This window comes from Acinonyx jubatus, chromosome A1 (genome assembly GCF_027475565.1).
Source record: "Acinonyx jubatus isolate Ajub_Pintada_27869175 chromosome A1, VMU_Ajub_asm_v1.0, whole genome shotgun sequence".
Classification (NCBI taxonomy): domain Eukaryota; kingdom Metazoa; phylum Chordata; class Mammalia; order Carnivora; family Felidae; genus Acinonyx; species Acinonyx jubatus.
Genome location: NC_069380.1, coordinates 210,251,565 through 210,323,377, shown reverse-complemented (window position 1 = coordinate 210,323,377; position 71,813 = coordinate 210,251,565). Strand labels below are relative to the sequence as shown.

General features: G+C 43.0%; 1 protein-coding gene across 2 annotated transcripts; it reads left to right on the top strand.

Moving 5' to 3' along the window:
* Nucleotides 1–46,723: 46,723 nt before the first annotated feature.
* On the top strand, nucleotides 46,724–62,090 carry SUB1 (SUB1 regulator of transcription). Of its 2 annotated transcripts, none has more exons than XM_015086973.3 (5): nucleotides 46,724–46,811; nucleotides 49,281–49,353; nucleotides 51,695–51,817; nucleotides 57,035–57,143; nucleotides 59,077–62,090. In XM_015086973.3, exons 2-5 carry the CDS (start codon nucleotides 49,282–49,284, stop codon nucleotides 59,154–59,156), a joined length of 384 nt encoding a protein of 127 aa, XP_014942459.1. In that variant the 5' UTR covers nucleotides 46,724–46,811; nucleotide 49,281; the 3' UTR covers nucleotides 59,157–62,090. The 2 variants fall into 2 exon arrangements, with proteins under 2 accessions (XP_014942459.1, XP_026930893.1); XM_027075092.2 differs by lacking the exon at nucleotides 46,724–46,811 and adding an exon at nucleotides 46,860–47,013.
* Nucleotides 62,091–71,813: the final 9,723 nt, after the last annotated feature.

Genomic DNA, 71,813 nt, shown 5'->3' with positions numbered 1-71,813 from the left:
AAACTTTTGGGGCTCCTGCTGCCTGCCATGTTGGGAGTAATAAACTGTATCTGCTCGGGCTGGTTGTTTCCTTACTGCCTATGACAGCATGGAAAGTCAGCAGACGTGGCAGCTGCATGGTCATGCTGTTTAGGGACAGCCTGACAGTTTGACACAGACCCTCAGAAGGGCTTCGGGCTTCTCCCTGAGAGTTAGACCTTCCCTGTATATTCAAGGCAGTGGCTTCCTACGTTCACACGCCTGCCTCTGAACTCCCTCAGCTGCAAGGCCTCTCCTCTGTTCTCTTTACTGTCATTCGGATGAGGTGTCAGGTATGGTCAGTGATAGATTATTATTGTGTGTGCTCTGATTACCTAGTGGGACCAGAAGCTCCATTTGCAATTCAACCTAGACTGAAAAAATAATACAGAGAGATCTTTTTGAGATGTTCCGTAGCCTTGTATCCTACAACATTCAACTAGTAAATTGCGAAGCATAATGCACCATAAAAAGGGATATTTTTGCTGATTCCAAAATCTCTTTTTTGCATGCCTCCTCAGATTTTCACCATAGGGATCAGCAGAACTTTTTAAAGAACAGATGCTGAATGATATTTTTTAGTAGCATGAGAAGGTGAGACAGGGGAGACATGGTGCCCTCCACTGCAAATCTTAGGGGCTGCCTCTGTGGGTTATTTTACAGGACATCATTCACACATTCCTGTTTGTGGGGGCTGGAGGAGCTTATAGTTACCAGACTCCTGCACAGCTAGGGCTCCTCAGACCCCTCATCCCATGAGACTTCGAGGTGGAAATGAGGCTCCGGCTGAGAGCCGGGAGGCTGTATTTTCTGGAAAGCGCCACCGTGGAGGTTTTGATTCTGCTGGAACAACTGTGGTGGGGTCTCTATTGTTTAATATCTGATGTTGTGGGCATGGTTACTGCTAAGTTATACAGCATCTTCGGATCACCTAGAAAAAGACACCTAATGTGGCCTAAAGCACTTCAATTCCAGCCATAAAAAAGATTGTCATTAGGACACACTGATGCATTAGAATAACACATCATCTGCTGGAAATTGAAATACATAACCTATGATGTCTACCATGTGAGTAGCACTCCCTGGGGATTATAAAGAGAATCCTGCTAAGAGACACTAAGCGGCCTGCAGTGGCAATAGTGAAGTTATTGTTAGTTTGCTAGGATGCTTCCCTAATCCAAGGCTGGTTCCCTCCACAGTCTTCTCAGAAATGCATGTCTACCTGATGGCTTTAATTAATCCCTTTCTGCATGAAAGGGATTAATTGACTAGAGGGAGTTCTTGTCAGCCACTCACAACTCTGATCACTACAGACAGAAAACACAGAGAAGGTAGCAGCAGTGAGGAGGAGAGGAGGAAAACGAAATGAGTCTTTGGGGTCTGTAGAGAAGAAAATAGGTCCCGGGGAAGAGAGATGTGATCTTCCTCTTTGCTGCTAGGAAGACAGATTGAGTTCCTTTGGAAAGGACCTGTCATGTACATATTTGGGGGAGGGTTATCGGTTCAATTAAGGAGAAGAAATATACTTATATGAAAAATGAATGTACTAGATATTTTTATTTTTATTTATTTATTTATTTATTTATTTATGGTTAACGTTTATTTATTTTTGGGACAGAGAGAGACAGAGCATGAACGGGGGAGGGGCAGAGAGAGAGGGAGACACAGAATCGGAAACAGGCTCCAGGCTCCCAGCCATCAGCCCAGAGCCTGACGCGGGGCTCGAACTCCCGGACCGCGAGATCGTGACCTGGCTGAAGTCGGACGCTTAACCGACTGCGCCACCCAGGCGCCCCAATATTTTTATTTTTTTAAGTTTATATTTTGAGAGAGAGAGAGAGAGAGCATGAGCGGGGGAGGGAGAGAGAGAATCCAAAGCAGGATCTGTTCTAGCACAGAGCCTGACTCCAGCTTCGATCCCACCAACCATGAGATCATGCATGACCTGAGCAGAAAATCGAGAGTGAAACGCATAACCTGCAGAGCCACGCAGGCGCCCCTGTGCTAGATATTTTTAAATCAGCAAAACATCCCTTTTCATGATGCTTTGCAATGTACTAGCTGAATGATCTTGAGGAAAATAAACATGAGATCCTATTGGTTACCCCTGTGTTGGAAAGGAAGTAGCTGTCTGATCCATGCCACAAATTGATATGCTGATGAAGCCCAGACCCCAAGTCTGGAAGGATGTCCATTAGAGGGTTCACCAGGCCAGGGTGGGGGGTGCTGGAGATCCAGGGGGTGGCCTCTGTCCTATTTCATCAGCTTCCTGCCTGGTTTTCCTCACTGGGGTGGAAAATCTCAGCTCCGAACTGTGTGAGCCAGATTGCCTCTTTCTCCTTTGCTGTCCCCCTTTTAGTTCTCTTCTTTCTGGTGAAAGCTAGGTGGGGGGAGGGAGGGCCAGGTCCTCGATCTTGTCATCAATGTAAAGACTGTATCTCCACCTCTAGCTGCATTTCTCCTTGCAGATGGAAAATACAGAGGCCCCTCAAGGCACAGAGAGGTCTTGCCTTCATTTTCTACCTCCTTGGATTTCTGATTTCTTCTGCCCCTCCCCTGTGGCTCTTCCTTTCTTACCCCTTTTGTCCTCTTCCTCAGTTTGCATTCATTCCTTCTGCTTCATCTGGTTCTTTTCTGGATGGATCCAGGGCTTTAGGCCAGGAAGGTGCTGGAAAAGAGGGCAAGAGAGGCCTCTGGGAGGGACTGCCTTTGGGGAATGGCAGAGGGAGGTATCCAAACCTTTGACACCTTCCAGTTTAACAAATCTTTAGGTTAGTAGGTTAAGAAGCATGGCTGCCTCCTTTGTTATTCTAATCTATTTTGTTTTCAACCCAGGAGAAGAAGGGTGCAGGAGGAAAAAAAAACCCTTTCCTGCCACATATAAAATATTGCAGATGTTAACTGATGATTACAAAGACAGTAAAGCAGGCCAAGAAACTGTTGGGGGGAGGGGGCTTGCTGAACTGACTGTTCAGGACAGATGCTCTGGAGGGTTGAATTACAGAGAGTGAGGCTGTGGGTGCCATCCATCCCCCAGCCCTGCTCAGTAGGGCTGGGAGCTATTTCCAGCCTGTGGGAAGGAGAGAGCCTGCACTACGTATCTTTAGGAAGCACTTGATTTTATTCCTTGTTTTGGAAAATGATACCCACCTCTGCATGCACGTGGGTTCCTTTTTTGTGAAGTGTTACTCGGAGACTCAAAATAAGGAACAGTGATAGACTGGGCATGTGTGGGTTTTGGTTCTTCTGCAGCCATTCCCCCTCCTCTGGTAACAGCCCTACGGTTTTGTGGGGGGACACCGTGTCTTCCTCACTCTCCAGTTTATGTCATCAGTGAGACCAAACCCCACCCACCCCTTCGCCCCTATTCCAGCTGGCACTTTACATCGACCTAAGCAATTTGTCACGGTGAACGCACTGGGGTGTCCATGTGACTTAAGCTGGGGTGATGAGAATCAGCCCCAGGATTTTGCTGTCACATTGTGACAGTGGGGCTTGCCTTCTGCTCTGGGTGCTAAATGGATGGGATATAAGTCTGGAAGGGCTCCTGGCCTTCTTTTGTGAAAGCTTGCTGGAGAACGAAGCCCAGTGCAAGGCATCCAGTGGTGCGACGAAGAGAGAAGGTTCCCCAAAACCTTATCTGAGTGTTTGCATCCAGCTGCAGCTGAAACTGATAACGCCCCAGGACTGTTAGCTATTTGTCTTCCCTCCTCCCTTTTATTTTCGCCATTTTGCATTTGAGTTTCTGTCACTTGCAATCGAAAGGGTCCCACCTGGTACAACTGGGTCCAGAAAGCCCAGCAGGTTTGTTAGAGTTACTGTGCTGGGCCCAACAGAGCGGACGCTGCTATGCCTTTGCCTCTGATGCTGCTCTTGCAGTGGATGAAGCTCGCAGGCTTCTTTCCAGGTCATGTTTGACTCGGAGTACATACACAGCTGCCTCTGAGAAAGATTGCCAGCCAGGAGTCGCAGCCAGGCCTCAGCTAAACAGCCCACATGTTCAGTTCTGTGCTAGTGTACCCAGGGCTCTCCAAGGACACCCAGCAACAAAAACGAATGCACATAAAGGTCTGACAGGAGTTGAGAAAGCTGATGTTCCACTCGTACCCATGTGAGAAAAAAAAAAATGGTTCTCAGACCCCCTGCAAGAGACAGCTCTTGGCTCACTGACAGGAGCTGATGTGAAAATGTTCCTTGAATGGAAGGCAGAAGCTGTTAAGGGTATGGAAGATTGGAAAGGAGAGGCCACTTTGATATTTACTTGTTTGTCTAGTGAACATTGATTGAGTGACTTGTATTGTGCTAGGGACAGAAACACTAATAAAAGACAAAGTTCATGCTCTCGGGAAGCGTGCAGGTAAGTCAGGGAATCAGGCAAGAAAATTGATGGATAAATGTAATTAGCAATACCTCAAATGGAAATAATAGAAAGTGATGCCCATCCAACATCGTCCATCCATTCTTCCTTAGTTCATAGAATCCTGATTTTATCCCAAGAGGCAAGATGTTCAACCCTCCCCAGGCTCAGGATGAACCATGATAGACCTAAGCCAGTGATTCTCAAATTTTAGTATGCATCTGAATCACCCTCAGAGGGCTTTTAAAACCCAGAATCCCAAGCCTCCCCTGAGCTTCTGATTCAGTAGATCAAGGTGAGGCCCAAGAACTTGTATTTCTAACAAATTCCAGGTGATGCTGCTGCAGCTGGCCTGAGTTCTGCTAATCTAAATCAAGAATGGTCCACTGGTTCTACCATCCTGGTGTTTGGGTTAGGGATGAACGCATGACCAACTCTGGCCAATGAAGCAAAAGGGAAAGCCTGTGGAGGACCTCCAGGAAGAATGCTCACTTCCAGGGAAAAAGGGAGTTGAAAAGAGGCCTGTCCTTTCATCCAACTTTGAGTGGAGTTATGGAGGACATATTGTTTGGAGCTTCTGTTGGCATGTTCTGACTTTGTGGACGTGGCCGGGAGACTTGGAAAAATGCTAACCCAGAGCTCTGACATTGATAAGGAGCTGAGCACACTCTGGAGCCACCCACCTTCAGACTCTGCTGGGTGAAATAATTAAATGCTGTTATTCCCATTTTCATTTAGAGCTGGAAATATCCCAACCGATTCTGAGGGCCACTGATCTGAGACTGGGTGGGATGGAGTATCAGGAGAGGCTTCCAAGAGGAGGTGACTCACTCTTGTTTCCCAGCTTTTCAGGAAGAATGTTTCCCATTTGTGCTTTGGCAAAACGACAAATGATGACACTTTATAGACTCACTACTTTGTAGGGTAACTTTTGAACTGGCTAAATGAGGAGGGTTCAATTTATGAATGCCAAGGGTTTATTTCGTATAAAAAAAAACTTTATGGGAACAGAGAATGAGGAAAGCATTAAATCTACCTGTGGTAAAGTCAAGGAACAACTTGCGTAGGAGGGGACATTTGGGCCAGGCCACCTACAGCTGGTGTCGGGTGGAGGGGAAGTGTAGTGCCAGAGCCTAGTGTATAGGATGTAGCCGTGTGTTTCTAGGGCTTAACTGATCTCGAGAACACACCATCTAAAGGAAATGGCTCAGGCACTAGTCCAAAGACACGACAGAGCTTGGTGTCTCTGGGTAAGAGTGCATACTCTGGGGGCGCCTGGGTGGCTTGGTCGGTTAATCGTCCGACTTTGGCTCAGGTCATGATCTCACGGTCCATGAGTTAGAGCCCCGTGTCGGGCTCTCTGCTGACAGCTCAGAGCCTGGAGCGTGTTTCAGATTCTGTGTCTCCCTCTCTCTCTGCTTCTCCCCTGTTCATGCTCTGTCTCTCTCTGTCTCAAAAATAAATAAACGTTAAAAAAACAAATAAAAAAAAAAAGAACGCCCACTCTGATATGGTGACCTATAGGCAGTGTGGGTTGGACTGTGCCATGATATGAAAAGAATTGGAGAGCATTGAATTAGATTAAATTAGAAAGCAAAAATCAAGTTAAGCATCAGTTAAGTCAACCAAACCAAACTGAAACAACAACCCCAAACCTATCCCAACCCTCAAAGGCTTCTGAAACCCAACCCCTTCCTGCCTCAGGCAGCTCTGTACTTCCTGAGCCTTAAGGAGGCAGTCCCTCCCTCAGAAGGGGAATTTGTTTCCGCCCTACGTGATTTTACAATGCCAGTTAACCAAAATCTAAATACAACCTGGCCTGCTGAACCGAGCAGGGTGTGAAATGAGACAGGAAATCATAGAAAATGATCATTTGTATGGCATGCTGGGTTAAACACATGAGATTGCTTACAGCTGGTGTGACCAGCTCAGGGGCTCCATTCACCTGGCCCCAGCCAGCTGCCACAAGGAGGGGACCAGTAACCCAGATAGGTTACACACATCTGTAACCCATTGCTTATTTACTTTAAAAAGTCCTGATGATGTATCTGAGAATGGATTTGAAGCCGCTTAAACAAGGATGATGGGATACAGTTTTAGTTTGGGCTGAATAGGGGTGCCAGGGTGGGCAGGAGAGTTTGGCTTTTCTCCTTCTTAACAATGAAAATCGCTTTTGAAATGATGTAAAGTAATACTCCTTAAAACAATTCAGAAAAGTCAGGCATCTGTAAATCAGGTTTCACCCCTGGTCCCGGGAAATCTGCACCTTAGACTCACTGCCTGGGGAGGGTGGCTAATTCCTTTTGATCCTTAAATAACAGCTTTATTGAGATATAATGCACATATAAAATTCACCTTTTTCAAATGTACAATTCAGTGGTTTCAGCGTATTCACAAGATTATGGGAACATCCCTTCTGACTGAGAGGGCTGCCTGAGGGTATGATGGGACCCAGCGGAAAGAATCTACCCCCTAATATCTAAGGCGGGTGGGGTGGGGGGTAGGAGGGGGTGGTGGGTAGGATAGGGAGGAAGGGCAGTCAGAGAACTTCCAGAGCAGTCCACTAGAAGTAACCGGGAGAGAAGCATCATCTGGATTACTTAATATGTTCAGAGAAACTGGCAGCCTGGAGTGGTCAGAAGTCACAGAAAGCAGGAGTGGGGGGTGGAGGGTGGAGGGTGGGGAGGGGCTGGCAGAGGGAAAAGACAAGGACGCATCAGGACACTCTTTCTTTAAGCTGAGGGAAGAAAGATGCTTCAAGTTTACATAAAGCTAGGGGTTCTGATTATTACATCCAACAAGACATTCATTTCTAAAATTAGATATTTCTTGTAGCCAAAAGCAATCAGAAAATGTTTTTCTTTTTTCACAGTAAGTGATAAAAAATGGGGTTTGCCTGGGTTTCATCCCGGACAAACAATTAGCAAGAATCAGCCTCATAAGCTATATGGTTCCTGTTGTTCAACATAGAAGTTACCCCAATAAATAACTTCAAGGAATAATAAGTGTTATAAAGGGATAATAATAGTTCAGGTGAGAGATGATGAAGATAAGAAATAAGGTATTTCAGCCAAATGGAGAAAATTGCTTTCTTTTTTAAAAATTTTTATTTTTTATTGTTTATTTATTTTTGAGAGACAGAGAGAGAGAGAGAGAGAGAGAGAGAGAGAGCATGAGCAGGGGAAGGGCAGAGAGAGAGAGGCAGACACAGAATCTGAAACAGGCTCCAGGCTCTGAGCTGTTAGCACAGAACCTGACACGGGGCCTGAACTCAGTAACCATGAGACCATGACCTGAGCTGAAGTCAGACGCTTAACTAACTGAGCCACCTAGATACCCCAGGGACTCTAAGCTTTCTAATTTAAGGGATTAGGTGGATGACAGTCCCAACACCTGAATGAGGAACACAAAAGGAGGAGCAGAATTTGATGGGGGAGAGGAAGATCAAAGAGTTTTGTTTTGGATTGAGTTTGAGGTATATGTGCCCCAGGTATATGTGAGGTATATGTGCCCCAGGAAGGCCCAGGAAACAGTTGGAAATACAGTCTGGAGCTCAGGTGACAATTCAGATGGTATGGATTTTGGAGTTTTCAGGACATGGAGAGCAGGGGACGCAAAGCTAGATAAAATCCTGCAGAGAAGAAGAGCATGGGGGAGAGAAGGCTTGAGAAAGAACCAACATTTATGGTTAGCAGAAGGTAACAAAGCCAACTGCAAAGGAGCAGGTAGAAAGTGCTAAAGGGAGAGAGGGGCACCTGACTGGCTCAGTTGGTAGAAAATGTGACTCTTGATCTTGGCGTTGTGGGTTCAAGCCCCACATTGAGTGAGAGATTACTTAAAAATAAAATCCTTGAAGAAAAAAAATAAAGGAAAAGAGAACATGGTAACCATACCCCTAACATAGGGAGATGAGAGAGGATGTCTGAGCCATAAAACCACTCCTTTCAATAGTGCAAACAAATTGAATTTTGGTGATGGCTGGCCTAGTGATGTGTTATTCTTCATAGTACATCAGCTAACACTCTTGACCCAGTGATAAGATGTGATATTTGAGCAGTGGATGAACTTGCAGAATTCTACCTGCTCATTTGCCTGGTGATTCCTTAAAATTAGTGACCTGACCCTACAAGATAATTGGATAGAGTTGGGTTTTGGATGAAAGTCCAGAATGAAGTCAACTGTTTGACTTCTGGATGATTTATCAGATCCAAAATGCCTTAACATGGGGTAAGAGGCCCTTCCTGCTGTGACCACTGGTTACTTTTCAACCTTATTTCTCACCATTCCCCTCTGTTTACCTTCCCCTTGAGGCAATCCACTTACTTGAATGTGCCAAGTGCTCCCTCACCCCTCATGCTTTTACCAGTCTTCTCTCAGCTTGGAATACTGGTCTCCAGCCTAAAACCCTTGGTCAACTTCCATTTAGTCTTGGAATAAAATTCAAACGTGATTATGCATGACCACATCCTTGCCTATTGATGAAGAAAAACCAACCCCATAAGGAAGCTTCATGTTACCTAAACTGCCAACTGGAGGGAAGTTGAAACCTTATGAAAGTCCCGATCTTTAAGTTTTTAACAGACACTGTGTTCCATCAGATAGGTAATGCTTTCCATCATCTTTTACTGTAGCCAGCTTTTGAATTTCCTAACTTACAATCATATTTTCCCCTCCTCTGTGGAATAGCATGACATCCTTCTCCACCACCTCAGTTTCATGAACCTTCCCCTTCTTTCCCTGAATGTCATGAAATCTTTCCTCCCCTGAGTGTCACAGGACATTTCTCAGCCAGGTTCTTCAGTGTACCCATGTTAAAAGAAACCTGTCACACCATTTCTGTTGTTTTCTTTCCCCGAATCTAAAACTTCAGTCTAATACTGAGAAAACATCAGACAAACCCAGACTCAGAAACATTCTACAAAATACCTGGCACTCTTCAGGAGTGTCAAGGTTAAGAGAAATAAGGGAAGACCAAGGAACTGTCACAGACTGGAGGAGACTAAGGAGACATGACAAGTGATGGATATTGGATCCTGGAATATGTCCTGGGACAGAAAAAATAATTTAGTGGTAAAACTGAGAAATCCAAATAAACTGCAATTAATTACACTGCACCGATGTTAATTTCTTATTTTTTTGAGGAAGTGCCATGGTATGTAAGATGTTAACATTAAGAAAGCTAAAAGAATACCTATATGTAATTTGACACATGAAAATAACTAAGGTGTGGGGGTCACTCAGCTTTTGGTTGGAGAACACTCCCCTTCTTCCTTCATTAGTTCTTAGTAAATGACGAATCCTGACATAAAATTCTAAGTTCTGCACTACTTCTCTGATCTTATCTCATGCCACCTTTCCTTTGATCCATTTCACTCTGGCCTGGACCTTCTAGTTCCGGGGACACCAGCCTCCACTGCAGGGTCCTTGTGCTTGTGATTTATTGTATTTCTCAGTTCTTTCCCCTGCTTCTTTGCAAGGCTGGCTTCTCTCCTTCAAATCTCAAGCCTAATGTCATGTTTCAGCTTAATGTCCTTCAAGGTCAAGGAGAGACCTTTCTTGACAACCTCTCCCATCAATCTGTCAGACCACCTTTTGTATTTTTCTTCATTGCCATCATCACAATCTGTAAAGTATTGATTTATTTACAGAGTTTTGCACCTCCAGAATGTTTGCTCCATGAAAGCAGAGACCTTGTCTATCTTGTTCTCTGTTCTATTGCCTGCCCTAAACACAGTGCTTCGCCTGCAATAGTTGTTCAACAAGTATTTGTTAAGTGGATGCCAAAGGATAATTTTCCAAGGGTTGAAAATACGATATTCACCAAACATATAGTGGGCGTGTGTCAAGTATTTACTTCACCCATTTAATGACAGAACCAGCAAGATAATAAAGCTGGTCTAGGGAGAATTCTGGGAACAGAGTTAGGAGGCATGTTGAGATAAGTTAGTTTGGTTAGAGGCACATCTGGTTAATGTCCTAAAGGGCAATAAACTGTAATCTTTGGGGTTGTCTTTTCTCCTGAATCATTTGCATTTCTTTTTTTAAAGTTATTTATTTTTTAATTTGCATCCAAGTTAGTTAGCTGATAGCGCAACAATGATTTCAGGAGTAGATCCCTTGATGCCCCTTACACAGTTAGCCCATTCCCCCCTCCCACAACCCCTCCAGCAACCCTCTGTTCCCTATATTTAAGAGTCTCTTATGTTTTGTCCCCCTCCCTGTTTTTATATTATTTTTGCTTCCCTTCCCTTATGTTCATATGTTTTGTATCTTAAAGTCCTCATATGAGTGAAGTCATAGGATATTTGCCTTTCTCTGACTAACTAATTTTGCTTAGCATAATACCTTCTAGTTCCATCCATGTAGTTGCAAATAGCAAGACTTCATTCTTTTTGATTGCTGAGTAATACTTCACTGTATAAAAACGCCACATCTATCCATTCATCTGTCAGTGAACGTTTGGGCTCTTTCCATATTTTGGCTATTGTAGATAGTGCTGCTATAAACATTGGGGTGCACGTGTCCTTTTGAAACAGCATACTTGTATCCCTTGGATAAATGCTTAGTAGTGCAATTGCTGGGTCGTAGAGTAGTTCTATTTTTAATATTTTGAGGAAACTCCATCCTGTTTTCCAGAGTGGCTCACAAGCTTGCATTCCCACCAGCAGTGCAGAAGAGATCCTCTTTCTCTGCATCCTTGCCAATATCTGTTGTTGCCTGAGTTGTTAAAGTTAGCCATTCTGACAGGTGTGAGGTGGTATCTCATTGTGGCTTTGATTTGTATTTTCTTGATGATGAATCATTTGCATTTCTAATGGACAAAACCCTACAAATGAACAGGTAACTTCACAGAATCTGGACCCTAATGATAATAATTAATAAGTCAAACAAAGTTACATTCTTTAGAGGAATAATGCTTGGGTAGGTCTGCTGAGCAAAGCTCCAGCATGACATCAAAAGGACATGTAATTATCTTTTTGCCTTAATGCTAAGTATTGGACAATTAAAAAAAAAAACCCAGAATGAATGAACAAACTGAAACTTTCCAGTTGAAAGGGGTAGGGCTCCATACGTTAGGGAGCTAGACAGCAGCTATCTGCTTTATCACGTCTTCCACAAAAGTCATCAGCATTTGATTTCACATCTTCTTCAGGAGTCAGTCAGTGTCTTGCCTTCTCTATGAAGTCTGCCTAGCATTTTCTCTCACCCCTGGTCAGGCAAACTGAAGTATTCATCCTTGTTATTGAGACAGTGATTGTTTTCAAGACCCTAGATTTGTTTCCTGCAAAGCCCTGGTTTATGCCAAGATGCCCTATTCCTGCTGTATCCCTTGCTTCCCAGGCCATGTTTTTGTTTTGTGGGTATACGTGAGATGTCCCCTGGCAATCCCCAGAAATAATTGAAGCAGTGTAGAGAGGAGACTTTGAGGGTGAGAACCCCATCCCTGCAGTCAGCAAGTGAGGCCAAGGGGTCAGGACAAAATAAGCAGAAATATTAAGGAGGACCTCATTTGTATTCTGGCTGGTGAAGTCAGGGGCCTACGTCAGACAAGTATCAAAGATGCTTCTTCATTGTTCTCTCCATCCCATGAGATGCTCTTCCGCATCAAGTCTGGAGGCCAGTCTTGCACAGGTATCTTTCTCTAGTTTTAGAATTTACCTTATTTGGGGTGGGGGTGGGGAGAACAATCTCTGGGACCAAAGTCCTGAACATCGAACCAGGGACTATTCCAAAAAGAAATCATTTCAAGGCCAATAATGACTCAACCCAAGCTGAAAATAGTCCCCTTTGTACATCAGAAGGGACCTTTAGGCAAGTGGCATCTTGCCAGGGAATTGACTCAAAACAAATCTGTGGCAGCCCAGAGGTGTTGGAGGGGGGTTTCAGAAACAGTCAGCACCGGGAGGAAGGTGCAACAGTTTACAGGAATTGCCTCACTCACACTCTGATGTTCATCCTCTGCAGACCACTGCTCTTCTCTGCGGCTTCAAAACAGCACGCAGGAATCAGAGATGGTTACATCAGGAGATCAGGAGACCCTGGAGACATTCGACTTAATCTCTTTCCTTGTGCAGGTGAAGATTCCATGGCACAGAAAAATTAAAGGGTTTGCCCAGAGCCACACAGTGGAGAACTGTGAGCTAACCCTGGCTCTCTTGTTTCTTAGTTCAAGTATTTCCAATCCTTGGTAGCTTATATATTAGCTAGACAGAAGGTGTGGCAAACACATGGGTTTGCTTTCCTGCTGATGTATCTCTATTCCTGGTGCAGAGCGCAGGCATCAATCAACAAACAGTAGGAAGAGAGATGTGGCCCCAGCGTATGGGAGCAGCATGTGACAGTGTCAGCACAGACATAATTCAAAGCAGTGCCATGGCAACCAGTATTCACTTTGGCCCCAGATAGCACCGCAAGCTTCCGAGTATAATAAAAAATGGCTTCTCACTTGCTGAGCAAGAATGTTCCAGCCTCTGTTTCCCCTGTAGTGAGTGACTCTAAAATATCCTAAGCACTGACTAGTCTAGCTTCTTTACCAAAGGTGGGGTTCAGGTGGGGAGTGGTGTGTGTTCCAACAAGAGAAATAAACTCCACAGACTTGGGAATCCCCGAGAATTACTATGTCTAGCAGTATGGTTTTACTTCCTCGTAGAGTAATGCATTGTTTCAAAGTGTTTTCCCTGAACACTGATGTTCCAATGAAGTACCTTGGGTGGTGAGCAGAAGGTCAGGGGGAGGGGCACCACCACGGCTATCTTTCATATATATATCAGGTTCTGCTGCTACCAAAACAACAACAACGGCGATGACGATGACGACAACAGTAAGCCATGGCAGTAGACCAGGAGAGATCTGGACTGAGTTAAGTGTCATTAGTAGAATTGATTTTTAGGCCATCATACTGACATGATGAGGCTTCCTTGATTTTAACTTGAATGCTCATGTAACAGGCAAACTCAGACAGAACTCAAACAGACCATCTGTTTTCCCTTAATATGTGCTTTCCCCTCCTTTTCCTGGGTTTCCAACTGGGTACCTTGGAATATAGACTTGCGGCTTCCCTGACACGGAGGCACGGGACTGTGACACTGCTGATGCCACTGAGTACAAGTGTGGCTTCCCTGACTGTGCCCTCTCCTTGGGCCTTCTCGTTTTCCCTTCGGCTGGTTGTAGTGTGACAAACCCTGCAGGCTGGAAGATGATGGCACACAGGAATGGTACAGCAGTAAGGTACACTTTTTTGATAATTCAAGAATATTGCTACTTGTTTTATAAGTACTGAAAACAAATAAGGTAGGAAGTATTCAAGCTGCTAGATACCTGAAACCTGGTTCTGAATGAAGCTCTTGAACCTGAACTGCCTTACCAGCTCCCTGTTATTTTAAAAGAATTCTTTTGTGGGTGGTTCAGTTGGTGAAGCATCCCACTTGGGTTCAGGTCATGATCTCACAGTTTGTGAGTTTGAGACCCACGTTGGGCTCTCTGCTGTCAGTGCAGAGCTCTCTTTGGATCCTCTGTCTCCCCCTCTCTCTCTGCCCCTCCCCTGCTGGGCTATCTTTCTCAAAAATAAATAAACATTAAAACAAAACAAGAATGCTTTCTGTATTAACAGCTAAATCAACATTCTGTAATACCCCCACCAAAACTGCCATTGGTCATGCTAAAATTGTTATTTAGGACACTTTGGGGTACAAGTTAACAACAAGCTTTACTCATAACAGCTTTAAAACATAGGCATTAAAAAATGACGTCACTTGAGAAGAAATCCAGAGGTAAGGAGATCCCAGGGCTGGTTCATCATTAGGTTGTTGTCGATGACAAATTGCTGCTATGACAAATTATTACAAAATTGACGGCCAAAAACAAAACAACGCAGACTTATTCCCTTACAGTTCTGGAGGCCAGGAGTCTGAAATCAGTTTCACTGGACTAGTGTCAGTTGGCAGAGCTGATATTTTCTGGAAGCTCTAGGGAAGAATCTATTTCCTTGCCTTCCTTAGCTTCTGAAGGCCGCCCACATTGCTTGGCCCATGGCCCTTCCTTGAGATGCTACAACATCACATCTCCTGCAGCCAAACCTCCCTCTGCCTCCCCCTGCCACCCCCTTGTGGTGACAGGGCCCACCCAGAGAACTCAGGATAATCTGAGATTTGAGGATCCTTCGCTTAATCACACCCGCAAAGTCCCTTTTGTTATATAAAGTAAGATCGGCAGGTTCCAGCGATTAGAACATAGATATCTTCAAGGTTGTTATTTGGCCTACCACAGTTGTTAAGCACAGAGGCTCTTTCTGTTTCCCTGCCCTGCTGTTCTCAATGTTTTTGGTGACATCTCCCTTCAGGAATTTTAATTAATCATCAATAAATTAATTAATCCATTATAAAATTCCAGTATAATTGACATACAATGTTATATTAGTTTCAGGTGTACAATACAGTGATTCAACTCTCCCTTCGTGGTTTCAAAATCACATTGTGGAGTGCCTGGGTGGCTCAGTCAGTTGAGCGGCTGACTCTTCATATCAGCTTAGGTCTTGATCTCAGAGTTGTGAGTTTAAGCCCTGTGTTGAGCTCCACGCTGGGTGTGGAACTTACTTAAAAAAAAAAAAATAATAAGATAAAAAGATAAAATCCCTTTGGGGCTCCAAGCATCACATCCTCATGAGGCCTTGTCTATGGCAAGAAGGGAGGAGTGTTCCCAGCATGCCTCTTTGGCGATCAAGGAGGACCTGCTTTCCCAAAGAAGCCACGGCAAGTCCCAGGAGTCAGGACTGGGTCGCCTGCCTGTGCTCCCGCAGCAAACAAGGCTGGGAATGATGTGCTGGTCTCTGCAGCATGGCGTGGGTACTGCTGCCAAGGGGGGGAACAGCTGCTAGAGAGGCAGCTCCTCACTCTTGAAAGTCTTGCTGTTGATTTCACACATATGAGCACCAGGCAGCCTTAAAGGCACACGTGACGAGAAGATAATCATGACAGATAAACTGTCAACCCGCTGATGGAAGCAACGATGTTTAAGGTGTGTGTGTGTGTGTGTGTGTGTGTGTGTAAAGCATCAAACATAATGTGTAACAACTACGGTCATGAAACATACGCTCTTTAAGGATAATGTGTGATAATGAAGCTGTCTTTCATTCGTTTAACTGATATCTGAATCACCTTTTCTGGGCCAAACTTCTCCATCAAGGGCTGAAGTTACGAATATGAATAAAGAGGGTCTCTGGCGTCAAAGAGATCCCAGATAATCATGAAAGAGATGATCTACTGAGGACATAGTGTTGCTCTGAGGGAGTCATGCGATGCTGTGGTGAAACACGGTGACGCTTTCTGAAACTCGGTGGCTGTCAAGTTTTATGGGAGCAAGAAATGAACTAGCAGGAGCCAGAACTGGCTGATGGCCTCTCACTTTCCCATTTCACAATTTCTTCCCTCCACACCGTCTCTCTTTCTCCTCTCTGCTCTCATGACTGGAGTTGAACACCCTACAACCGATGGACTCCTCCGCAGTTGGCTGTCACTGTGGTCACACCTTACACGGATGCTACAGCCACGTAGGAAGGTTGTGAGTGCAGGAGGCCTCCATAGGTACCTCTCGGAGATGGAAGATGACAAAAAGAGTGAGGAAAGGGGGAGCAGGGAGAGGAGGTGTTTGTAATTTGAGTCACTTATGTTAGCTGTCTGTACCACTTTTAGACAGCTTGTTCCACTTCTTTGAGCCTGGAAAAGAGTGAATAAAAAATCTTGCTGGGTTTGGAGGAGGGGGGAGCCGCCCACTGCTCTCCCCAGGGAGGGCTGAAGCAGTCTGCCATGCAGAGGCTCACCGCAAGTGCGGAGATGTGGGGCTGGCGCAGGGCCAGACCCTGTTGTGTTTTGGATTAAGCAGGAAAAGTTCCTGCCCAGAAATAACAAAGCTGAAGGATGTGTGTGGGATTTTCTTCTTGGGCTCAGTGTGTTTCTACCTCCATCCTGGTCTCACTTCAGGAAGGGCAAGTTGGGGTGCTATTGCCCCTGGCAGGCCACTGTTAGTCCTGGAACCCCTTCAACAGTGTTCCACTTCCATAAACAATTACAGGGCAAATGCTCGAAGTATGAATTAGTCTTTCCGGGGTAGACACTTCAGGTCGCAGAGACCCTGAATCTTTAGGAAAGCTGAACTTCATCACTGGGGAAGGGAGGGGGTGGGGATGGGGCCCCTATCTTAGCTGTGATTAAGGTGGCATTTTCCCCAAAAGCTAACATATTTTTCATCTTGACTTCAAATTAAAAACGTCAGTAAGAATATTCGGGTAGTAGATGAGAAGGCTCATTTTGTTTACATAGGGAAACAGTGCCCGGCTGTCTGCGGCTTCAGGAGGGCCCCAGGCTGCCCTAGGCCTGAGGCTGGCCTCACCTGAACAGGCATTCACTGGGTTCATGCTCCCTTCCCCCAGGAGAGAAGGTGAAGCAACGTTTTGAAACGTTGGCTTCTCCCTGCCCTAGGGAAAGTGGGTCCAAAGGAGAAGGCTGCTTCTTTGTTGTTGTGGAGACTCTCCGGTTTTGAGGCGTCAGGGAGGCCTTTCCTGCTGGTCCACTAGAGGCAATTTTGGGGAGGATAAAGAAAATTAAGACAGAGTAAATAAAATAGGATGTTTGAGGGGGAAAACTGGAGGAGAAACATTGGAAGTGGCGTTGACAAGGGCTGCTGCCCAAGGGGTGCCATGAGACGGGCCCCCAGAAGGCGGTCGCTGGGAGTCTGTTCTTGAGGTGAAGTCCTACCAGCTTTTCCATGTAGTCTGAGGAATTTTCGCTCCACATTCCGGCTTTCTTTATTTCTGATAACACCTGAATTCCAAGTGCTGCGTCCGTCAGGGCTTCACTCTCGGTACCTGGGGCATTTGTTGGAGTTTAAACCTGCATCTGCAGGGCTTACGGACACCAGAGTGTGGCGATGGGGGCGGTGGAGGCCGTTTGATCTTCCGGTCATCTGTGCACATAAGTGTCTGCTGATTCTGCCCCTCCAACTCCCCAATTCATGCGGTTTGCACCTACGCTACTCCTTGAAGGAACCCACTTGTTTCCTTCAAGTACCAGGGCGTTTTCTATGCTATTCCACGCTTAGTCTTTGTTGTTGTTTTTAATGTTTATTTTTGAGAGAGATAGAGTGCAAGTGGGGGAGGGTGAGAGAGAGAGAGAGAGGGAAACACAGAATCTGAAACAGGCTCCAGGCTCTGAGCCTTCAGCACAGAGCCCGATGTAGGTCTCGAACCCAAGAACCACGAGGTCATGACCTGGGTCAAAGTTGGGTGCTTAGCTGACTGACCCACCTAGACGCCCCTTCCACACTTAGTCTTGAGGGCAACAGAGTCCCTCTGAGACATGAACTTCTCTGCAGCAATTAAGGCACAGAGCCGCAGGCCCTGGGCCTCAGTGACATCTGTCCATCTGTCCATCCCTCTTCACCCAGCACAAAGCAAATTTTCTGGAGCAGAAAAGTCCCCCCTCCAATCTCACTTCCAAACATCTGGCTCTGCTTGACTTCTCTCAGTATCACTGTAAGCTTTAGACTTCTGGAAGCCACAGTCAAGAAGAAGTCTGTCTGCCTGTCTTTCTCATTCTCTTTTGCTTTCGTCCTTCCAAATGGCAATGGGCATGAAATAGGCTATCTGCTGGAAATGAGCAAAAAAGAAAAATATATGGAAAAGATTAGTTAAGGCTTCAAAATATTATTCTGTGCACACATAGTTTGGAACCTCATATCATCCGCCCGGAACTAAACCAGTGTGTACATCTGGAACCAGAACCACCTGTGTGCTCGCTAAAACTATGGAATCCTGTGCCCCATGCAAAGTCTGCTGATCGGAAGCCTTCCAGGCAATTCTTGTGTGCACTAAGGCTTGAGAGTGACCTAGTCCCAGCCTCAATCCAATCATCTATGGAGTTCAACATTGAGTTGTACCTGTTTCCAAGCCAGTTCTGAATACTTTCCTTTGTGTGTGTTCAAATCATGTAGGGATCTTGTTAAGTTGCCTGGTGGGACCTGAGATTCTACATTTCCTTTTTTAAAAATTAAATTAAACTAAATTAAATTTTATTTTAATGTTTATTTATTTTTGAGAGAGAGAGAGAGAGACAGAGTGCGAGCAAGGGAGGGGCAGAGAGAGAGGGAGACACAGAATCTGAGGCAGACTCCAAGCTCTGAGCTGTCAACACAGAGCCGGACACGGGGCTCAAACCCACAAACTGAAAGGTCATGACCTTTACTGAAGTCGGGCGTTTAACCCACTGAGTCACCCAGGTGCCCCCGAGATTCTATGTTTCTAACAAAGGCTGTTGCTGGTTGGAGGACAATATTTTGAGCGGCAGCGTTTGGAGAGTCTATGTTGCCATCCGTTGCAGGCCTGTGAGTTTGTGACTAGCGGTCATCTAGACTCACTCTGCCTCACTGTTCCCCTCTTCCCTCCCCTTACTGACTCTACCCTTCCCCACTCCACCCTCCCCTTCCCACCCCGGCCCACACCCCCCCACACACCCCCTTGCCCTTCCGGCCGGTCTTCCTCACTCTGTGGGCCTCCTCTGACTGTAGGTAAGTAACTGAACATCTCTAGAGAATCTTTAAGTTTGCTAATATGACAAAGCCCTTTCTTTTTTTTAAATTTAATTTATTTTTTATTTTTATTTTTATTTCATTTGAGAGAGAGAGAGTGAGTGAGGGAGAGGAGCAGAGAGAGAGAAAAAGAGAGACAATCTTTTTTTTATGCTAAAGAATTTTATTCTTTTTTTTCAATATATGAAATTTATTGTCAAATTGGTTTCCATACCAGTGCTCATCCCAAAAGGTGCCCTCCAAAGAGAGACAATCTTAAGCAAGCTCCACCATCAGTGAGGAGCCCAACTTGGGGTTTGATCTCACAACCTTGGGATCATGACCTGAGCTTAAATCAAGAGTCGAATGCTCAACCCACTGAGCCACCCAGGTGCCCCAACAAAGCCCTTTCTGTGAGAAAAGGGGAAGTAAAATTTGAGCAGGCAAATAAAGGTGAGTAAGGAGTTCTCTTTTCTCCTTAAGTCCCTCCTCAGTGGGAAAGACATTATAACTGCTGACACTAGCCTTGACTTTGAAAGAAGAACTGATTCTGAGTCTGTGGGAACTCCTGCCCTTTCTGATGGGCTGAGGATAAAGAGGAACCCTAAACTCTCTTGCATGGCACGTGCTATCCCTCAAGTCGTGGGGAGTGGAGGGAAGAGTTATAGAATATAAGAAGTGGTGAGATTCTTTTCTGCAGCCATGGAGAACTTTTGATGTTCAAACTAGCACGGCTTTAATCTCTGTTACTTAATAAGAGAGTAGGCCTAAGGTAGAGCTACAGGGAAAGACTGACCTGTGGTGCTCTCCAGGCATGGAGAATTGTTGATCACATGGAAAGGTCTAAGGTTAGAGTGAAGCCAGCAATGGTCAGTGGATTGTAATGCCAATGGATCCAGAAAGAGACTCCTGACAATATGCTCTGGCCCAGAGTGAGATCCCCTAGGCCTGGGAGGGTAACCATGGAAGTCATTGGCCCTGTGGCCAAAGACAATTTCTCATGGCAGCGGCACCCAGGCAAGGGTCTGTGGAAAACTCCATCATGCCACTTAGGGAAATTTAATAACAATGATTTCAATGCTCACCCCAGAGAGGCTGATTCAGCAAGGCCTCCAACTATATTTTTAAAAACACTCTTTAGGCAATTTTATACATACAGCCAGGTTTAGAAACCAATACCTTAGTACATGATTTGCCAACTTTTTAGCAGAAATATTCATTCATTAGATACTTATTGAACAACTGTTATATGTCATTTATTGTTCTAAGCCCTGGGCAAGCAGAGGTGAATGAGACTGGTGATATATTTATAGCGCTTCAAAATATGGAACAGATAAAAATGAGGAGTGGATTTTTCAGGAATTTTAAATATTCATTGTTTGGCAGAAAGTACTGGTTTTTGCTGAAGCCCTGAAGCACCATCAGATGCTGTGATATATAGTTTGAGAACCTCTGCCTTGGAGGCCTGGGAAACAGTTTGGAGCAATAAAACTAGAACCGGCGTTCAGTTTCCAGATCCGTTAGGTGGGGACACATTACAGTTTTACTGTGAGTTACAAAAGTTCCAAACACAAAGCATGGTGTATGGTGCTTGGTGTGCAGCTGGCCCTGGCTGCATTTTCTTTCTCTTTCTCTTTTCTTTGCTCAAGGGGCAGGCAACCTAAGCAAGAGGAGGAGGAAACATCTGGAAGTGTGCTGCCAGAGGGACCTGTGGATCAGGCAGGTTATAAGGAGCACAAAGTGCAGAGGCCGAGGAAAGGCCCTACCCCAACTGTAACAAGGAGCAGCCATAGATGCAGAATGGTACAGCTGCTGTGGGCAACAGTCTGGGAGTGCCTCAAACAAGTTAAACCAAGTATCACCCTATGACCCATCAGGTCCCCTCCTAGTTGTATATCCACAAGAGAAGAAGACACATGTCCACCCAAAGACATGTAACCACGGTTCACCGTAGCATTATCCATGACAGCCAAAAAGTAGAAACAACCCAAATGTCTATCAAGTGATGAATGGATAAACAAAATTGGATATATCCATACAGTGGAATATTATTCAGCCATAAAAAGGAATGAAACACACACACACACACACACACACACACACACACAAAGTAATGAAACACTGCTAATGTGCAACAGCATGATAAGCTTGAAGTCAAGAGAGTGAAAGGTCGCAGAAAACCACATATTGTAGGGTTCCATTTACATGTTTAGAATAAGAAAATTGATAGAAACAGAAACTAGATTAGTGATGGCCAGGGACTGGTGGAGGGAGTAGGGGGTGATTGCTGATTGGCAAGGGGTTTCTTTTGGGGTGATAACAATGTTCTGAAACCAGATAGTGGCAGTGGCTACACAATCTTGTGAATATACTGAAACCCACTGAGTTGCATACTTTAAAAAGGTGAATTTTATGATATGTAAATTATATCTCAATCTAAAAATTTTTTTAAATTTTTTCAATGTTCATTTATTTTTGAGAGACAGAGAGAGACAGAGCATGCGTGGGGGAGGGGCAGAGAGAGAGGGAGACACAGATTCTGAAGCAGGCTCCAGCCTCTGAGCTGTCGCACAGAGCCTGACGTGGGGCTCAAACTCATGAACCGTGAGATTATGACCTGAGCTGAAGTCGGATGCTTAACCAACTGAGCCACCCAGGTGCCCCGCAATCTAAAAATTTTTTTAAGAAAGAAGCAACCACAGATGATAAAGCCAGCCCTGTGTTGTGTGTCTAAGAACTAAGAAAATGCCCAGACCCTATTGTGCCTTAGCTGGAACCCGTAAGATGCTGCAGAAGGGGACCCAGGGTTCAGATGACAAACCTGGTCAGGCCCAAGATTGCCTTTCTTTGCTGGGTTTGATAAGTTTATCAGTATCTTAGACAAGAGGGACTGGTGATTAACAAAACTATGCCTATTATAATAATTATCTTTTCTAGTCCTACGTTGATTTTTTATACACATTTATACTCAAGTCATAGGAATGGTTTATTAATTTTCTTTTTTTAATGTTTATTTATTTTGGGAGAGAGAGGGAGGGAGGGAGTGCATGGGGGGAGGGACAGAGAGAGAGGGAGAGAAAGAATCCCAAGCAGGCTCTGCACTGTCAGCATGGAGCCCCACACGGGGCTCAATCTCACAAACCATGAGATCATGACCTGAACTGAAATCAACAGTCAGACACTTAAGTAACTAAACCACCCAGGCACCCCAATTTGTCAATTTTCAAATACTTACTTCAGTTTGCTATTTTTCAAAGACCCAGTTCCAGAAGCCCATTCGGATTGTCAGAAATTCAGTGACAGGTCTTGGTGTAACTCTTCATGTAAGCCCATTAGACAACAGGTACGTGGGCCTTGGTCGAGTAAATCTCCTTGATCAAGTCTCAAAGGCTCCTGTTGGGTGGTTGAGGAAAGTATTTTCAGGAGAAACAGTTTGGCATTTACATGCTCTATGGAAATGCCTTAGGGGGACAGAAGGTGTTTTTAAGCATGAAAAGTTTGGATCGTTGATGGGAGTGAAGGCCTGCCAGTGAATCGTAATTCCACTTTCTGGCGCATCACTGCCTTTGGGTTTTCTTCCTTGACTGGTTCTGACAATGTGCCATTTTACAGAATGTGTCACTGTTGCTTCCGAGCCGCTACATACGCTCTCCTGCACATCTGGGATTACTGTGTCAGGTTCGCAAAACCAATTGACAGAAAAAATCTTTTGAAGTTTGCCTTTAGCATTTTGCAAGGAGGTTGCTCACCAGCTGTTGGTTTATGTTCTCTAGTGACTGTTTTGCACATTATCAATGAGTAGCATGCAATTACAACATTATAATGGCAAGTATAAATGGAATTCTCAGTAGGGCGTTTCTGGAAGAATAGATGTACTCTTTCTAGTCCCAGTGCTCTAAAGAGACTCCGTAGTTAGACTAACTAGTGGCTTCAGAGAGATGAGGGCCCTGTGGTCAATTGCCAAAGCTTAGGGCTTCTAGCAACCCTCAGGCCATTAGCCAAAAAATGTCAAAGGACTGAGGTTTGCCAATAAGACCCATCTGAACCTCTTACTACCTGTATTTCTGACCCAAATTATTAATGACAAACCTCCCTTCTCCTGGAATTGACACTGAATTAAAATAATCCCAATGATCTGGATATAATTAGAATCTCATTTGTTTGTGCATTTTTTTTAAACAACAGCTTTATTGAGATATAACTTACATATCATAAAAGTCACTTTTGTTTCAAGAAGCAGGACTAGTGAATTCAGGTTGAAGGAACTATATTTCAGTTTGACATAGGAAGAGGTTTTTTTTAATGTTTATTAATTTGAGAGACACAGAGAGAGTATGATGAGCAGGGGAGGGAGGGAGAGAGAGAGAGAGAGGGGGGGGGGGGGAGGGAGAATCCCAAGTAGGCTCCATGCTCTCAGTGCAGAACCTGATTTCAGGCTCAATCTCACGAACTGTGAGATCATGACCTGAGCCCAAACCAAGAGACAGATGCTTAACTGACTGAGCCACCCAGGTGCCCCTAATTTTTTTTTGAATTTTAGAGAGAAAGCAGGGGTGGGGGGGGGAGGGAGAGAATCTCAAGCAGGCTGCACACTCAGCATGGAGCCTGATGCAAGAGCCTGATGCATGACCCTGGGATCATGACCTGAGCCAAAATCAAGAGTCGGACACTCAACTGACTGAGCCACCCAGACATCCTAGAATTTCCTTCCTTTTATTTAAATTATTTTTTAAAGTTTATTTATTTATTTTGAGAAAGAGAGAGAGAGGCAAGGAGGGACAGAAAGAGGGAGAGAGAGAATCCCAAGCAGTCTCCACACTGTCAGCACATAGCCCAATATGAGGCTCGAACTCACAAACTGTGAGATCATGACCTGAGCCAAAATCAAAAGTCCGATGCTTAACTGACTGACCCACCTAGGCACCCTGGATTTCCTTCTCTTTAAAGACTGAATAGTATTTCTGTGTGTGAGTGTGTGTATGTGTGTAATATACCAATCACGTTTTGTTTATAATTCTTCTGAGTTGATGGACACTTGGGTTGCTTCCATCTTTTTGGCTATTGTGGATAATGTTGTTATGAACATGGATCCCTGCTTTCAATTCTTTGGGGTAAATACTCAGAAATGGAATTGCTGGATCATATGGTAGTTCTATTTTTAATTTACTGAGGAATCACCATACTGTTTTCTATAGCGGCTGCACTATTTTACATTCCTGCCAACAGTCTACAAAGGTTCTAATTTCTCCTACATGTCTCCAACACTTGTTATTTTCTGTTATTATTATTTTTTTGACAGTAGCCATCTGCAGGGGTGTGAGGTAGCATTCATTCATTCTTCATGCTAGGTGGGTGGGAAGAGGGAAAAATATAAGCAAGATCATAGACATAACCCTTGTTTCAGTCTTAAAATTCATTTAGGGAGGTGAGATCATAATTTTAAAGTCAGCATTTTCAAAGCAATTACTATGTTCCAGACACTGTGCTCAGTGTTTCTCTAATTCAGTCCTTTCAGCAGCCCTGTGAGGAAGGTAGGATTGCCGCCATCTTGGAGGGTGTGAACTTGGCATGTCCCAGTGATTTGCCATTTGTCTCCAGGTAATGGTTGAAAGGCTAGATGAGCCACCTGCCACTCTGAAGCCTGCGCTCTCTGTACAAACCAGAGAATGAGCTTAACCTGATCTTGTTAGCCCAGTCTTGCAGGGCTGGAGAAACTGGTATGGCCTACAGAGGGAAGGACAGGTGGTGCTAGGCGCACATTGGAAATGTTAGTCATCTGCTGTAATACACTTTTACCCCATTGTCTAGAACTAGAACATAATTTGTTTGTAAATGGAAGGGATAGAGAATCCACCCAGAGATGCCCTCTATCCTCTCCATTGCTATTTTTACAGAGAAAGGAAAAGGGCCGCCAGGTCTCTACCTTAACCAATGTCATATAGACAGATGCAGGGAGGGGTGGGAGACCAGGACCTGAATGCTGACCTAGTGACAAGTCTGATTCTTGTTCATTCTGGGATCATATTGTTGTTTAATGTCTTCACTGAATATCTATATCTTTACCTATGTATCTCTATCTCTATATCTTTATCTCTATCTATATAAATGGATAGCCATCTATATCTCCACTGAATCTCTCTCTCTCTCTCTCTTTCTCTCTCTCTCACTCCAGGTTCTCCACATGGCCACTGAAGGAATTTTTGGTCTAGACCTGCCTGAAGAGTCTAGCGAACCCTCCCAACTTCGAGCTAGTGACAAAGGCCAGCAAGCCCTCATAGAGGCAAAGGAAATTGGGAGCTCCACCAGCAGTTACAGCTTTAGAGCGGGCTTGAAAAAGATGAGAGTGGGGAAGGCACGTGGAAGGCAGCACATACCATTTATCCGTGGGTTCTTCAATCTGGACCGTTGCAGGGGGCTCCCCAGAGGCAGTTCCTGTACCTCAGCTCTGATTCAAGTCCTACTGAATCCAGTTCTTTTCCACTAGGTAGGGTTTTAGGACGACAGTGATGGTCAGTTTTATGTGTTAACCTGGCTAGGCTATGGCTATGTTAAACACCAGTCTAGATGTTGCTGTGAAGGCATTTTCAGATGTGATTAATATTTAAATAAATAGACTTTGAGTAAAGCAGATTACCCTCCATAATGTGGGTGGGGCTCCTGCAATCAGTTGAAAGCCTTAAGAGCAAAGCCAGAAGTTCCCCAGGGCAGAGGGAGTTCTGCCTGCCATCTGCCTTTGCATTTGAGACTGCAACATCAGCTCTTACCTGGGTGTCCAGCCCACCTGGCAGATTTCAGACTTCCAGCCCCCACAATCATGTGAGCCAGTTCCTTAAAATCTCTGTCTTTCTCTACACACACACACACACACACACACACACACACACACATCCTATTTGTTGTGTTTCCTTTGGAGAATCCTGACTAATACAGCTAACCTAATAATGTCCAAAGATATATGGCCTTTGTGCTCCATATAATTTGGTGTTAGGGTGGAATTTGCAGCTGGTGGGGGTGGCTCAGCTCTCAGGCCCCGTCTCACTGGGGACAAGCCTACGGGAAAAGCCAACAGGAGGCATGGAAGGAAATACAATGCATACTGACAGCACAGTTTATGCAGTAGCCTTACAGTATACAGAATCCTTAGAGCAGCTTGCTTTGAAATAATCTTTTTAAAAAATCTTGTTCTTTTCCCCCCCATTATAGCTTTTTGTCTAATCATCTTTCTGATGCTGTTTGTTTTCCCACTCTTGTGGGGAAACTGCAAGATAGTGGCCCTCGTCCCCAGGCTTATTCATGGTGGGGGACATCAAGGCAGAAATGGTCCATCTCTGTCCTATAGCAGAGCTCATCGCCCAGCCAGCTGTACAGGAGACAGCAAGGGAGGCACATTACAGATGCTCAGAGGCTGGCCTGAAGTGATTGAAATGGAAGTTCTGGTAGGAGAGAGCTACAGAGGCAGCCGCAGGCAGAACAGGAGGGGAGGGGATGGGCCTGAAGGGGAAGAGAAGGAGAGCCTGGGAAGCCTGGCCTCCTTTCAGCAATATCCTTACCTTGAGAGCCACGAGACAGAGCGCAGGAGCTGCAGGGAGGGGATGGTCCCCACTGGCAATTTCTCTCCAGGCGCCCTGCACATCCTCTCCGGTGACAGAGGTAGCTAAGGACCTCTTATTCCCGTGACCATCATGGATGCCAGACATACAAGAAATGACACCGATCACTTTACTGTGTCCCAAGAGTTGAAGCTATACCCACACCACCCATTTTACTCCTACCTGTGGTACTAAGAGAAAGCTAACTCCTGTAGCCGAGTTGCTATGCCAAATGGAATAAGACATATATTGTCTATTTGCTTATCTATAGATATAATTATATATATAAATGCCCTGCATTATAAATTTAAAAAGGTTATGAGTTGTAGCTGTTGGCATCATTTTCGGACAAAAAGGATAGGATGAGGGAATGTTTGCAAGTGAGTTTTTGTGGACGGACATGTGTGTGGTGTTTAGAAGTCTCTGTGAGGGGTAGTGCAGGGCCCCTTACTTCCTCCTCCTACACTAAGTCAGGGTTCCTGTATAATATGTAAATTATATAGTTGTAATATACTTTTGGGCATCATTAAAAGTTTTTTTAATGTTTATTTATTTATTTTTGAGAGAGAGAGAGAGAGAGTGAGCATGACAGAGAGAGAGAGCCAGAGATGCATAATCCGAAGCAGGCTCCAGGCTCTGAGCTGTCAGCACAGAGCCTGATGCAAGGCTCAAACTCACCAGGGGTGAGATCATGACCTGAGCTGAAGTCGGACGCTTAACCGACTGAGCCACCCAGGCACCCCTACTTTGGGTTATCATTTTGGGACGAGTAGAATTATGAGTGTTCTGTAACACGTCATCTTTCCTCTTATTCAGAATTCACAGGAATGTCCTAGATGGGAAAGTCACTTTGATGAAGTCAACTAAGACACCAACAGTTCTCACAAGCCACAATTCTCAAATGGGGACCACTTGGCCCCCTGGGGGATATTTGGCAATGTTTGGAGATGTTTTTTGGTTGTCATGACTGGGAGGGGTGCCATTGGCATCTAGTAGAGGCCAGGGATGCTGCTAACCATTTTACGACGCACCGGAGAGCCCTGCAAGGAAGAATTATTCAACCCCATGTGCGATAGTGTCAGAGTTGAATCTCTGCCGAAGAACAAGTCAGCAATCCTTCCAATTGGCCCCCTTCCCAATCTTTGTGGGCAACAGGAAACCAAAGTGTCATTATCAACATCCCTGGCTTCTGTCTTTCTGGACCCCTTTCTCCTTGATGTGGGACAGCCTCCTCAGGAGAAGCTACATGTTTTTTTTTTAAAGCAATGAAAGGAAATACTCCCATTTAGACTTGGATACCTTCAACCCTTATTTCTTCTTCAGCTTTCTTTGTTGTACCACCAACTCAACACATGAGGTGTGCAGGGGCAGTCAGCAAGAGAACTGCCACACAGTGGTGTTAGAGCCCGGCCCTCTGCATACCTCCCTTGGTCTCTAGGCAGACTTGCTCGAGGCCAGCAGGCCCAGGGCAGGAAGGGATCCAGCAAGCTGTGGCCTCCTTTTACATTTAAAAAAATGTTTATCTTATTTTTGAGAGAGAGAGAGAGAGAGAGAGAGAATGTGCATGAGTGGGGATGGGTGGGGGAGGGGCAGAAAGAGAGGGGGACAGAGCATCCGAAGCAGACTCTGCACTGACAGCTGAGAGCCCGATGCAGGGCCTGAACTCCCAAACCGTGAGATTATGACCTCATGGCCAAAGTGACCTGAACCAAAGTCAGATGCTTGACTGAGCCACCCAGGTGCCCCATCCTTTTACATTTTTAAGGCACTTGAACTTTGAGGAAAGTTAACCTAAAGCAAATGTCAGGAGACATTCAGCTTTTGTTTGAGGGCTCCCCTGGGTGAAGGAATGCCTTGCTTCAGCACAATTGTCTAGACTCAGAAATTAGAGTGTCTGTAAGGGGCCATGACAGGGGGAAGGTTCATGAAGTATACAGCTTAAAATGTCTTTCTTGACATTGTTCGGGTGCACCCCTCAAGGCCTAAGCAAGCCTTCCTTATCTAGAAGCTCCCCAGGCCCGGGATTAGGGTGGGAGGAAGCAAGGTGCAGAGGGCACAGACTCTACAGAGGCGCTCCCTTTTGGGGTCCTGTGAGTGCGGGGGCAGCACAGCACCAGCCTGAGTGGGGCCCGGCTCCTGCTCTTGCCTCACCCTCGTCCTGGCCTGAGGTCCCCCCACCTTCAGAGGGGCCAGAGCTGCCCGTGCCAGTGGAAAGGGTACGGCAGGATCCAAAGTGCTTGTGAACAGACATCCTCAGGGGCCTGAGTGATCTTGAATCTTCTTTTGTCCAGCCTTGGAGATAAGCCCTAACAAGGTGTCTTGGTCTCAAACTCTCCCTTCCAGCTCTGACCCAGTCTCTTCTTGGTCCAGATTATTTTACTTGGTTCCCTAAAATGTCTGTGTTGTCTTCTCATTTCCAAATCACTTATGCTCCACTTTCTGACTATCCAAGCAGTATCTCTCTGTTGACTTTCTCAGTGTGCTCTCTTTTTATTTTATTTTAGAGAGAGAGGAAGCACAAGCAGGGGAGGGGGGCAGAGGGAGAAAGAGAGAGAGAATCTCAAGCAGGCTCCACGCTCAGCATGGAGCCTGATGCGGGGCTCGATCCCACAACCCTGGGATCATAATCTGAGCCGAAATCAAGAGTTGGACACCCAACTGACTGAGTGACCCAGGCACCCCTCTCAGTGTGCTCTCTTAAATTTTTTTTTAAGCTAAAAAATAATTGTTGTTGAAGTATAGTTGACGTAGAATGTTATATTAGTTTTGGGTGTACAATGTGGTGATTCAACAATTCTCTCCACTAATTGTGTTCACCATGATTACATGCCATCACCCTCTGTCACCATACGTTATCACAATATTATTGACAATATTCCCCATGCTGCATTTTCATCTCCATGACTTATTTATTTTACTAGAAGCTTGTACCTCTTAATCCCCTTTATCTATTTTACCTACCCACCCTTCCTGCGGCAACATTACTTTGTTCTCCATATTGAAGAGTCTGTTTGCTTTTTTGTTTTTGAGTTTGTTTTTTTTTTTCTCGAGTCCACATATTAATTTTGCTTTTTTCAAGCTTATTTATTTATTTTGAGAGAGATAAAGACAGTGCAAGTGGGGGAGGGGCAGAGAGTGAGGGAGACAGAGAATCCCAAGAAGACTCAGCACTGTCAGTGTGGAGCCCCATGTGGACTCGAACTCATGAAACCATGAGATCATAAACTGAGCTGAAACCTAGAGTCGGACACTTGACCGAGTGAGACACCTAGGTGCCCCTAATTTTGCTCTTTATTTAAGGCATTTGCAAATGCTGTCATCCTTTTTTTCCCTTGCACTTATTAATTTATAACTTACTATTTGTGGCAGGCTGAATAATGGCCACTAAAGATATCCATGACCTAATTCCCGGAACCTGTGAATGTACATCACAAGGCAAGAAGCACTTGGCTATTATGATTGGGTTAGGGATCTTGCGATGAGAAGGATTTCCGATTATCTGGATGGGCTGCAAATGTGATCGCAGGGGTCCTTACAAGACAGAGGCAGAGGGAGATTTGATTATCGCAGGAGATGTGATATCTCAGGGACTTGAGGAGAGGGCCACCGGCTAAAGACTGTGGGTGGCCTTTCGAAGCTGGAGGCAAGGATGGTCAGGAAACATACTCTCCTTCAGAACCTCCAAAAGGAAAGAGCCCTGCCAACACCTTGGACTTAAGCTCAGAGAGTGATTTCAGACTTGTGGCCTCCAGAAGTGTAAGAGAACAAACCTGTGATGTTAAGTTGCCTAGTCTGTTTTTATTTGTTATAGCAGCGGTAGGAAGTGAGTATGCTGTCCTTGTGATCTGGTAAATAGCACACATGCTTTCCTAGACTATATATCCATGAAGGAGTCAGCATGGTTTGGGATTAAGAGTAATGACTCTGGGGCAATCAAACCTGGGTTCAAATTCTGGGTGACCCTTGTAGTGGGCATCTGCCAATGTTTTGTCCACTCAGGCTTTTGAACATCCTTGCTGCATGAGGCAGACTATGTGACCTAATGTTCATTTTCCACTTGCCATTACTAACAGAGCTCTGATTTTATATAGGGGGGTAAATGTGACCATCTTAAAAGTAATCACATTTCACAGTCTCCTTTGAAGTGAGAGTAGCCACTGACAGTTCTTGCCAAGTGATCATTTCTGGGAGGGGCTTCAGAGGAAGCTCTTTAAAAGGGGAGTGATTTTGACTGGCATGTACCTTCATCCTTGGACTTACCCTTTTTTCCCAGAAGGCCACATGTTGAGGATGGTGGAGTGGAAAGGTATGAATATCTGGGGTTTTAATGGAGTCACGGAGACAGCGTTCCAGCCCCGGTCTGGTCTGCACACTTCCAGGCTTCTAACTTTGCGGGAAGAATAAGCCCTTTATTTGGGTAAGCCACTGTGTTTTGTTTGTTTGCTTTTGTTTTAAATACTTCTTTGGGGGAGGGGGCGCCACACTTCTCATTTAAGAGAAACATGGTTACAGTCTAGAGGTCCTTTTTTCACACTTATCATGCCATGAATTCACAGGGACTGGGTTCCAGCAGCTGCCTTCTGTTAGTTCTCACAAAGTGTGCTTCTTGGGTGGGGCAGGCTGGCGCTTCGGTTGAACCCCAGTATCTTTCTCTTTGGCTTCCTTCTTTTCCTGGTCATTTTCCTTCACACGCTTCAACAAGCGATCTCTGCTCACAGAGTGCTTAATATACTCACTACGTACATGAATTCTCTTGGCAAAAATCCTGCCTTTGTTTGTTTATAACAGTGCCAACTGCATGCTGGGTACCACTGTAGACTCTTCCAGTTTTGCCACGATTTGTGGGGCATTTCTTTCTGAACAGCGCCCATTCCCTTGATGTCCACAATATCACCTTTCTCATAGACTTGCATATATGTGGCCAAAGGAACAAATCTATGTTTTCCAAAAGGCCTAGAGAACACATAGCCGGAGTCCTCCCTCTTTTCTTCTTGTTGGTCATCTTGGTGCGTTACTGGAAGATGGCACATCTGGCTGAAAGGCCAAGCCACTTGTTTTTCTTTTCTTTTCCTTTTTTTTTTTTTTAAGTTTATTTATTGATTTTAAGAGAGAGAGAGAGTGAGAGAGTGCACAAGTGAGAGAGGAACACAAAGAGAGGGAGAGAATCCCAAGCAGGCTCAGCATTGTCTGCACAGAGCCCAATGCAGGGCTCAAACTCATGAACTGTGAGATCACGACCCGAGCTGAGATCAAGAAGTAGACACTTAACCGACTGAGTCACCCAGGCTCCCTATGAGCCACTGGTTTTTTAATGCCCTCTGTTACATTAACCCTATGATTTGTTATTTATTCCACTCTGTGGAACTTAGCCATTTCTTTCTTTGATTCTAGTATTCTAGTCCATTGTACATGTATCTATAACCAGGCTGTAAACTTCCTAAAGAAGGCAAATGACAAGCGGGTAGGAACACGGGCTCTGGAGTTCCATAGACCTGGTATATTTGTTAGAATAAGTGGTGCCCCTGGTAAAACAGACAAAACTCAAATTCTTTGTGGTTTCATGCAATAGAAGCTTATCTCTTGTTCACATGAAGCCCTTTCTGGTGCGCATTGTCGTTCAGTGAACTAGGCTCTTACCATCTCATAGTTCTTTACTGCCTATCTCCCTGGAGTGGTTTTCCCACGTGCACAGTTAAGCACTTGGACAGATATAGCTACTCATTAGATTGAGCTGGAAGAAACTGACAACATTTGAACAAAAAATAGCCTACAAAATGGCAGTTTCACATGATTTTGCCTAATTTTACATGTATGATTTTAAGCAAGGGACTCTCTAAATCCATTTCCTCAGCTGTAAAATGTGGTACCAACACTTTTTCCCTCTAGGGAGGTTATAGAGATTAAATAAGAGGGTGAAAGCAGGTAACTTAGTAAAGGGTCCGACACACAGTAGGTGGCTCAAAGGGATAGCTACTTTTTTATGTAGTGCTTACCTCAGGATCTCTGGAACATACTAACCACTCTTGAATTATCTGAAAAAAATTTTGAGATACAATTCACATACCAAAGAATTCACCCCTTTAAAGTGTACAGTTCGGTGTTTTTATTTTCGCCACCCCAAAAAGAACCCTCATAACCAATTAGCAGTCACTTTAATTATCTTTTAACTACCACTGTAGCCCTGGAATCAACGATCTTTTCTCTTTAATATTATTTTATTATTTATTGATTTATTTACTTAAATTTTTTTAAATGTTTATTAATTTTTGAGAGACAGAGAGAGACAGAGACAGAGTGCAAACAGAGGAGGGGCAGAGAGAGAGGGAGACACAGAATCTGAGGCAGGCTCCAGGCTCTGAGCTGTCCGGACAGAGCCCGACGTGGGGCTCAGACTAGTGAACCTCGAGATCATGACCTGAGTAAAAGTTGGATGCTTAACTGACTGAGCCACCCAGGACCCCCTATTTATTTATTTATTTATTTATTTATTTATGTATTCACTTATTTATTTATTTTAATGGAAATATCGTGGACACACAATGCTACGTTAGTTTCAGGTGTACAACCGTGACTCCACATGTCTACACGTTCTGCTCTGCTCATCACAAGTGTAGCTACCATCTGTCACCATACAATGCTATTACAATACCATCGACTATATTCCCTATGCCGTGACTTTTATCCCCATGACTCCATTCATTTTATAACTGGAATCAATTATCCTTTTTCTTTATTTTTTTAATTTAATTTTATTTTTTTTATCCTTTTTCTTTAAATATATTAAAAAAAATTTTTAAGTAATCTCTACACCCAGCATGGGACTTGAACCCACAACCCAAGATCAAGAGTCACATGCTCCACTGACTGAGCTAGTGAGGAGCCCCTGGAATCAATTATCTTTTGAAAGAATAATCTTTGTTGAGAATACCTTGCTGATAGCACTTGCTTATAGGACTCACTCTGTATTTGTTTATTTTATTGGCATGGTCTGTAGAGTTAAAGAAACATTCCTTGTTTATTTAACAACTGGTAACCTAATTTAATGTGCACGTGCATGTGTGTGTTAAGTGTATATAATCACAGACATCCTACACTGGCGCTTAGTGTAAATCAGAGTATCCCACACCAGAATAACAAAAAAAGACAAAAACAACAGCAATAATAACGTTCGTAACAGTCCTGGCTGTATGTTTAGAAAGACATAAGAAGCTGTCGTGGGGCTGTGAGAATCTCTACCTCCACGTCTGGGAGAGAATTCATGAGGGAGACTGGAAGGAAGAGTGAGTCTCCACATTTTTCTCACTCGCAATGACCGTCTTACTTGTGGCAGTCACTGCAGCTCCTGGAGCCTCAAGGGAAGAAATGGAATCAGTGTTTAGGAGGGTGCCTTGAAAGCTTAATTGTATTTAATCTTTTGTTTCAGAGCATTCTATAAATAGCACCATTTGGGGCACACACAAGGAAGGGCAAGTCAAAGTGAAAATAGCCTAGTTCTTCTTCGTAGCTAAGAATGCCCACTTTCCACACCTGTCAGATTGGACAGGATGCGTCACTGGGGCAGTTTGCCTGATTCTGTTCAGAGTCGCAGCTGTAGAGGCAGATGCAGTTTTGCCTGCTTTACATTCTTGAAGAAAGGTCATCCTGGAAAACGACCCACTTTAGTATTTATGTTACTTTGCATGGTTGATGGTTTCAATGGTTAATCACTGGACTATATTTATTTTGGAGACGGTTCGTTGCTCTTGTTTCGAAACAGGCCAGTTCTCCTTTGCACCTGCTGTGGCTACAAGGGCATTGTTCCGGCTTGGGTCCTTCCTTAAAAGTAGAAGGTGCTTCAACTCAGAAGGAGCAAGAAGTACTGTGCCACTGCACTGCAATCAAAATAGGCCCATTATTTTAATTTCTGATGCCTAGGAGTGAACAGATAGATGTGAGAAAGAAACCTTTAAATGTGAAATGTGACCAATCCAGTGGCAAAACATTTAAAAATTGAATAATCCAAATAAAACTTGTAGACCAAACAAAGCAAAAAAAGTGAAAATAAAAACAGCCCCTGGTGGGTCCAGCCAGCTTGTTCCACAGTTGTCTGGAATCACATGGAATATTTAGTTTGACTGCTGACAGAGCAGGACCCTGAGAGCCAGAGAGGTGACATGACTTGCCCTAGCCCTATTCTGGTCGATATCACTACTGGTCTCTGGACCTGGCTCCTTAGCATTCTTTCTGTTGCTCTATACAACCCTCCAAGTATCAATTCTCTGATTGACAAAAACAGGGAGTTTGGGCATCTGTAACTCTCACCTTGAATTCAGCCAGATCAACACTTCTAATTAGCTTATGGAGCCTGGAGCATTCCTGAGTAGGTTTAGGATATCAGGTGGCAACAAAAACCACCCTTGATAGCATGGAGTATGGGTTATGCTTGATATCTGGGATGCAGGCAATTGAGATCAAATCCAGCCCCTTTACTCACCAGCTGCATGATGTTGGTGCTTTTGTGTCCTGAGATTGTCTTAACAAATAACTAAAACTGGCTGGCTTAAAACAACAGAAATTTATTCTCTCACAGTTCTGGAGGCTAGAAGTCCAAAATGAAGGTGTCAGTGGAATCTTGCTACTTCTGTTGGTTTCAGGGAACGATATCTCCTTGACTTTTCCTAGCTTCTGTGACTTCCAGCAATCACTGGTGTCTGTTGGCTTGTAGACTTTTCATTCTAGTCTCTGCCAAGGTCATCACAAGGCTTTCTTCTCCATATTGCTGTATCCAAATCTCTTTCTCCTTTCTCCTATAAAGACAGCAGTTATTGGGTTGCCTGCATGGCTCGGTCAGTTAAGCGTCCAACTTCGGCTCAGGGCATGATCTTAAGGTTTGTGAGTTCAAGCCCCATGTAGGGCTCTGTACTGACAGCATGGAGCCTGGAGTCTGCTTCAGATTCTGTGTCTCCCTCTCTCTCCACCCCTCTCCTGCTTTCTCTCAAAAATAAATAAAAAACATTAAAAAAACCCCAGCAGTTATTGAATGTACAGCCTTTGCTAATTTAGCATGATCTCATCTTTTTTTTTTTTTGAAAGAGAGAGAGTGTGAGTGGGGGAGGGGCAGAGAGAGAGAAAGAGAAAGAATCCCAAGCAAGCTCCATGCTCAGTGTGGAGCCCGACCATACCACTCGGGGCTCCATCTCACAACTGTGAGATCATGACTTGAGCCAAAATCAAGAGTTGGGCACTTAACCAACTGAGCCGCTGAGACATGATTGCATCTTAATTTGATTACATGTGCAAAGACCCTATTTCCCAATGAGGGCACACTCAAAGGTACTGGGAATAAACCAGTAAACCAGCCTTGGGTCAGAATTATAGAGAATTAACAAAAATTGCATAAATGATCTAAATGTAAATTCATGTAGAGTGTTTGAAACAGACAAGTTTTATTAAAAACTGTCCTGGAGAAGAACGGTTCAAATTCATAGAAGACATATCTTATTTTTAAAAAAAGATCTGGATTTTCAGAGCAGAGACATTAGTAATCTGAGAATATACTTTAGCAGAATCTAATGTGGTAAGGGGTCTTCAGAAATTTCTTAAAAAAAATTTTTTTTCAATGTTTATTTATTTTTGAGAGACACAGTGTGAGTAGGGAAGGAGCAGAGAGAGAGGGAGACGCAGAATCAAAAGCAGGCTCCAGGCTCTGAGCTGTCAGCACAGAGTCAACGTGTGGCTTGAACCCACGAACCATAAGATCATGACCTGAGCTGAAGTCCGATGCTTAACCGACTAAACCACTTGGTGCCCCTCCAGAAATTTCTTTAAAGGTAAATTTTGGGGGGTGCCTGGGTGGCTCAGCCAGTTGAGTGTCTGATTTTGGTTCAGGTCATGATCTCGCAGTTCATGGGTTTGAACACTGCATCCAGCTCTGTGCTGACAGCTCAGAACCTGGACCCTGCTTTAGATTCTGTGTCTCCCTCTCCCTCTGCCCTTCCCCTGCCCACACTCTGTCTCTCTGTCTCTCTCAAAAATTAAAATAAAATAAAGGCACCTGGTTGGCTCAGTTGGTTAAACATTCTGCTTTGGCTCAGGTCATGATCTTGTGATTCGTGAGTTCAGGACCCCTATCTGTCTCTGTGATGACAGCTCAGAGACTGTCATCAGGCTTCAGATTCTGTGTCTCCCTCTCTCTCTGCCCCTTCCCCACCCCCACCCCCCACTCCCTCTCTCAAAAATAAAGAAACATTATAAAAAATATTTGGGGAGAAATCACTTACCAATGACTTTTAATCATTTGAATTTTAAGTCATTTCAATTATTCATTCATGTTTTTCATTAAAAATAATTAAGGATGATGGTGCTGATTTCTTTACCTTGCTATGTCCTTCTGTGTATAGGTCCCTGTTTTCTTTACTTGGTTCTATGTCCCAATCTGATATAGTTATATGTTCTTCTACATGGATTTCCAAATTCAGCATTGTCATATTAAGGGATATGAAGACAACAATACCCTAGGTGCTACCGTGAAAGGACAAAACTATTTAATGCTTGTAGTCTAGGTCTGACAACCTAGCAGAAGTCATTGAGGGACAAGGATGTCCACATAAGGTGTTACTAAAAAGTAGATCTTTTATTTTAATTTTTTTTTCAACGTTTATTTATTTTTGGGACAGAGAGAGACAGAGCATGAACGGGGGAGGGGCAGAGAGAGAGGGAGACACAGAATCGGAAACAGGCTCCAGGCTCTGAGCCATCAGCCCAGAGCCTGACGCGGGGCTCGAACTCCAGGACCGCGAGATCGTGACCTGGCTGAAGTCAGACGCTTAACCGACTGCGCCACCCAGGCGCCCCAAAAAAGTAGATCTTTTAAAAAACAGAGATACCAGAATCTATACACCTGTCTTTGTTCCTTAATCGTAGTTAAATTTTTGAAGCTCAAAGTAAGAAGCTGATTGCTTTTAAACAACACGCATTTATTAAAGATACAGTGATGTGAAAAGACTACAGTTCTGAATGAGATAAAGTGGCATTGTCATGTTGACCCTGGTCTGTGGGTTTCTGGGATAGTCCAGAGTCAAACATCCTACGTAGCTACCCTGAACGCCAGTATTCTGAGATATTACCACATTGGATTATTGAGTTTCTCAATGTAGGTGTCACTCAGCCCTGTGGTCTCTGGTTAAGTGGCTTTGTAAGGTTGGCAGATGGGAGTTCCCATCTCAGCAGAGACCATCACGGTATTTGATTGCTCAATCACTATGCCTAACCTGTTGGCTGATATAGTTGGACAGTCTCCCCAGGGGTGTGATGGTCAATCAGCCAGGTAACCCTTAGCATTGGGCCTCAGATAAAGAGGAGAAGGCTTGGATTAGATTTTCATATTGGTTTCATTGACTATCACAGGCACAGCAACATAGGATGCTTGTTTAATATGGAGCACTCCAAAAAAGTTTAACAGTACAAAAGTTTAACAACAAAAGTTAAGCAATACAATACCTAAATGGAGTATCCTCCATGGTCTGTTTGGGGGGCTATGTACTTGTTCAAACAGTGCTACCACATTTACAGTCGACATCCTTCTTTGTTTTGAATTGTCACCAGAGCCATTTAGTGATCCATATATCATTTTATGAATGTATTTGTGACTCATATAAACATGGCTCTGATAATTTTTTTGCTCTTTCCAAACAGAAATTGATCTCAAAAGCTAAATATTTCCTGTTACCAGGGACATATAAAAGACCAGACAGCTACTCTCAAAACAGAGTTCTGAAAGTTAACTTTGACCAATGTCAGAGTCATTGTGGTAATTATATAGCTCCTTAGAAGACTACTTCTGAAGGGGAAAACATTCATTTGGTTGTAAGTTATGGCATATTTACTAGGAACTAATTACACTATTTTATAGAACATTAAATAAGTCAGGTATAGAGAATAAGAGGAGTTATGCCATTCACCTAGTAAAGATGGTTTGTATTCTTTGGTATTACAAAATGCATTCTTTTATAAGAGGTGACATGGCATTTCTAATGAAAGTTTGACCTAAGAATAGCTCTGCTACCAAGTTCAGAAAAGTCACCCTAGGGGAAAAATGCTTAGCAGTTTGTATTTAAATAGCCTCCTTATATATATTCCTGTTACTCATTGCATATGACCTTACATATAATTCATATTTATTTATAATTACTTGAGTGAGAAGAAGTATTAAACTTTAGGAACTATAAATTATTAACTTTTTAATGTTCTACTATGAAAGTTAATTTCAGCAGATAAATAGGAAAAAAAGCTTGTAGCAGCTTGTTTGCTAGAAAATTTTAACCCTGTGCTTTCAGGAGCAAACACAGTCCTTCCTTTCTCCCCGCATGCAAGTCAGTTTGTCCACTTTGGCCTCCAGCTGTCCACAGAGGAATTTTGCTCTTGCTTTTGATTGCCGTTGGCTATTTTGTCTGGTTTATGTGTCACTGAAGCCAGGCCCATATAACGCTAGGTGAATATTCTTGCTGGTTCCTTCCTTCTCTGTCTCCAGACTTAACTTTCCAGACTCTCAGTGGGGTAGGAAAGGGAGAAAGGAAACTCCTTTTGCCATCTTCCTCAAAGCTTTTGAAGCATGACTCCTTTGCCTTAGCTTTCTCTCACTTCACTGCATCTGAGGGATGTAGCTCTCACCCTGTGAAGACAGACACACTTCCTATGTCTCCTCTCACGGACAGGGTGTGCCACTGGCTCACATTGCACCCTCACCCTTCCCACCTCTCCAGCATCACTGCACTGAAGGGTGCCCAGGGCTTGCTTTCACTTGTTTTCTCACCTGCACATATGATCCAGATGGCCCCATCCTAGGTGTTCCCAAGACCTCGAGACGTCCAAAGCTACCAGTACTTTAATAGTCAAATGGAATGTTTGTTGCTACCATTGCATTTGCTGCAGGATCTCCAGTAGGCTCCCTAAGTGTCCAAAAATCTTCTGGAGGGAACTGTGTTCTAATCATTCTGTGGTGTGGTCTGCTTCCCTGTTTTAGCCTTGATGCTCTTGACCAGAGGCTTCTGACCTCCCTCTGTGCCCACCCCATCCTTGGCACATAGCACGGCTCCTCTTCCTTTATTTCTTGTTCCCTCTTCTTTGTATGTTACAGGTACAGCTCTTGTGCTACAAATTCAGGCTCAGGAGAAATGTGACTTTCTGGATTTTTCTATGATTGCATTTACTGATCACCATTCATTCCATCTAGTGGCAAACACTTTATCTTAGCCAATTTCAGGTTAAACTCATGATTTCTTCCCTTCTCAATTGTGGGCAGGGGTGGGGTGGGCTTCTATGGTGTCAGAGCCTCAAGGGTGGTGGCAGAGTCCAGCCTGTTTCCCTCTACCTACTCATGCAGATCTTCAGTTAAGAGCTGATCTTGTCTGGTTCTTGTCTTTGGTGCTTTGTCACCCAGGCATTTGTTGAGATGTCCTTTGTTCTGTCCACGCTGTTCAGATCATGGCTGGTGAGATCTCCTTGCCCTGACTGAAAGGCCCCTCAGATCTGTGGGTTGTCAGCACCACATCTGTGCTACTCTGGACAAGAGAGGAAGACATTCTGCTATGTGCTGTAGCAACGTGGAGAGGCCTGGAGTGCAGTGAGGCTGCCCTAAGCCTCCCATCCTCGGCATGCAGACATCTCTGCCTATACCTTGTGGGGCTCAGAGGACCTCCAGGAGCCGAACTGGCTAACAAGTCACTAGGTTTGCTTTGCTTCTCAAACTCTCTGGGGATCTTCCCCCAGGGCTGGTCTTGGGGACAGGGGACCGAGCTACCTTCTCAAAGACACTGAAGAGAACTTTTATCTCATTTCTTTCTTACTCTCCCTTTCCGTAGTCTGGACAACATCTCCAGGGCCTTTGGATAGGGACAGAAATAACAGGATTTAATTCATTACATATTGTTTTGAATCTATAATTTATGCCTGGAATCCTAAGATTTTATTTTATCTTTTTTTTTAAAGTTTATTTATTTAGAGAGAGCGAGAGTGAGCGAGCAGTGGAGGAGCAGAGAGAGAGGAGAGACAGTGGATCCCAAGTAATCTCCATGCTGTCAGTGCAGAGCTCTATGTGGTTCGGATCATGACCTGGCAGAAACCCAGAGTTGGGCGCTTAACCATCTGAGCCATCCAGGCCCCTTTGGAATCCTAAGATTTTAAGTCAAAAGCCAAGAATCGGAGCCCTGTGCTCTGCTCTGACGTCCTTCTCCTTTGGAAGGCTGTGGCCCGGAAAGTGGGAAGTAGGGGAAAGGATAAGGGGCAGAGAGTGGGAAGTGCTGGGAACCAGAGCTGCCCTGGGTAACATTTCAAAATGATACCCTGCGGCCTGAACAACTTTTTCTCAAGTTTTGGAAGAAATGAGTAATGGAGGTATTCACAGTGCAGTACGTGGCAGGGAACCCTTGAAGAATCCTCCGCACCCCCACCCCTCAAGGGTACTAGGAATTTCTCCCTAACTGTCTCTTCCTCAAGCTCTGGTCTTCCCGAGCAACTGAACTGTTTCTCACACGCTTTCTCTTTTCATCTCTGCTCCCCAAACCACCTCTCTTTCTGGTCTACCTATAGATACTCCAAATTCAGCTCATTTTTCATCATCTGCTTCTTCTGGAGCAAGGCCTGGAGTAGGGGATGGGGTCCATTCGTGTCCAAAGATTCCTTCTAGGGATTTCCCTAGATTTCCCTATGAACGGAGTAATCCCTGACCCCATCCTGTACAAAGGTGTGTGAATTCGCCCGCCTCCTATTATTTGAAAGCAACAGCATTCCTATTTTGCTGTAAATTAAAAAAACAAAAACAAAAACAAACCACAACGTCCTCTTTCACTTAAATGTAGTCATTTATTTTTGTTAATTTTTTGAATTATATTTACTTAAAAAAAAGTGGAGATCACTTATTTTCAAGGATTTGCTAACAGTTTCACCAAGTATCACAAACCCAAGAAAACGGAGCCAACAACATTTGTATGCAAAGCTTCACCTTTCCCTGCTTCTAAAAATTCATACTTCCTTAACAGTTCTCCTCTCAAAGCTCAGAGAATGGAAACCCAAACCCACTGCAGGCAGACCGCCCAGTTCCCTCTGCAACACAGAAACTGAATGAAAGCTTTTGTTAAAGGGGGAAAGGATGGAGATGAGAGGACCCTGTGTTTACTTATTGGTGCTTGGTTTACCCAGAATAGTAAACAAGATTTTGAAGGAGACCAAAATATGTCATCCCAAGAGGTGCCTTGAAATTGATGTCAAAATTATTTTGAGCTAAGGGCACTTAAAAAAAAAAACAACAAACAGTGGGTGCAAGAAAGACACCCTGAATGTCCCCCTTTTCTTCCTAAAAACAGGAGATAAACCCCCAGATGGAACCCCCATATGGAAGACGTCTTTCCCAAACCAGAAGGAAAGTAATGTTTCTTATCGTCAAGACCAAAAGTTGAGACTGAGGGAATTCTATACACATAGACCACGTTCAAATAATTCCTATCTTTCTTTAGACTCCCCACATAACTGAGTTACTTATCTGTAATCACCTCTAGTTCAACCTAATATAAAGGCGTGTAGGTTTTGCCATTTCTGGGAATCTTCATTTCCTTATGAGGGCTGCTGTGCCACACAAAACTTACGTTAAATAAATCTGTATGCTTTCCTCCTCTTTATCTGTCTTATGTCAACTTAATGCTCAGCCTCAGGGAAGACCCTAAGAGGGGGAAGGTAAATTCTTGCGTCTGCTTCAGTTTCATTACGTAGGTATGTGTGACAGAGAGGAAACAAGTGAGCAGGGGGCCCGAACCAGTGGGCTGTGTCTGTGTTTATCTGCATGGCTACTTTTATTTCATCATGATTTAGAGTTCCACGAAATACGTATTTTTAAGGAATTAACTTCTATTTTTTTCTGCATTTAATTATTTATTTATTTGTTTATTTTCAGAATGGTTTGGTCTGGTCTTTACCAGTCTTTTTTTTTTTTTAAGTTTATTTATTTTTGAGAGAGAGAGAGAGAGACAGAGAGACAGAGAGAGAAGAAACGAATGAGTGGGGGAGAGGCAGAAAGAGAGGAGACAGAGAATACCAAGTAGGCTCCCCCCACCCCCATGTGGGGCTGGAACTCAGGAACCTAACCATGAGATCATGACCTGAGCTGAAGTCAAGGGTCTGAAGAGGCTTAACCTACTGAGCCACCCAGGTGCCCCTGCATTTAATCTTTTTAAAGTCAAATAGTCCTAGAAGGGAAAGGGTCTGGGGAAGGATGTTTCACATGAACAGATTTAGAAGCAGTCTTCTGAATTCTGCTTGTTCCTCAAGCCCTTCACACATGCCATCCTCCCTCCCATTTCTCCAGAGAAGACGGAACTCCCTTCTCCTGTGAGATGGGGTGGATGGGAACCACTGATCTCATCGTTCTACATACAGTCCCAACCATTCCCTGATTTCCTCACTCCCATTTCCTGTACCCCTCATCCTTCTGTGGCATCTCAGACCTGTAATTCTGAGCTTCTATAGGATTCTGCATTTATTTTGCCAACTCCCTTACCATTCTTCTACCCACCCACTGTTCCTCATATTTTGGGAATCTGCACCACATATGTTCTCTGCTATGGCGGCCATGAGAATGCATGTCTCTGTTCTCCTACTTATAAGGGAGTGAATTGACTCAGAGCCTGATGGTCTCTGCTGAGTACTGTTTTTTTTTTTTTTTTTAAACAGGTGTTGCTCTGCTGGGTTGCAGTCTCCTCTCTCTCCTGGATACTGTGTCCTCTCTTATTGCACATTGAGGCCTAGGAATTTATTTTTAGTGGTCACCGTGAGCCCACACAATTCCACAGTGGTGCCATAATTAGTGGCAAAGAAGGAAGGTCAGCTCTCTTCCCTTTGCATTTAATGCAGGCAAATGGTCTGAAAGCAGAGTTGCTTGGACCCAGTGGGTTTAAGTTTAGAAAAGATCTTTCTTCTCCTTATTACTCCTAGTGGTCTCTCTATTGGATGCAGATGTGTGCACAGAGCTCAGCTGGGGCCATGTCCATATGATAGTGATTTTGATGTTCTAGAAATTTGTCCCCCTTTTTTTTTTAAGTTTATTTATCTTGAGAGGTGGGGAAGGGGCAGAGAGAGAGGGAGAAAGAGAGAATCCTAAGCAGGCTCTGCACCGTCAACATGGAGCCCGATGTGGGGTTTGAACCCATGAATTCTGAGATCATGACTTAAGCTGAAGTTGGATGCTTAACCTACTGGGCCACCCAGGTGCCCTGGGGAAATTTATCACTTCTTGTGTTAGCAATCAAAAAAGCCTCCTCTACAGTGTTTTCCAGACTCTAGCTCTTCCTTCTTTCTTCAGCCCCATCTTCATTTTACCCTGGATGTTCTGAAAACATTTTAACTGCCATGGCTCAAAAATCTTCCACATTTCATCGTCTTCATTTTCACGTGGGGTAATCCAAACTCCTTCAACTTCATTTAGGGCCCTTTGCCATCTGGCTTCATCCTACTTTTCTGGAAGAATTGCCTACTCTTCCTCTGTGCCAACTCTACTCCGATAGGATTGACACTCATAGCTTCTCAATGTGCTCAGAGTGTTCCTTTCTTCCCCCTCCACATGGTCTCTCATCCCCCCAAGTCAAGTCTGAGGCTGTCATTCTCTTCAAAGCATCCCCAGTTTATTCTAATCCAGAGGTCCAGCTATCTGTGGAATTTTCTAGTATTTGTGGCGGTAGCTGTCATTTCACAATTACCCAGGGCCTTGCATATTTCATGTAGATCGATACCCCAAAAAACAAACCCCTGGCTAACGTGGATCCATTTCTCTGGGCGTGGACACCGCTGGAGGAAGCTATGGGATTCCTTGGTGCTGATCCATAATGATGGGTGAGGAGGAGAAGGCAGAGGTGCTGTCTTGGATCTTGGAGAAAGGCCAGAACTGGGTCCCTGCAGCTCTGCAGAGCCAGCACTTTCTAGGACTCGAGCAGCCCTGGCACTGCCCCTGGGGAGCTGCTGTGTGGGCCACACGTGTGGTAGCCCCTGGTCTCTGATGGGTTTCTACATCGAGAGAACTTTTTGATCTTTAAAAAAAACTTTTTTTTAATGTTTATTTATTTTTGAGAGAGAGAGAGCAAGCGGGGGAAAGGCAGAAACTCCAGGTTCCAAGCTGTCAGCAGAGCCCAATGCCGGGCAGATGGTGAAATCATGACCTGAGCTAATGCCTACCCGCATAACCTACTGAGCCACCCAGGCACCTGAGAACTTTTTGATATTCAGACTCACCTTAGAGCCTCTGCTCTGTTTGAAACTCCCAGCACCAACATTTTAGCCCAGCTGCCCCTTTTCTTTCAGGTTCCTGTCCAAATAGTCCCATTTCATCCTTATCATATCTAAATTAATCTCACCCAATATCCTCTATGGCATCATCCTGTTTTTCTTCTAGTTTTCATAGTATTTATCTAAAATTATCATCTGTATTTCATTTTTTGCTTGTTTATTGTCTGCTTCATGTATTTACACAGGCCCTATCAATCCTATTTATTCCTGAATTCCTGGCGAATTCCTGGCGAATTCTCTTTGAGTAAAGAGAGTTGTAACTCTTTTTATCTTGGAGGAGGAGGGGGGGGAGGTTGTGAGTCAGATGACTACAAACAGTGCCCTGAACTCTATCCATCCTCAGCTGACACCAGAGTTCCAGGGAGAGCCACGTCCATGGCTTTCAGGGCCTGGGCAGCCCAGTGATCCTCTAGTTACCCCAGTATATGAGCTCAGTACAACCAGATACCCTGACAATGCTCTAGGGCACTGTTGGCCACAGGGAAACTTTGGTCAGCTGGCCATAGTGCTGGTGGGGGAGCTCCCCAAACTTCCTCTAGGTGTGCAAACTCTAGGTTAACAAGAGACCATGCTGGAACAGTAGTTATTGAGTACCTTTATTTTTTTACAAATTAATTTAAATATTTCTTACTTTTTCAACTTTCTCATTGAAGTGTATCTTATATACTGGGAAATTTTACATCTATGTACACCTGTGTAACTGCCACCCAGACCAAGATATATTCATCATCCTAGCAGATTCCTTTATACTTGCTCCCAAGTGATATTCCCCAAGGGTTACTGACCTAGATCCCCATAGATTATTTTTGCCTTTTTTGGAACATCATGTAAAAGGAATTGTACAGTAAGTGTTTCATTTTTTAAAAAGTGGTCATCTAGCCTGACACGGCATGATTAGGAGAGGGTAAGAACTCTTGCACTCTCTCAGTCGGCAGCAATGTGAGTCAGACAGTGCAGGGTTTGAATCATGACTCACTCCCTATATAACCTCTAGCAGCTTATTCAACCTTGTTGACCCTGGGTTTCTTCATTATAAAATTGAGAGAATAATAATTCCTACTTTGGAAAGTTGAGATGAGTAATATATGCAAAGTGCCTCATGCAGTGGCTGACACATAGTGGGTGCTTGATAAATGTGTGTTGGATAAATAAAACTTTATATATATATATTCTTTTTTTTTAAGTTTATTTTTGATAGAGAGAGAGAGAGAGAGAGCGCGCACTTGAGCAAGGGAGGAGCAGAGAGAGAGGAGACACAGAATCCCAAGCAGGCTCCACACTGTCAGCGCTGAGCCCAACGGGGGCTGGAACTCATCAACTGTGAGATCATGACCTGATCTGAAATCATGAGTCAGGCTCTTAACCAACTGAGCCACCCAGGCACCCCTATATATATTCTTGGCTATAGCAGGCATTTATTAACTGTAAATCTATTGGCCATGTTCCTGCTTGTAGTATGGATTTCTCCTGTCTTCCATGAACTACCTCCCTTTAAGGATAAGGGTGGCCAAGGACTTCTGTAAAGATTTCTTGCACTTTCCAGAATTAAATGTGTGACACTTTGGTTTCCTTCCTTTGGATTTTACCAGCCAAAAACTGCGGAAGGTAGGGGGGGTGGGGTAATGACCATTTCTGGGAAAATGGGCTTATTCAGTATGGACACTTCACTTTAGTACAAGAAACACTTATGGAATTAAGGGCAAAGTTCGATGGTTGTCATTCGTGTTTTATTCGTGCCCTCATTCACACTCACAGGTCAGGCTCAATCTCCGCTGCATTTCACTTTCAAGGCACTGGCTCAGCACGAGGACGGTCCCTTTAAGGCCCTGGAAAGGGTCTCGCTGTTGGTTTCGGCGAGGAAGCCACGCCCCATCACGTGTACGCAGTCCCAGAGGGGCGGGGCCGGCAGCTCCTCGCTTTCGTCACTTCCGGTTCTCTGTCAGTTGCAAGCGAGCGAGCAGAGGGCTGTTCGGCTGCAAGAGCGGAGCGTGAGTGTTGGGGGCCCCGCCCCCACCCTTCGAGCCCCTGCCCGGCCGATCCCCACGCTCCCGGCGGGGCCCCGAGCCGTTTGCGGCCTCTACACCGCTCGCCGGCGACGGCCGCGGGAAATGGCGGCGCTGCCAGACCTCCCCTTTCCCCGCCTTGGCCTCCCTGGACCTCCTCCTTCGCCGACCCTGCGCCCCATGCGCTGTAGGCCATTCCGCGCCAGAAGCTGGCTCCCGGGAATGGCTCGGGCGCGGCGAGAGCTGCGGTCCCGGGCGGCGGGTTGCGGCCGGGCGGGGGGCGGGGAGCTTTGGGGAGGGGGCCGGGGCGCCCCCGGGACAATGCAGCGGCGGCCCGAGCCACAGCGGGGGCGCGTGCGGAGCCTGCTTTTCCTCAAGGCTTTGCTGGGGCTCTCACCGTGACCCCCAGGGTGGGGGGGCTGTCTAGGGGAGGGAGAGAGCGGACCCCGTCGGAGGAGGGCTGCGGGGGAAGGACGACTGGTATGTTGGGGGTAGGTAATGCTTCGAGAGAAGAAAATGGCGCTTGGTGCAAGTCCCTCCTCTTCCCATACGGTCTCCTCCGCACTTCGCCGCCTCCCACGCCCCCTCCGACCAACCTGTCTCCCCCCCGCCCCAGCCGTTGCCAGCCCCAGGGTTCCAGCAGTTTCCTGGTGTCGCGCAACCCCCTTTCCCCATGTTGGTGCTCATCACCCTCGTGTAGTACCGAATTCGTGTGCCTTTTAGTCTACGTTTATTTTCACCTCGTCTTTTCTAGCCCTCCACGCCATCATCAGAGAATGAAGATTCGTTTTTTCAGTTGCGTTTTGTATATATTCAACACTAGCATTTTAATACCACCTGCCTGAATTACTAGCCTGCCCTTTTTTTAAGTAAAAATACATTTTGTCAAAAGTTCAAAGTGGCCTTAGTTACCATTATCTTGTTTTTTTGTTGAATGGGCTTCTAATTTGGATTAATTATCAGGTCATTCTTTGAAATGATCTTAGCCCTCCCCCTCCCCCCCCCGCAGCTTTTATTAGTAGACCGTATAGTTATGCTTGATTATTTCAAAGTGAAAAAATAGGTTATGTTCAATTTAATTACCTTTAAAAAAATGTTTCTTGGCGTTATTAGCTGCTAGCATAAAAAAAACTTAAATTGATTTTGGAGTTTAGGATGTAAAATGGAGGCAGTAACAGGATTAGTACATAAAACATGGTTCAGAACGTTGTTGGTTCCACCTGAGTTTACTCTTCTCATCAGGAAATTACCAGTTAAAATCAACATGGCTGGTTGGGTATGTTTGAGCTTTTTGAAATTAGTGGCTAGAATTGGAATGGATGGCCCACTTCTTTTACCTTGACCTCCTATTGTGGAATACATTCAATGTCAGTGTAGAGACAGGTTTAGTCTAGAGAGCTAGATTATGATATTTTGAGGAGAAAATGAGGTCTTTTTTCCTTTATTCAACATTTAACAGACTTTGTTGTATATATTGGGGCCTTTAGGTTATACAAAAATTAATGGGACCCATCCTTTTTGGATAGAAAGCAAAAGATTTTTTAATAAGTGGTTTACCACTTGGTTTTATAAAGTGCCTTGAAAAGAAGTACAGCATGCCTTGGAATTCCTTGAAATTTGGGCTTTAGCTTTTTTTTCTTTTCTTTCTTTTTTTTTTTTTTAATCACTGCGAAAGTAGAGAAACAAGGCCCTCTGTCTGGCTGTGCTCCGTAAACCTCCATTTGAAAGCAAGGGATTGGCCTATGTATGTACCTCTGGGGAACTAGGGCCATAGTAGGAATTTGAGAAAAGGTGTTGCCCCTCCCATAAGCAGATTCTTCAGAATTTAGTTATATTCCAGAGAAAAAAATCAGTGTAAAATGTAATGAATTGTAAAAATTACGTATAACTTTGTGAACTCTGAATAGGTGCTTGTTATTTTGATGGCATGGTCAAAAAGCCAAAGAGCATGAAGGACATACACAAAATGTGAAAAAATAGGATTATACTGGCGAGTGAATTAGCTATTGACATCTGTATAGTGCAGCTCTTCTCCATGTTGGGTGGATAATTCCGTTAGATCTCATGAGTGAGAAATATAAAGCAGTATTGAGGATATTCCTACTTCCTGGTTTTAGCAGATTGCTGTCACCTGCCTTCTTGCAATTTTTCCTACCCATAAACCTCTAACCTCTCTAAAATGCAGTATAAAAAGACCCAATGGCTTTGAGAAAGAGGTGTAGGAGTATGAGAGGTGTGTGACATTTTACTTCTTTCTCCTTGCTGGGTTCTGGGTGTTATTTTCAACTCAGAAGAGCATAGATTAAGAGTATAACTTCTAGCATTGTGCTTCACGTCACAATTCCAGTACCACAAAATGATAGAACCATGGAACTTCTTAAATTTTTGCTTGGGAGAGATTAAGCTGGAGGTAATCGAATAATTTGTTAATTATATAATGTATTTGTCTTGCAGAATGCCTAAGTCAAAGGAACTTGTTTCTTCAAGCTCTTCCGGCAGTGATTCTGACAGTGAGGTTGACAAAAAGGTGACTATTAATGCAAGTCATTTCTGTGATACTTAATTCAGCAGTATTGCCCACATCCAGTTCTAAAGGACAGCAAGGCATATCAGAATGGTAAAAAGAGAGCTTGGACGGGTGTTTCTGAAAGTGCAAATGGTTCTGGGACCACTTGACCAAAGTGCCTAGGGTACTTGTTCATGCACACTCCTGGCCCCTAAATCAGACTTGAGCAAGTCTTTGGACCTGAACAAGTCTCCCATTGAGGACTTCTAGGAACACTAACTCTGCAGAACTACCACCTTATTCCCTAGGGGGAATAGCATTAGAAATAGGCCAAAGCCGCTATTTGCTTTATTTGGAAATCTGCCTAATCTGTAGGTATTGTGTGTTGTAGTTGAACTAAATTACCTGAACTCTGAATGCAGGTGTCAATTTTGACAGTGTCCTTGGCCACTGATGTTTATCCAGCCCACTAGGATTACTTCAAATGTAGGCTTGGTACATGTTAAGTTAGAATGTTATTTACTCTGGTCTCCTCCTTTTAGTGAAATCAGCACCCAGCAAAGCTAACGTGAAATAACCCATTTTGACAACAGGCTTTTTCTACATTAGTTGACACCTGTGCTGGAAGCTGTGTACTCTGCTTACCTGAGCAGCTCACATTGTAGTCCGAGCTTCCTTCCATGCAGAACTTTTTATTTCCTAGAAGCTTACATAATTATGTCTCTGAGTTTAGTTGACAGTGTTAGTTAAAAGAGCTTATGGGAGAATCTTGGAGAAGATGGATCTTTAGGGAAATGAAGAATATATCACATAAAGGTTGAAATGAAGCCTCAAAGAGCATACATAGCTGTACTGCAGAAGGAAATATGTCTTAAATTCTTATTTGCATTTGGTAGGGCATTTGATTATGTTCATTTAGCAACTTTTTATTGAGTGTTTATGTGCCCGGCGTGTGCCAATCCCTGGGGAGTATCCAGACCCTGATACAAAGAATAATCACTTTCTGCTTATTGGGCAGAATTGATTTTTGCCATTTGTCCCAAATAGTATTCTTAATCCTGTAAGCACTTAAATACATTCACTTTTGGGGCACCTGGGTGGCTTGGTTGAATGTCCGACTTCGGCTTAGGTTGTGATCTCGCAGGGTTCGAGCCGTTGGTCGCGCTCTGTGCTGACTGCTCAGAGCCTGGAGCCTGCTTCAGATTCTGTGTCTCCATCTCTCTCTGCTCTTTCCCGCTCATGCTCTCTTAGAAATAAACTTAAAAAAAATTAAATGCATTCACTTTTTCAGTTATATGCATACGTACATTATATTTTATCTAGTTTCATCTAATTTAGTAAGACAACACGTCAGTTTGTACTTTCCACCAAAAGGAACATGACTGCCCTCTACTGTTTAGGTTGGGAACTCCACTAGTTTTCATAGGCGTTAGCTCATTTTAAGAACCAGGCTATATAAAAAGTTTTTACAATAATGCTGTTTAATTTAAAACGTTGTTTTGATTTTGAATAGTAGTCTAAGCACATTGCTGTCCACCTTTGGTGATTTTTTTTTTCTGATGAGGAAGTTCTTGAATTGTTGACTTCTAATGCTCAGTATGAAATAGCTTTCTTAGGTTTGTGTACTCATAAATTTTTCTTTCTTTTTTTAAAAGTTTATTTATTTGTTTATTTTGAGAGAGAGAGTGCGCACATATGTGCATGAGCAGGGGAGGGGCAGAGAGAGGGAGAGAGAGAATCCCGAGCAGGCTCCATGCTCTGCGTGGAACCTGTCTCAGGGCTCGATCCCATGAAATGTGAGATCATGGCCTGAGCTGAAATCAAGAGTCAGATGCTTTAACTGACTGAGCTACCCAGGTGCTACATGTACTCATAATTTTCAAAGTCAATTTAAGTCCCTTTTGGAATAGGCAGTGCATGAATAACATATCCTAGATTGGAATAAGTTGGTTGTATTCTTACGAATTAATATATTTCCTTTGTAAAAAAAAATTAGTAGCTGACTAACTTTAATAGACTTGTGTTTTCTAAAAGTTTATTCAAAAGCAGCAGGCCCCCCCCCATTTTTTTCTTCCCAGAGAAATCTGATGTGCGTATCTGGTCTATTAAAGAGTTGTTTCTCTGGTTATTACCTCTTTGATGCCTGAAGTGACTTTTGGGCTCTTGGGAACACATTTTGAAGACACTGTGTTAGATATTAGGTTAATTCCATAGTTCTCTTGTCAAGTGAAACTTGCCTGTGTGTGTTTTTAGGATTCCTCTGATCCTTTAAGTCCTAAGGAGTCAGGAAGTGTTTGAACCTGAAATGTGTTTTATTCTTATGTATACAGATTTTAACCATTATTCTTGTTTTTCTTTTAAGTTAAAGCGGAAAAAGCAGGTTACTCCAGAAAAACCTGTAAAGAAGCAAAAGACCGGTGAGACTTCAAGAGCCCTGTCATCCTCTAAGCAGAGTAGCAGCAGCAGAGATGATAACATGTTTCAGGTAATTTCCTTAGATCCAGAGGAATTATTATCTGGCTTGATCTGATGAATGTTGAAAGTACTATAATCTGATCCTGCATAATAATTTTTAATGTTTCTTATAATCATCTTCTATTCGTTGAAATGTAAGAGCAAGTTTGTAGAAATGAAAGTAATTTATATGCTGCTAGATTATTGTTAAAGTCTAGAAACTTGTGGTTTGGCTAAGTGTAAAACAATGAATTTAAAATTATGGACATCCAGGGGCTCCTGGGTGGCTCAGTTGGTTAAGCGTCTGACTTCAGCTCAGGTCATGATCTCACAGTTCATGAGTTTGAGCCCCGCGTCTGTGCTGACAGCTCAGAGCCTGGAGCCTGCTTCAGATTCATTCTCTCTCTCTCCCTCTCTCTCCCTCTCTCTCTCTCTCTCTCTCTCTCTCTCTCTCTCTCCTCTCTCCCTCTCTCCCTCTCTCCCTCTCTCCCTCTCTCCCTCTCTCCCCCCCTCCCTCCCTCTCTTTCCCTCCCCCTCTCTCCCCCTCCCTCCCTCCCTCCCTCCCCAAAAATAAACATTGAAAAAAAAAAGATTTTAAAGTTGTAGGCGTTCAGAAACAGATTGAGAACTGCACATTTAGGAAGCAGTTTGAATGCAGGGCTTGATCTCATGAACCTGTGAGGTCATGACCCAAGCTGAAACCAAGAGTCGAACACTTAACCAACTGAGCCACCCAGGCATCCTTGAGTTGTTAATTTTAGCCATTCTGACCGGTGTGAGGTGGTATCTCATTGTGGTTTTGATTTGTATTTCCCTGATGATGAGTGATGTGGAGCATCTTTGCATGTGTCTGTTAGCCATCTGGATCTTCTTTGGAGAAATGTCTATTCATGTCTTCTGCCCATTGCTTCACTGGATTATTTATTGTTTGGGTGTTGACTTTGATAAGTTCTTTACAGGTAAAATAGGTATATATTTTGAATCTACTGATGGCCTTGAAAGACAGTGCCAGGATTAAGGTTAGAATAGGAAAATAGAAGTTGGATATTTTTACTCACTTTTTGCCTAGTTATGTGTGTGGATGAAAATAGACACATGATGGTTATACTTACTACTGTATTGAATATGGAATATGCTAAAAGAGATTTCAGGTGCACTGATCACACAGAAAATGGTAACTGAAATGATATATTAATTATCTTGACTAGTAATCATTTCATTATGAATAGATCACATCTTCATGTGGTACACCTTAAATGTACACATTTTTTGTTAAAAAATATTAAAAATTTAGACAAAATGCAGATGGATTAGTTATAGGTTTTAGTCTTCTGACTTGCCTATAGCTTAGGGGAGCAGACTACTTTGATAGAGAACATAAGTCAGTATATGTCAGGAAGAATTATGAAAGGGCCCTCATTTCTTTAAGTTTGAATGCTGTTTTTTGTTTGTTTGTTTTTTTGAATGCCTCCTGTACATCAGGCCTTGCTAAGTTCTGGGTAAGCAGTAATGGTCCCAGTAGACATGGTCTCTGGTTTTGTGGAATTTATAGGGATAAATATTATACTAATAAACATACATATATATGTATATGTATATATATAAGTTATGTTAAGGGCTGAGAAATAAAAGGGTAGGTTATTACGAGAGAGAAGGTGCTCTGGGAGTCTCTCTCTAAAGAAGTGACATTTGAAGCTTAAGACATAAAGGAGGAGCCAGTCATGAAATATACGAGAGAGGGAATCCTTTCTAAAGTAGAGAGGCTTGTGCAAATATTTTGTGGCTGGAGCCTAGGAAACCTGGTTGAGAATGTAGATAGATCTGGTTGGTAACGAGGGTGAAGGACCAGGTCTTGCACTCTGAGTTTTATTCTAAGTGCTGTGGGAAGTTTCCTTAAGGGTCAGAATGAAATATGGAATCTGCAAGAGAAGCATCCCATCCTTTCATAGACCTTCTTGTAGAGAATGGACTTTCTTCTTGTGGAGAATGAAGTGCTGCATTGGAATATTTTAACTTAATGTTTGCAATAGAGGTAAAAACTTTCAAGGATTTGGGCAACTATCTATCTTGGGCTTTCTCTGATTAGTTCTTGTTTACCGTTTGCCTGCCTTTGTCTGTGTAATGAAAACATCTGTAGCATTTTAATGGATTTTATCTTGTCTGTTGAAGAAACAGGATCCACATTTAGAGATTTTATTATGTTAGAGCAGTTTGGGGAAAACCACATCTATTTTTAGGGGGTGGTTATCTCATCAAAAAAAGTGGGTTCAGTTTTTAAAACCTCATTTGGAAAGCTTCCTGAGCCTCATAAAGCTGTAAGATTCCTCTCTCTTCTGAAAGCGCCTCTTGGTTTCTCTAGGAGGAACTATATATTTTATTTTCAAAGAGACTTTTCACAGACCTTAGTAGTGACAGGCATTCTACAAGATAATCTTTAATTTTGTTGCTGTTATAGGTTTTTCTTTGAAATGGTAATGTGGCCATAGAAAAATATTTGGGGGCGCCTGGGTGGCTCAGTCGGTTAAGCGGCCGACTTCGGCTCAGGTCATGATCTTGCGGTCCGTGAGTTCGGGCCCCGCATCGGGCTCTGTGCTGACAGCTCAGAGCCTGGAGCCTGTTTCAGATTCAGTGTCTCCCTTTCTCTGACCCTCCCCCGTTCATGGTCTGTCTCTCTCTGTCTCAAAAATAAATAAACGTTAAAAAATTAAAAAAAAAAGAAAGAAAAATATTTTGGTGATAATACTGAATTTTAATTGGCTTAAGAACACAGTAGAGTACATTGGTTATATAAATATAAAACGAGAACTTCATTTTTACTTATAATAATGGTTTGACAATTTTATTAATATTTTATTTGAAATTTTTTTTTTCCTAGAATTTTTATAGTTTTAACCTTCACGTTTAGGTCTGTGATCCATGTAGAATTAGTTTAGTTTTTCTGTGTATGGTGTGAGATAGAGGTTGAACTAATTTCTCCCCCCCATGGAGATATTCTTAGAGTTATTAAATCAGTATTGTAAGTCCCAATGAACAGTTCCACTATGAGAATTATTCTGGCCTTATCTAATTTATCCATTAAAACAGTTTACTAAGAACCCAGTATGATAGGCACTAGGGGGTTTCAAGAAGACTGATTAAAAAATAAGCCATTAAAAGTGACCATAAGATCACTGGTGACTAATTTAGTGTAGGCAGTGGGAATTTAATTAGTAGAAACAGTATTCCTCTCCTTTCAAAATTTAGCAATAAATGGAAGAGGGAAACACGGAGAAAGTTTACAAAATGCAGGTTAGGGAAAATGTTTTCTAGAAGAGGGGAATGAGCATGTTAAGAAATGGTAGGTATGAAGCCAGTGAAATGGGAAAGAACGTGTATGAAAGAAACGGGATAGAAAAAGTAAAGAAAGTTAACTGATAATGATGTGAGTACAGAGAAGAAAGATTTGAAGGCACTTAACCCGTGCCCAGTGAACTTCATTTCTCCATAAAGCATGGGGCATACCCTAGAATTAGGGGTATACCAGCAGGACAAGAAACTTACCTTGAAAATGGAAAACTAAAGGAAAATGCACAAGACCTAGCTGAGACCAGAAAAAGCAGTCTAAAAGGACATAGGCAAGATGGAAGCCATTAATATGTACTGGGTCAGCACAGCTGTGATTCTACTACAGTAATAACTTGTATCCCCGTGAAAAGGATTATTTAATAATCAAGGGGCCCTGGTTCAAAGGGAAAGGAGCATAACCGAACCCCAGATCTTTACATGTTGATGTAAGCACAAAAATCATAGCTGGTTTTTAGTCAGTAAGCCTGAAGAGTAGTTTCAGAATGAGTAAGAGATGGGCAGGTGTTAAAAGTTTTGATCAGAAAGTGTGACTTCTTAGTTCAAGTGCTAGATAGTATATTACAGCAGTGTAAGACATCCTGGAAAGTGCTTACAGACACTTTGTTGAGTAAATTGTTTTCCTTTGTAGTTTGTTAAGCACAGTGTAAGGTTTTTGAAAAATAGTTTTCTGTGGGTAGTTTTAAGTTCTTACTTTGAGACTATGGGTGAAGTGTATTAAAGATGTTATTTGAAATGAATGTCTAAAAGGAAAAGCTTTCTCATGTTACTATTGACTGGATCTCTGGATTCTTAGAATGGTGTATTGCTGGTGGAGTCTATGGATTCCTACTGGTTGTAGTTTGTACTGCAAAACTTTGCTTTCTAATGATTTTTATTGTGGTAAAAAATAAAAAACACTTTACATAGAATTTGCCATTTTAACCATTTTTAAGCATACAGTAGTGTTAAGTATGTTTATATTATTGTGAAACAGATCTCCAGAACTTTTCATTTTGCAAAACTTAAATAACAACTCCCCTTTACCCCCTCCCCAGGCCCTGATAACCACCATTCTACTTTTTGTCTCTCTGAATCTGACTAGGCATTTCTTAAAAGTGGAATCATATAGTATGTATCTTTCTATGAGTGGTTTCTTTCACTTAGCCTATGTCAGCAAGGTTCATCCGTGTTGTAGCATGTGATTTCCTGTTTGTTTGTTTATTTATTTATTTATGAGAGTGTGAGCAGGGAGGGGCAGAGGGAGAGAAAATCTTTTTTTTTTTTTTTTTAATGTTTGTCTATTTATTTTGAGAGAGAGAGAGAGGGAGAGAGAATTCCAAGCAGGCTCCGTGCTGTCAGCGTGGAGCTTGATGTGGGGCTTGATCACACGAACCACGAGATCATGACCTGAGTTGAAATCAAGAGTCAGACACTTAACTGACTGAGCCACCCAGGTGCCCCTAGGATTTCCTTTTTTTAAGGCTAATACTCCATTGTATGTGTATAACACATTTTGTTTATGTCAACATTTAGGTTGCTTCCATCTTTGGGGTGCTGTGAGTAATGCTGCTGCAAACATGGGGGTACAAATAAATATCTTCTCAAGACCTTGCTTTTATTTCTTTTAGGTACATACCCAGAAGTGTGGCTCCTGGATCATTGCTAGATCATGTATTAGTTCTGTTTTTAATTTTTTTGAGGCATCTCCATACCATTTTCCATAGTGTTCCTCTGTTTTACTAATGATTCCTTTAATGTGAAAATGATTGGAAGGGTCAGATGTGCTTCATTTAATTCCATCTTTTTAAGAAAGATTTTTTGAGTGACATTTCCTTTGGTTGTAGTTTCGATATTCAGAATAGTAGTAAATATAAATATGGACATCACTCTTGAATACCTTTCTATGTTTTTTTTTCTTTGGCAGATTGGGAAAATGAGGTATGTCAGTGTTCGAGACTTTAAAGGGAAAGTCCTAATTGATATTAGAGAATATTGGATGGATCCGGAAGGTGAAATGAAACCAGGAAGAAAAGGTGAGATTTAATTTCCTGAATTTGGTCCTGATATTAGGACTGAACTAAAAATTATCTAAGTAACGTATCTTACTTGAAATTGAAATAATGTTTGGCAGTGCATTGGGAGAATCTTCATTCAGTTGAGTGTTCTGTAGTCTTTTTGGACATGACACTTCCTTCAGTCACCTGTCTTAAATAATTGTTGGAATAAAACCCAGAAGAAAGAATACCCCTAATATCATTTCATTTGGCTGCTAATTTGTTTGGCTATTTTTTTTTTTTTTTATGTTTGTTTATTTTTGAGTGGAGGAGGGGCAGAGAGAGAGGGAGACAGAGGATCCAAAATGGGATCCGTGCTGACAGCAGAGAGCCTGATGTGGGGCTCGAACTCTCAAACTGCAAGATCATGACCTGTGAAGTTGGATGCTTAACCGACTGAGCCACCCATGTGCCCCTGCTTGGGTGTAACTTTAAAAAAAAAAAAAAAAGTTTATCTGAATTCTTAAGTAGTAGGCACTATCTGAGAAGTTGTAAAAATTGGAATGAAAAATTCTGGTTTATAGTGTTTCCTTTTGGTTCATCTTCTAAAGGATATTCTTTAAAGGGGTGGGGGGGGGGTGGGTGGGATCCTTTTACTGGGTCTTTGTCCTCTTTCCATTTATGCTGCATCCCATCCCAAGCATATCAGCATCATAGAAGCATACTGGATTTTTTCACCAGATTTATAGCTAGAGAACATTTATGGATTAGCATAAATTCCTATATTTGGGTAGTTAGCTGCTTTAGGTTGATCCTTAGCTAATAATAAAAGGCCTCTTTATCTTCTACTCTGCCTGTTTGTCATTTTGAAGGTGCTGCTTGTTTGCTTCATGTGGGTTTTGGGTTTACTAAACCTAACATTTGTTTTCATACCCTTTAACATTTTCTTGTTCAGGTCGTTTCTGGCTCATTCATGTTGTTTCATTGTGGGCAATGCCACATTTCTTGTTTCTGCAAACATTTACTAAAATAATTTGATCAGCTTAAAGTCTTTCCAAGGTGTTGATGCATTATGTTCTTCTGCCTTCTTCACAATTTCATGGCCTCCCAGCAGTTTTCTGAAAAATACACTCATTCTTCCAATTCTAGTTTATTTCTCTATTTACATGGGTCAAGTATTAGAACATTGGAAGTACCAAGTTCAAAATACTTTCTGTTCATAGTCTTACATCTTCAATAGAAAAGACATATTATTAACTAACATTTTAAGTGTTTACTTATGTGTCATGTGATACACTTAGCTTTTTATTCAGATTAACTAATGTATTGGTTCTCAACACCCCTTTGAGGTGTAAATACCATTTTACTGGTGAGACCGAGGCTCAGAGGTAATGACAGTTTTTTAAGGTGACATTAGTGATTGGGAGGCAGTGATAGAACCCTGACAGCATGATTGCAGAATGCATTTTTAATCAGTACATACATTCTGAGAAGTTCTGTATGGGTCACGTCCCAGGAATTTTTCCAAAGTGAAATGAAGGTTTCTGGAATAACTCAGCACAAAGTCATTTACCTTGAGTTCCTGTAAAAATTTGAGCAAATGTTGGAACCAACTGGATATAGAAATGGAGTGTCACATATGAAATCTGGACCTGGCCACTTAGCCTGCTAGTTTACAAACTAGCAAATTAGCTTGTGAGATGCATCTTCAAATCATTTGTTCTCACGGGGTATAGTAAGTATTGTGCAGGATACAGTGTTGGAAGTAAAACTGGATATAAGACTGGTCTTGGTTCAGGTAATTGTGATGAATATGTAATTAACAAATTAAGAGATTTGACTCTCAGTATGGTTCCATTGTGCCTTTCAAAGTGACAGCTATTGATAAAGCAGTATTTTAGTTGTAAGTATGAAAATCATCAAGAAAGCATAAATAGAGTTTCAACTTTTAATTTTTAAAACTTTGTTTTAGGTATTTCTTTAAATCCTGAGCAATGGAGCCAGCTGAAGGAACAGATTTCTGACATTGATGATGCAGTAAGAAAACTGTAAAATCAGAGCCATATAAAACCTGTACTGTTCTAGTTGTTTTAATCTGTCTTTTTACATTGGCTTTTGTTTTCTAAACGTTGTTTTCCAAGCTATTGTATATTTGGATTGCAGAACAATTTGTAAGATGAATACGTTTTTTTTTAATGTGCATTATTAAAAATGTTCTGAGTGAAGCTAATTGTCAACTTTATTAAGGAGGATTGCTTTGTGCCCACCACCTAGTGTAAAATAAAATCAAGTAATACAATCTTAACTGTTGTGGCCTTTTTTGATCAAAGGAGTTGGTACTGTTTAAGGCCAAAAGTAACAGTTTATAGACCTGTTAATTTCAACTTGGCTTTTACATTCAAAAGGATTTGTATTGCATTGGATTTATAAACTCTGACTTGTAAAATCCGTAGTTGATCTGTTTTCTTCCAGCCCAATGTCTAGACTTGTTGTATTTTTCCACCCCAGTGATACTTCACTTTCCCCTTTTTTACTTCATTTTCCTTTAGTAACTTAACTTGTCATGTTCAGTTTTCATTTCACTTTTTGCTCTTTTTCTTGAATATATTCTAATTTGGAAAGTCAGTGAAACTGTCAAAATGTTAGTTATCTCAATAAGGTACTTGTAATTAAAATATTATATGAGAGCTACAATCACTAATTCTACTGTATTAAATATTAGGAGATATAGTTTGATTAAAAAAAACATGGCTTGTATGAAAACTGAACAAGTAAGTGTATGTCGTTACCTGTAGCGTTCTGTGTAGTTCCCTTACTGCTTAGTCTGCAGAGAATGGTGACTTAGATGTCTGATTTGCTTTCACTTATTAAACATGTTCACCATGGGATGATGTCTATAAAATCAGATACTGTTATATTAGATTAGGATTTAATAAAAATTGTGAAAGCTTATTGGCCTAACATTTTATTTTGTAACATGGAGTATATATATAGCCAGAGATCTCACTGAGCTTTACTGTCATAGTAATGTGATCAGTTTTTGGAGGAAAGAGTAGATAGAGCATATTCTTACTGGCCTTTTCTTAGTAGGCTTGGTTCTTTTGCAGTTTTATCTCTCGGATAGTAGTATTCTAGACTTAATGTTAAGTTTTAGCAGGTACTCTGAAGTGATTTTCACTGAACCATAGTGATGAAGCAGATCCAGATTGAGGCACAAATTTCAGGGGCTTTGCAGCAATAAATAGGGCATGGTGTGCCTTAGGTAAAGAATGTAAAGGAGCTATAACTGAAATTGAAGAAGGTGGCAGTGAAGAGGAAGGAATTCTCTTCACACTAAATGATAACACGTGATATTTTGAACACATTGATAGGACACAGTTCTAAATGGAATGGTAAAAGAAACGTTTAAAGACGTGAAAAATTCTTAACAAATTACATATTTTTGGTAGCTAATCTTCAATGGTTTACTGCCATATCAGAGAGTTGCACTATTATACCAACTTTGATTACTGCATCTAAAACATTTTATAGTAGAATTGTCAAGGACTTGATTTCAAAACCGGCTGCCAGGACACATACAGTTACTAAATTTTTTTTCTGGCAGCTATTCTGTTTTAAGTCTGTTTTTACATTTTTTAGATGATTTTTTAGTGTTTTTAGCAGTAGCCCTAATAGGTGCATAATTGGGGAAGTAAATCCTCTCTTCTGGTATTTTAGCATCCAAATAATAGGTACCAAAAGTGTTCAAAATGGTATTTTAGACAAATCATGCTTGATTGATAATTTCCCCTTATTTGGGAATATAAATGTGTTCTATTAACTTAATTGGGTGAATTTGTAAAGTATTCCTAGATATGTATACAAGAAAGGGTAGTTAGAACACAGAGCTTTGATTTCGGTGTAGTTGAAGGAGTAATGGGTAGATTTCCTAGGTATGTATGAATTCAGGGTGCCGTGTGCATTTTGAACCAATCTGATACAGAGGTGGTGCTGAAATCTACTACCCAGGCATTTTGTAGCTGTATAGCATTAGGTCATCAAAACCTTCATGTAAGGAGAGTTTCCCTGGCAGAATTTGATAGGTTGACTGCTAAATTCATTTAAATCTACTACTGGATATGCAATACACAGACATTATTTGTCTTTTTTTGGGTGCAGGAAACGATGAGAACTGGGTTTAAAAGAAGAGAGCAATTAACTGTACTAAAAAGAGAAGATAGGGGACTGATGTTTTCTGTTTAAACTTCTCTTCCTGGTAAGGTTTCTTCCAGGAAGAAAGCTTGGCATTTTGAGACAGCAGTTTCTTACTTCGTGTTGCCAGAATGGATTTAATTGATGCCAGATCCGAGTGTAGTTGTAGCAGGGTGTTTCTAATGGGGTTTTCCCTCTTTGTCTTTTAAAGTATGAGTGGCATTTGACCAATTTCCAATGCCCTTGGTGTTTTAAAGAAAACCACTAAAAAAGAAAAACTCTTAATAATTTGATTATTCTCTTTTGCTTCTTAAATGCTTTTGAAGAATACTACCTCATTAGCCAGTCAAGTTGCTGTGGTGATGTACCTATTTCTACATAGGAGAAAAGACTTAGGAAAAAAAGTATGTTCATCCTGGCTTGGCTATTGAGGGGAAAAGAGAAAGAATTGGGTGTTACTTAGGTATTCCTGACACTTAAAAGTCAGAAGAGCACTATAAAAGTTTGAAAATTTAAAAAAGCACTGGCTGATATTTTGGTGTCTCCTGAAATTCTTTGCTATTTACTTTTTATGGAAATTAATCCAGTGAAAAACTTGAAAGTTTTTTTTTCTTTTTTTAAGCGGTATTTTCCAGATAAAGACTAGGGGTAAACATTCACATAGTCACAAATATGTAATTTTGTAATTGTGGAATAACCTGTATGCTTTGTTTGGTACATCTTCCATGGAGAGTCAATGAATACAATACTCCATCTGTGAATATTTTAAATGTTGAAATAAAAATAAGAAATGTGCCCTATGTGTCATCCCAGTTTCACAGACCTAAAGATGAATGGCTTAGTTATTTGTTGAATGGATTTTGTTAACAAATAGAATGCCTTTCTGTGTGAATGCTTCTGGAATGTGAATTCGCCTTAGTGTGTTAAATCTTCTCAGGACCTCTGGGATGGGACGGGATGGGCCAGGCAGGTTGGGGTGGAGTGGGCCTGTTTTTCCCATCTCTCTGATCCAGATGGGAAAATGTAAATACTGAGGTGTACACAGCCCCCCCCCCCCCTCTCTTTTAAAGTTTATTTATTTTGAGAAAGTGCACAAATGGTGGGGAGGGTGAGAGAGGAGAGAGAAAATCCCAAGTAGGCTCCAGGCTGTCCACACAAAGCCCAATGTGGGGATCTCATGAACTGTGAGATCAAGACTTGAGCCAAAATCAAGGGTCGGACCCAGGTGCTCCTCCCCGCCTTTTTTGTAACTTTATGAATGTTTTGCAGTCTAATTATTCCTTGGTATACTTAACTGTATTGCCTACTGGACTCCTTTGAGTACTTTAAACTTATACTTTTGTTTAGAAAGCATCTCCCCCCCCCCCTTTTTTTTTTAAATATTTATTTTTGAGAGAGCAGGGGAAGGGCAGGGAGAGAGAGGGAGACAGAGGATCTGAAGTGGGCTCCTCGCTGATAGCAGTGAGCCCAATATGGGGCACAAACTCAAGAATGGCAAGATCATGATCTGAGCCAAAGTCAGATGCTTAACTGACTGAGCTAACCAGGTGCCCCGCTTTTTTCCTTCTTGATTAGTGCTTTTGCTTTGTTTTGTATTGAGATCTCATTGTGTAGATTTCTGTCGAGGGGAACTTAAACAGTGATAGGAAGATCATGGAAGACTACTCATGACTCTTCTTGCTCCGCCTAATTGACTGTAAATTTGCTCTTTAGTAAAACATACTCCATCCAGTCAAGGAGGAATCAATAGTAGTTGGAATTTATGCAGTTAATCACTGACTGCAGTTTTGTAGCATGGCTCAAAGGGGAGTTAAGGGATTAAAAAATGGGTTTAAGGGGCACCTGGGTGGCTCAGTTGATTGAGCGTCTGACTCTTGATTTTGGCTCAGGTTGTGATTCCAGGGTTCTGGGATCAAGCCCCACGTCAGGCTCCACACTAAGTGTGGAGTCTGCTTGAGATTCTCTCTTCCTCTGTCCCTCTCCCCAGCTCACATGCTCTCTCTTAAAAAAAATCATATGGAATTATTTACTGTGTAACAGTTCATCCAAGACAGCCCATCTTAGTAGAAGATCTTGCTACACAGGACTTTTCTCCAACTCTCTTTACCTAAGTCGTTTACAGAGTTCAGACTGTCCCAGACCTGGTTTTACAGCCATTTCAGCCCTAGATTAACACTGGCCTATTGTTTCTAAGTAAAGGGATACACAACTCTTTCTCATTTCACTCTTGGGCTCTTGATTGAATTTAAATAGTTTATCTTTTTGGGTGACTTTTTTTAGCTTGGAAAGGATTTTAGGCCACTTCCTTTCTTTCACTCTACCAGGAAAAACACTTGTTCTGAATCTCAGTTGGATGCTATATCTACACCAGGGTAACAAAAACACTGTGTGCAAAGTGCTTCTCCTACCACCCATGCTAGAATTTCACTAGAATTGTGCATGTAGTCGCTCATGTGTCTTGGAAAGCGATGTGACGTTCCAGTTTGGCCCTCTTCTAAATAAGACAGAGTCTTCTAATAGCTCCTACTCTAGCTCCCTCTCGCCGCCCTCCCCAAATACATAGTTGTTGGAAGAATGGCACATACATTATGTATTCTGTGTGCCATTTAGCCCTTCGCCTAGAGGCCCATTCAGGTTCTGCTGATTGTTGGAATAAGGTCTTCATAGAGAAAGCTTCCAACCCATTTCATAGTTGTGTCTTCAGTCTTCATTCTGACATGGCTCTTGAGGTTTTCCTTGACTTACAACCTTGACGTTTCTGCAGATGTAATTTGTAGGTCACTGGTGGTGTTGATGGTGTTGACCAGGGCAGGGAAGACTGAGGCTGGGTGAATGGGGAGTGGAGACTCAGCAGCTTGGCTGTGAAGGGTAAGGAGAAATGAGAGGGTGGCTGTGGAAGGGTGTGGGGTCAAGGGAAGGCTGTGTGTGACTGAAATGGTGTGACATCTAGGTATGGCTGTGTTCAGTGCATGTTTAAGTTGACCTTTGTGGTTCTGGTGACTTCTTCTAAGTGCTTTCCTGAACCATGAATCCTTTCAATAATTTTAAAGAAAAAAATGTATGTACTCTTCTCCATTTTGCTATGAATATGATTGTTTTGGTTCTTTTTTTTTTTTTTTAACCGTTTGTTTTTTGAGAGACAGAGACAGAGCATGAGTAGGGGAGGGGCAGAGAGAGAGGCAGCCAATGCAGGCTCTAGGCTCCGAAGTGACAGCACAGAGCCCGACATGGGGCTCGAACTCAGACCATGAGATCTTGACCTGAGCCGAAGTTGGACACTTAACCGACTGAGCCACCCAGGTGCCCCTGGTTCTCACTTTTCACTCCTCCAGCTCAGCTGCTCAAGTTTGGAGCATGAACTTGTCCAGCAGTGCGTGCGGGCCACTGCGGTCATGCTCGGTTCATGGGCCTGTCACGGGCCTCCCTCATTTATTGTTTTTGAGGCATGAGTTCTCTTTCCTCTCTTCACCACCATTGGCCTTGGAAGATAATAAAGGAGAAAGTACATTTTCATTTCTTCGTGCTTGAGTGATACAAAATGGTGAAAGGGTGGGAAGGTTTATAGTAGAAATCTGAAGATTTTGAGGAATTTGAGGGTTTCAGCCTGGATCCAGGGTCAAAAATCCTTCCTGGTGGTCAGGTTTGAAGACCAACCCTTTATATTATTAATTGGGAAGTAATTTCAGAAGCTTTATTTTCCTTAAAATTCTTTGCTTGGAAACCAAGGTCTTTTGGTATCCAAGCACTCATAAATCTGTTTTTGATATAAGACTTGTTTTTTTCTGAATATGGGGGAAAATGCTTCTTGCTCACTCTAGAGTCATTAACTAGTAGGCAGAGAAAGCTTTCAGAAACAATTGAGAACATTTTCAATGCATTAGAGTCCTGGAACAGTGGTTCTTAAATTTTTAAATAGCAAGGAAACTTACTCACTGTGAAGAGATGTCAGAAGCAGTGCCCTCGGTGAGCCTCTTCCGTTAGAAAGCCGCCTCCCTCAGGCTGGTGTCTGAGGACTCTGAAAGAGATTTAAAAAATGCATTGAAGTCTGGGTTTGTAACCTTTCCAACCCTTGCAGTCTCCAGGGGGAGAAAAGAAACTAGAGTACTTATAATTCTTTCCTGGAAGAATTGAAGTATTGAAAAGAATTTGGGTTAGACTCCTATTTAGAAATATTTTATCTCAAGAAAGAAACACTGAGTTTACCTCCTAAGTTTATGTAAAACATCCCTTACAGTAAACTGTCCAGTGTAAAGATTAGTAACAACAACCACCCATTGAGTGCCATGGTGGAGAAGTGTGGTTAGTGGTGGGTATTTTATTTATTTTCGCATTTAATAGTCTCTGTTCCATGAGAAGGTACTCTTGTTCCTTACTGTACAAGCGGAAGTTGAGGTTTCCAGAGAATAGTTGATTTGGTCAAAGCGACACAGTAAGTGGCAGAAGCAGAATTTGAATCCACATCTGGCTAACTCCTGAGACTAATTTACCTATGTTCCTGTGGTATAGACCATGGACAATGGCAGAATTCTTTTCTTGGTTCATTGATTTTGCAGTGAACTCTGTCACAGTAACTATCGCCCTGATTTTCACCAGCATCATAAACTTGGATTAGTGTCTGACCCAGTGAATCTTGCTCATTTTCTTAAAACCACATTCCCAGCAGCAGCAGCAGGAAGGGCAGTTGTCCACACTTGCACCCCAGCACATAGTCACATGCTAGGATTAGATCGACTTTGCTGCACCCTTTAATCAAGGCTGAACTCCCAAAAAAGTCTGTGTTGGTTTGCACTGGTTAGGTTTTGCCACTGGCCAGAACTCTTAAAATAGAAGCAAGTGGAATTCTTTTTTTTTTTTTTTTTTTTTTTACAGTTTATTTATTTTGATGGGGGTAGAGGTAGAGAGAGGGAAAGAGAATCCCAAGCAGGCCCCTTGCTGAAAGCACAACACAGGGCTCAATCTCATGAATTGTAGAATCATGACCTGATTCTACAAAGTCAAGAGTCAGACACTTAACCCACTGAGCCACCCAGTCTTTTTTTTTTTTTTTTTTAAGATTTTATTTTTAAATGTTCATTTTTGAGAGGGAGAGAGAGAGCATGCTCATGGGGGAGGGATAGTGAGAGGGGGACAGAGGATCTGAAGTGGGCTCTGGGCTGACAGTAGCAGGCCTGATGAGGGTCTCGAACTCATGAACCTTGAGATCATGACCTGAGCCAAAGTTGGATGCTCAACTGACTGAGCCATCCAGGTGCCCCTTAAGATTTTATTTTTAAGTCATCTCTATACCTAACGTGGGGCTTGAACTCACAATCCCGAGATCAAGAGTTGCACGCTCCATCAACTGAGCCAGCCGGGGGCCCTGTGTTGAATTATTCTTGAGTAATACGGACTACAATTTCCTTTTGGCCTGGTCTCTACTGCTTCCAGGCACCCTGGGCCTTGCGATAGTATAGGAAACAATTAGTAACGACAATACTGGGGAAAAGAAGGGGATTGTATGAGATTTGGCCTTATTCTTCCCTCCACCCAGTGCTTCAGTGGGCCTGGAGAAATTGGACCTGGAGGCTCTCTAGCTCACCGTAGGTGGGGTGTCTTCTGGTGCTCCGAGATCCACTCCGTACTCCGGCCCTGCAGGCTGGCCTGGGTGGACACAGAAACAGCGTTCCCTGCTCTCCAGCTCCTGGCTGGGTTTGGCCAGCACAGAGCCTCACTGGGAGACTGGAGAGAGGGAGAACAGAGGTCAGATAACTATTCCTCGGCTTCCCTCCTCCCTCCCAGGTCACCGTGGGCCGGCGGTGTCCCTCAACCAAAGGTGACGTCTCAAGGGGACGTTTACCTAATTCTTTTGATTTCCGGTAGTTACCCCTTATCTTGTTCCTTTGGGCCTAATGTGTTAACTGTCCCTGTGGTTTTCTGATATTTGACTCATATTTGTAAATGGTCTCTCTTAAATCCTCCTCATGTGATGAGTGTGCCACTTGCTTCCTGTTGGCACTGTGCTACAGGAATAGGTACTGGAAATGGCCCCAGGAAATACCTTCTAAATTGTTGAGGAGGCACATCTATCTGGAGAGGACAGAGGGAATGTCAGTGTGGCGGCAATGAGACATGAGTAAATCGTGGTATATGGGGAGGCCACAACTGCTGAGTCAGTGTGGTAGTAGGAGGGCAGTATACCGTTGGAGGGCAAGACTGCCATAGACCAAAGGGCTGTGACACTTCATCATTAGGGCAAGTGGGACTATAAAGATCTTGCAGACCCCTTACTTAAGACAGTCCCGAGAAGGTACATAGGGAAAGAAAAAGTAGAACAAGGACGCTTCGAGTGCTCCAGAGGCTCCATGGCAGCTGCGGAGGGGCCTCATCTGGGGTCACAGGGCAGTTGCGGGATGAGCCCAGGATTGGTTGTAAGGGCTCCACGGTTGTGGCACCCATTAGATGCTCAGTCTTGCTAGATCTCTTCAGGGTGCTTCCTGGTTGGGAAAGGAGATGGCATTTGAGCCTCCAAATTTCCCTGGACCTACTGCAGAAGCAGCCACACCACCCCCTACTGCCCCAGCTCCACGACCAGAGCAAGATCCTGTTGTGGCCCTGTTAGAGCTGCAGGGCCTACTCCAGGAGGAGAGCCCATAGACCAACGAAGGAATTTTAAGACTTCTCTAGTCTAGTGAAGGGGCTTAGCATTTGTGGGAGGAGCTCCTAAGCATGTTAGACCAAAGGGGTCCTAGATGGGAGGTGGGTTCTCTGCCTCTCACATCCAGTAACTGCTAGAAGAGTGTTTGTGTTCCATCCCAGTGACCTCGGACTTGATCCACCTGCAAACATATTTTTATTTTGGGAATTTTCAAACCTATAGTAAAGCTGAAGGAATAGTAAAAAGAACATCCTTTTATCCTTCACCTATTATTTTGTAACATTCTCTCTTTTTTTGCTGAACTCTTTGAAAGTAAATTGCAGATACATATGTAAATATGTTTGGATACAAACATATACATAATATACAGATCTTTTTGGGTGGACTGCCTGAAGTGAACTGTATATATCATATTATTTCAGCACTTCAGTATGCATTTCTTAGGAATAAAGGCAAGCTAAACACAAATAATGGTTTTAAAAGAAAAACAGCCATGTTTTCCAAAACAGAAAATGAGAAGAATCCCATTATTTTACCTGTTACCATTCTCTTTAAGACAAGATAGCTGGATTCTCCTTCCCGCCTCTGCAGATAATTTGTGATATGTTGTTTGGGCGGAAGTATGAGAAGCAAGTTTAGCCTCACAGAAATGTGTAGTTGGAAAAAAGAGGAGTATTTTAATAGCTTCTCAGATACTGTAGATAATCTTTGATGACCATCCAAAACATGGCAAGTGGTAGTTTCTTACGGGTTAGTTGCACCATTGGCAACAACTCTAGTCAGTTGTTTTCCTTGAAGTGAGAGGCTCAGGTTCTTCATATTTGAGAAATGCCTGCCAGACCCACAAGTCTGAATAATCCTGTTCGGCAGTCATTCTTGCAAGTGAAAATGGTGCTCCATGGACGAAAGCATGGGTTTTAGTTCATAATCCAAATGGTCATGTTTATGCTTTTCCTTGAGACAGCTATTGAACTTCAAAATGTGGCTCCTAAGAATAAAAACATTCTTCTACCTAGCTTCTCTATTATCACAACTTAGAAAAATTCACTGGTTTTACCTAATGTTCAGTTTATATTTAATTTTCTCCAATTGTTCCCCAAAACGTTCTTTGTTTCTTTCCCTGATACAGTGTCGGGTCAAGGTTCGTGCCCTTGAATTGGTTATCGGTCTCTTTTAATCTAGAATAATTACATACTGTTTCTGTTTTCCATAACACTGACTTTTTAAAAAGAGTCCAACCTGGGGTGTCTGGATGGCTCAGTCGGTTAAGCGTCTGACTTCGGCTCAGGTCATGATTTCGTGGATCGTGGGTTCGAGCCCCTCTTCGGGCTCTGGGCTGACAGCTCAGAGCCTGGACCCTGCTTCGGATTCTGTGTCTCCCTTTCTGTCCCTACCCCTCCCCTGCTTGTGCTTTCCCTCTTTCTCAAAAATAAATAAACGTTAAAAAAATTTTTAAAGAGTCTTGTAGCATGTCCCACTTTCTGGACTTGTTACTTCCTCATGGCTTAATTCAGGTGAAATGTCTTTTGCAAGAATACTACCTACGTGAGGTTCTGTACTTATTACAACACACCCTAAGGCCCATCAGGCTGGGTTGCTTCACTCAAATCACTAGGTTAGTTAAGGTAATTGTCAGATCTTTCATTTTAAAGATACCTTCCCCAACCCTTTTAATTCCTTGAAAACCATGTAGGTTTGGGGGACTTAGTGTGGAAGGGAAGAATGGTTCCAGTGAATTGGTGGGAGACTGCCCTTGGCCATCCTGGACGTATCATGATTGAACCAGTGGACTGTCACTGGAAACTGGGCCGTGGAGAGCTATGGAAACCAGGAAAGTTAGTGGTAACCATTTATACCCCCTTGACCAGCTGTCCTGGTGAGTGACAAACTGCAACAACCCGTAAAGAAAATAGTGCCAATGTCTCAGACACTATAGCAATGTAGAGTTTGAACCCTGGTGCAGCCACAATGCTGGGAGGGCTTAAGGGGCACATGGAGTACAGTGGGAGGAGGTAGGTACAATGGACCAACAGAAGTCAGTATTGAACAGTGTTTTATGTAACTTAGTTTTCTTTCTTTTATTTTTTTAATTTAAATTCAAGTTAGTTAATATATAGTGTAGTTTCAACTCCTGTAGTTGGTTTCAGGAGTAGAATTTAGTGATTCATCACTTACATATAACACCCAGTGCTCATACCAAGTGCCCTCCTTAGTACCCATCACTCACGTAGCCTACCCCCTCCCAACTCCTCTCCAGCAACTCTCAGTTTGTTCTCTATAGTTAAGAGTCTGTTATGGTTCGCCTCCCTCTCTATTTGTATCTTATTTTCCTTCCTTTCCTATGTTCATCTGTTTTGTTTCTTAATTCCACATATGAGTGAAATCATATATTTGTCTTTCTCTGACTTAGTTCGTTTAGCATAATACCAGTTCCATCCACGTTGTTGCAAATGGCAAGATTTCATTCTTTTTAATGGCTGAATAATATTCCATTGTGTATACACATCACATCTTTATTCATCAGTCAGTGGACATTTGGGCTGTCTTCATAGTGTGGTGATTGTTGATATGTCGCTGCTATAAACATTGGTGGTAATTTAGTTGTTTCTTGTCTCCCTTTTCGTTTAAAAAAGTTTTTTTAAATATTTACTTTTGAGAGCGAGAGAAAGAGACAGAGTGCAAACTGGGGAGGGTCAGAGAGAGAGGGAGACAGAATCTGAAGCTGACTCTAGGCTCTGGGCTGTCAGCCCAGAGACTGACGAGGGGCTCGAACTCATGAATGGCAAGATCATGACCTGAGCCAAAGTCGGATGCCTAACCAACTGAGCCACCCAGGCGCCTCTCTTTCTTTCTTTTTTAGTTTTAAGCTTTTATTTAAATTCCAGTTAGTTAGCATACAGTATAATATTAGTTTCAGGACTTTTCTCTGAAAGAAGTTAATAGGGATAACACCAATATTGGCTAAAGTTTTAGGTTTAGTTGGGAGTATGAGGAAAATCAATATCAACTTGCAATGACATGGTAGTTGATAGAACTTCATGCCTACCCTGTGATGGGGGCTTAATCTTCCCACCAGATGAAGGACCAGAGAGGATGATAAAGGCAAAAAGTCTTGAGTGGTTCTATGTATGTGTGTGCATGTGCACACACACACACGTACTATATATATATTCCATCAATTCCTCCAGATCCATTGTATCTTGGTCTGTGTCCTGGGAGGCTATATGTGTGGATCACAACAGGTCATCCTGTCTAGTTTCTGGTTGGGCTTAGTCAGTCCATCATGAAAAGGAGAGGGAGGTGGAATGGTTCACTTCAGGCTGGCTGTGTTTCTCATCACTGCTCCTCTCAAGGTGACTTTTTTTTTTTAAATGAAAAACATTTTTTTTTTTGTTTATTTTTGAGAGAGAGAGACAGAGAGAGACAGAACATGAGCAGGGGAGGGGCAGAGAGAGGGAGACACAGAATCCGAAGCAGGCTCGAGGCTCTGAGCTGTCAGCACAGATCTCAATGCGGTTCTCGAACCCATGAACTGTGAGATCATGACCTGAGCCAGAAGCTCAACTTACTGAGCTCCCTAAGCACCCCTCTCAAGGTGACTTCTCTGTGAGTTTCTTCTTTTGGGTTCTAGTAACTGCTCTTTCCCCTCACATTTTGGCTGTGGATGGTAACAGTTCCCTCCATTGTTACCAGTTATAGTGTGGTGACCTTGCTGTCTTCCCCACTGGCTCAAGTCTTTTTACAGGGAAGGAATGTATTGAAAGCTAAGGGACTTGGCAATTTATAAAAGCGTTGGTGGGGCACCTGGGTGGCTCAGTCGGTTGAGCGACCAACTTCGGCTCAGGTCATGATCTCACGGTTTGTGAGTTCGAGCCCTGCGTCGG

Excerpts from the sequence above, each read along its gene's own strand:
- SUB1 (XM_015086973.3), top strand. The coding sequence starts at position 49,282 with ATGCCTAAGTCAAAGGAACTTGTTTCTTCAAGCTCTTCCGGCAGTGAT. Across the intron at positions 51,818-57,034 it reads GAGATGATAACATGTTTCAG|ATTGGGAAAATGAGGTATGT; the intron begins GTAATTTCCTTA and ends TTTCTTTGGCAG. Across the intron at positions 57,144-59,076 it reads AATGAAACCAGGAAGAAAAG|GTATTTCTTTAAATCCTGAG; the intron begins GTGAGATTTAAT and ends ACTTTGTTTTAG.